This window comes from Pteropus alecto, unplaced genomic scaffold (assembly GCF_000325575.1).
Source record: "Pteropus alecto unplaced genomic scaffold, ASM32557v1 scaffold52, whole genome shotgun sequence".
Classification (NCBI taxonomy): Eukaryota; Metazoa; Chordata; class Mammalia; order Chiroptera; family Pteropodidae; genus Pteropus; species Pteropus alecto.
Genome location: NW_006433941.1, coordinates 2,662,399 through 2,734,155, shown reverse-complemented (window position 1 = coordinate 2,734,155; position 71,757 = coordinate 2,662,399). Strand labels below are relative to the sequence as shown.

At 39.4% G+C, this 71,757-nt stretch overlaps 2 protein-coding genes across 3 annotated transcripts in view; both read left to right on the top strand.

Annotated features, from left to right (window-relative positions):
• Positions 1–13,428: 13,428 nt before the first annotated feature.
• TRIM16 (tripartite motif containing 16) lies at positions 13,429–37,636 on the top strand. Of its 2 annotated transcripts, XM_006908403.3 has the most exons (6): positions 13,429–14,034; positions 19,413–19,508; positions 22,640–22,873; positions 24,838–25,003; positions 25,473–25,568; positions 32,581–37,636. In XM_006908403.3, exons 1-6 carry the CDS (start codon positions 13,537–13,539, stop codon positions 33,162–33,164), a joined length of 1,674 nt encoding a protein of 557 aa, XP_006908465.1. In that variant the 5' UTR covers positions 13,429–13,536; the 3' UTR covers positions 33,165–37,636. The 2 variants fall into 2 exon arrangements, with proteins under 2 accessions (XP_006908465.1, XP_015442181.1); XM_015586695.2 differs by lacking the exon at positions 19,413–19,508.
• Positions 37,637–43,010: 5,374 nt separating this feature from the next.
• CDRT1 (CMT1A duplicated region transcript 1) overlaps positions 43,011–71,757 on the top strand; it is a 38,818-nt gene continuing 10,071 nt past the window's right edge. The window contains 9 exon segments of the mRNA XM_025044395.1: positions 43,011–44,003; positions 45,974–46,147; positions 47,088–47,503; positions 48,272–48,394; positions 51,509–51,618; positions 53,260–53,460; positions 60,932–61,053; positions 64,705–64,853; positions 65,715–65,857. Of these exon segments, the coding sequence (XP_024900163.1) occupies positions 43,496–44,003; positions 45,974–46,147; positions 47,088–47,503; positions 48,272–48,394; positions 51,509–51,618; positions 53,260–53,460; positions 60,932–61,053; positions 64,705–64,853; positions 65,715–65,857 (1,946 nt within the window). The 5' untranslated portion in view covers positions 43,011–43,495.

The window sequence follows — 71,757 nt, the reverse complement described above, 5'->3', positions numbered from 1 at the left end:
TTTCAATTTCCATCCTGCTGATTGGCCTATTTAGATTTTCTAGCTCTTTAAAAATTTTTTTTATTATTTTTTTAATTGAAGAAATGATTTAATTCCCCCTCCCCTGCCCCATTACCTCTCCCCTCCCCTTTCCCCCTACCCTCTGGTAACCACTAGTCTATTGTCCATGTCCATGAGTCTCTGTTTGTTTGTTCTGTTCATTTGTTTCTTTTAGGTTTATATCTCACATATAAGTGATATCATGTGATTTTCAACTTTTTCTGTCTGAATTATTTTGCTAGAATGATAATCTCGAGGTCTATCCATGTTGTTGCAAATGGCAGTATTTCATCTCTTCTTATAGTTGAGTAATATTCCATTGGATATATGTATCAGAGCTTCCTTAGCCAATCATTTATCGTGGGACACTTTGGTTGCTTCCATGTTCTGGCCACTGTGAATAATGTTGCTATGAACATCGGTGTGCAAATATCTTTTTGGATATGAGTTTCTAGTTCTTCTTGATTCAGTCTAGGAAGGTTGTATCTTTCTAAGTACTCGTCCATTTCTTCTAGGTTGTTAAATTTAGTGTTATATACTTTTTCATAGTATTCTTATATTATCCTTTGTATTAATGTAGTGTCTGTCATCATTTCTTCTCTTTCATCCCTGATTTTTTTTGTGTGTCCTTTCTCTTTTTTCTTTAGTGTGTCTAGCCAGGAGATGGTCAATTTTATTGACCTTGTCAAAGAGCCGACTCTTTGTTGCATTTAAAAAAAAATTTTTTTTGTTTTCAATTTCATTCAATTCTGCCCTAATTTTGATTATTTCTTTCCTTCTGCTGACTAGGTTTCATTTGTTTTTCCTTTTATAGGTTTTTTAAGATGAAGCATTAGATTGTTTATTTGGGCTTGTTCTTATTTTTTGAGGTAGGCTTGTAATGATATGAACTTCCTGTTAGGACTGCTTTTGTTGTGTCCCAAAAGTTTTGATACATTGTACTATCATTATCATTCGTTTTTATGTGTCTTTTGATCTCTCTCTCTATTTCTTCTCTGACCCAGTTATTCTTCAGTAGCATGTTGTTTAATCTCCATGCATTTGTGGTTCTTCCTGATTTCTTTCTGCAGTTTATCTCTAGTTTCAAAGCATTATTACCAGAGAATATGGTTGGTATGATTTCAACCCTCTTATATTTGTTGAAGCTATCTCTGTGTCCTAGTATTTGGTCAATTCTTGAGAATGTTTCTTATGTACTAGAGAAGAATGTATAAGCAGTTGTTTTGGAATGGAAAGCTCTGTAAATGTCAATTATGTCCAGTTGGTCCAATGTGTCATTTAATGATGTTATTTCCTTATTGAATATCTGTTTGAATGATCTGTCTATATCCGACAGTGGAGTATTAGTTCCCCTACTATGTTAGTGTTTTGGTCTGTTTCTCCCTTTAGTTCTGTTAATAATTGCTTTACGTATTTCAGGGCTCCCTGATTGGGAGCATAAGTGTTATGTCTTCTTGGTGCATGATTCCCTTTCACATTATGAAGTGTCCCTCAGTATCTTTCTTTACCTTTATTTTGAAGTCTGTTTCATCTGATATTAGTACCACTACTCCTGCTTTCCTCTGAATGCCATTTGCTTGAAATATTCTTCTCTACCCTCTCATTTTGAGTCTCTATTTGTCTTTGGAGCTGAGATGTGTCTCCTGGAGGCAGCATATGGTTGGTTTTTGTTTTTTGATCCATTCTGCAACTCTGTGCTTTATTATTGGTGAGTTCAGTCCATTTACATTTAGAGTGATTATTGAAATATGAGGTTTTCTTATAGCCATTTTATCTTTTGCTTTCTGGTAACTTGGTGTTTCCTTTGCTTGCTTGTTTTTGTGTTTCTGTTTTTTTTTTTTTATTTTGATTGGCTTTTGTGGGTTTTCCCTCTGGTTCTTGTTTTATGTTATATACTTCTGTTTTGAATCTTTGGTGTGTGGTTACCATTATGAATATGTAAAGGATAGTTATATATATACAGTCATCCATTTTCTTCTGCACGTTCCTTATCTTCATTCCTCTTTGCGAGTTTGGATCTTTGAATTCTTCCCTTTTCAGTCATTGTTATCTCAATTTGTCCCCATGTATGCTGAACGTTCATTACTCTTGCTATAGCAGTTCTCTTACTATTTAAGCTTATAATGCCCTGTTCTTAGTAAGCATTGCACTCCTCTGCTTCTATTTCCCTGATAGTCACTTTACTCCTAATTATATGTATTTTTTTTTGTCATTTTGTTTTAGGTGAACTGACCTTTTTCAGTATTTCCTATAGTGCAGGACTCATAGTGGAGAATTCCCTCAATTTGTGTATGTCTGGAAAGGTCTTAATTTCTTCTTCATATCTAAAGGAGAGCCTTGCTGGATATATTATTTTAGGCTGGTAGTTCCTTTCACTCAATAGTTTAAATATAATTCCATTCCTTTCTGGCTTGTAAGGTTTGCATTGAGAAGTCCGATGATAATCTAATGGGTTTTCCTTTATAAAGTACCCTTTTATTCTCCCTGGCTGCCCTGAGAATTCTGTCTTTGTCTTTGATTTATGATAATTTTAATACAATGTGTCTTGGTGAAGGCCTTTTTGGGTTGAGATAATTGGGTGTTCTGTTGACTTCTTGAATTCCAAGCTCCAGCTCATTCCTTAGATTTGGGTAATTCCTGTCCACTATTTGTCTGACCATGCTTTCTAGTCCCTGCTTCTTTTCCATACCTTCAATAATGCCCATTATTCTTATGTTTTCTCTCCTGATGGTATCAGCTAGTTCTTGCATTTCTTTTATTATTTTTGAATCTTCAGTTTCTCTCTTCTTCCTTCTGAATTATTTCTATATTTTTGTCTTCGATATCACTGATCCTTTTCTCCATTTGGTCCACTCTATTTCTCAAGCTTGCTATTTCATTTTTCAACTCTTGCAGTGTGTTCTTCATCTGCAGTTCTATTTGGTTCTTTTTGAGGTTTTCAGTCTCCTTACTCCACTCATGTAGTTGTTTTTTCAGTTCCTAACATTGTTCAAATGATTTGTTTTGGATTTCATCTAGTTTTTTCAGAAGTTCCATCCTGAATTCTCTGTCATTTACATTACATATTTCTATGTCTGTAAGCATATTTTCTGGAGATTTTTCTCTTTCTTTCTGAGATGGCTTGTCGCCTTGGTTATTCATGGTGTTTAATGGACTATTTCTTCACCTGGGCATTAGTGGAAGAGTATTCTGCTGTTTTCCCAGAAAGAAGATTCATTATATAAAGGTCTGTCTTTAGCCTGAAGCAAAGAAGATGCTTTTCTTTTGGTTGCAATAGGTGGCGTCTAAGGCTCTTTATATAAAGCCTTAATAATGCCTTTTTAATTTTCTTGTAGATATTTAATTACACTGGCTATCCTCAGTTTCAGTCCCTCTCAGTTTCACCGACATCTCGGCAGCATTTGCTCAGATTCCCCTGGGGCTCTGTGGTGATTGGTCTTGGAGAGTATGGGGGTAGCAGCCCCCTGTGTTGGTAGTTTGGGGCTGCGGCTTAGCCTCAGCTTTGCAACCGTGGCCACTAAAAACCAACTGTTGTTTCTGTGCGGTCCTGTCCTGCTTCTCTGTTATCTGCCCTGATGACTTTGCCCTACCGCTGGCTTGTGATACTCACAGTATTTCCAGGTAGGGCTATTCAGGGAAGTCACCACACCTTCTCCCCTCCTCTTCCTCTTGCACGAAGCTCCAGAGGCTGCGAGAGGCAGTATCTTTTTTTCTCCCATTTCCTGCCCAACACTAGAGATTCTGATCTGATAGTTCTTATGTGCAGACCCCATGCTCAGACATGCTGGTGTGCAGTTTGGGTGTTTTTTGTTGAGTTTTAGATGTTCAACTTATTGTTCTTTCAAGAGGAGAGATCTGAGGATGTCTCTCACTCTGCCATCTTTCCCCTGAAACTTGTAGGTATTGCAGGCATCTTCTGAGGGCAAGACCTTGCCTTGGCTTTTCTGGCCTTGCAAGACACACTCTTGATATTTTCTTTTAATGCAACTGTCTTTTTGTTGGCAGTCTTAGAATCTTCTGTTGTCTCATCATTTGGTCTTTCCCCCTTTTTCTAAGAAGCTCTCCAGTGATGTTTGTTTTCACTCCTTTTGGCTAGGGTTAGCTTGTGGGCTTAGCAAAACTGTGACTGAGACAAGTCCACAGTGCGGGAAAGAGACGCAGATGGAAGGGGTAAATAAAATAATGGGCAGGCCATGCACAGAATAAAATAAGTGTTGGATTCTGATTGCCACCAGATGCAGCTGTACAACTGAAGTACATCAACTCACTTGCCACTATAAAGCCTGCCACGATATGCAGCTTAATTGCCACTCACTGATGGGTTTTGATATGACTCTGCAAACAATTTATTTATTATGGTCTCTGTGCAGTCAAATCACTCTGCTCATGTTAATCTGTATTTGCTGCTACTCCCCAGTGCTAGCATCACCACTTCAGCTCCACTTCAGATTGTCAGGCACTGGATTCCCATAAGGAACACACAACTTCCTTATGAGATCCCCTGTATGCACAGTTCACAATAGGGTTTGTGTTCCTAGTAGAAACTGTAGTAGAAACTGTAGGCCCATTCTGGGTAGCATCCCAGGCTCTGAGTCAGCCTCTTGGGTTCCAATCTCAGCTAGCTCAGAACTCAGTGTCTTTGGGCAAGTTATTTAACTTTGGTAAGCCTCAGTTTCCTCATTAAATAGGAATAGTAACAGCAACTCTGTCTTTGAGTTGTGAAAATTCACCCATTTGACATATGTAGGGCCTTCACATTGATATTGATATTAGTATTATCAACACTTTACCCCTTTGAGCTTCATCAAACTTGACATACAGATATATGTCAGCCAGCTCAGAGTTGTAAATTTTTTGGATTGCTCTAAATTTTGTATTTGTGCTGCCCATACCAACTTATGGTCCAGTTTTACCATCCTCTGCTTGAGCTGATGAAAGAAGGTTCTGGAGCTCTTCGAAGCTTCATCTTCTTGCAGAGGCCCCATTTCTCTTCCCTCCTTGGGAAAATCCTCCTTGCCTGTCTGTGTAGTGCCTGGTAGTGCTTCCCCAGGACACCAAGCATAGTTCTCTTTGTACACTATACACAGGCTCCTGTGTGGCCCAGAGGCCACTGAATCCCAGACTCTCTCTCTGTAGCCCAGAGGACTATTTTTGTCCTCCTCATCTCTTGGTAAGTTTTCATCCACATTTGGGTTGTCTGGTGTGTTTCCCAGAATTGCTGGGTTTTGGTACGTTTCAAGTCACACTTTGATCAGAATCAGTTCTCTTAGCAATTCACACACACACACACACACACACACACACACACACACACACACACACTCACAGATGGTAAGAAAGGTTTTTGGCATATTTTCTGCTGCTTTCAATCATCTTTTGTAACAACAGTGGCCTGTGCAACACACTCCTCCTTGTTATTCTGCTCCACAGGTGTCATTCACCCATATAGTCAGTACGCTGAGTCTCCCACACATGTCACCATCCATGCTCCGGCCTTTTTGTTTTTTTTTTTTTGCTATCACATGCTCATACTTGCTGAGTCCGAGTTTCCTTATTTGTTAATGTTGGGGAGGAGGAGGGTGGAGGGGATGATTTTCTAAGGTTCCTTCCAACTCTGAATGTATGTACCTCACTGAAAATCTATGAGGTCTCTCACCCTTGCCCTGTAATGTGTCTGCCTACTTGGCTGCTCCCTGCTCACAAGCCTGCCCTCCCTGGCCATATGCCTTTTGAGCTGCTGATTTGCAGCTGCTCTCAGCAGCCTGGTTGGCCTAGGCTGACCTTTGGTAATTTTATGAAGGTGAATATGGCTCTCTGGAATGTGTGGTATCCCAGCAAATAGCTAGATTGGAGGTACTCATTTTGAATGGGGGCTGGGTAGCTATCTGAATTCCAGAAAATTGGCAGTATCAAAGAAACAGCTTGGGGCCTCTGGGGTGAGCCAAACTTGGAACCCATCATCTGTCCCCAGGGCAAGAGATAACATTTGTTACATATTTTAAAAGATTTATTTCATTTGTTTTAAGTAGGTTATTTTTCCATTTTCGACCTAATCCATAAAGATAACTAGAATTTAATTTGCATAATTATTTTGGGTTTTATTTTACCATAGTTTTTAGAGTTGTTATGGAGATTGATGGAGAGCACAGATCAATGGATGTGTGAACTATGTGCCACATAAAAATGTCCTTGGGTCTGGAATTTATTAAGAATAATTGGAGGGTGTGGTCAAATTCCCAAGCTCTCCATTTCCAGGGCATTGAACTCTCCTACCCCCAATAGGTTCCTGGGTGGTCCAGATGCTAAATCTGGCCCTGCAAGCCTAGGTGGTTAGAGAGAAGAAGTGATCAAGAGTGCACCATGGTCATAACTCATTGGTGAACAGAAGGGAACCTAGGAACTACGCAGGACTAGAACTTCTATGGCTTAAGGAGGAAATGACCCCAGCACACTTCCTTAGTTGGAGAATGTTTATAGATAAAGGCACAGTTGAAGCTGTTCCAGCCAGTGTCCTCCACCCAGCAGTAGGAGTCCATCAGGCTTTGTGATAGGTGAAGGACAAGCTAGAATCTGTCAGAGCTTGCAATCTCATCTTCTGAACAATGTGTATGTCCCCTGTTTTTGTGAAGAGAAAGCATGTGTAATAGCTTAGGATGACTCCTCCTTCCTGAGGAGGCCAATTACTACCCCACAAAGAGATAGAGGGCTTGGGTGGGGGGCGGAGTAGTGGTATAACCATCAAGTTCTGAGGCTAGGAGCAATGATCCTTTGAGTCTGTAACCTCTGTTCTTCTGTCCTTCAGTTTATCCTCTTGTTTCGATAGGAATAACTGGAACACTCCAAGTAACTGTCATCTTATTGTAGGAGAAAAGCAGGGCTGGGGACCAATTTACTGATAGCAACCCCAAGCCCAAAAACCCACTGGGACCATGCCCCCAGGAGAAGAAGGAACATTTTGGACTGGTTTCTGGAAGAGTGATGTAGCTCTGTGGTTGGGATCTCAGACTTTGGAATCTTACCAGAAAAATTGCAAAGTGAATTTGGAGGGCTAACTTCGATGTTGATCGTCCAAATAACTCCATGCCCCACCCCTACTATTATCACCGTAGTTTCATAAAAGATCACTTTTAATTCCAGAAAAGGGTAGAGGACACAGTTTAAATAAAGTACAACCCCTTAAAATGATCAAATTCAACTTTATGACTAGTTTATTATATTCTTATTTTCCTCAGTTGGATGGCCTGATTTTTCTTAGTTTCTACAGGCTGATGGATAAATGTTACCTATATTTGTGAATCACAGCTCTGCATGGCTTGGCAGAGACACACATGGAAAAATTCAATGAGATTTTTGAAGAGATGAACTGAAAGCTATTTGCTTAGGAGAAAAGCTTGAGGAGCTTCTTTAGCCAGAAACAGCCAAATAGAGTCTTTAGGTTAAGAAAGCTTTTCTTAAATTCTTCCAGACTTTCCAAGGTGAAGGCCTTTATACTCATAAACAGGGTGGTAGGGTGGTGGGGGGAGGGATCTGTTGGCATTCATTGTTTGTGTACCTTTTACGAACTTTATTAATTTGTGAGATTATTTGTCACAAAGTCAACTAGATGAAAGATTAATAATAAGCTATGTACCTACCAATTATCTACCATATAACTTAGTAGAATTTGAGTCCTCAAAATTCTAGGTAGAAAAACCTTCCTGGTATTCTGGAAAAGACTACCAAACCACAACTTGACCCTAATATTTTTGGTGGCAAGTTTAACTCAGGAAAGAATACCTAGGTGAAATTACATTTGTTCTGTGAAAAAGAGAAAGACATTTCATTTTGAACAAGGCTGAGTGTTTGTAGTTGGTGAAAATAAAGTCAGTGGTGTCTGATTAACACCATTGGGTAAGCCTTCCCTCTGGCAAGACCATCCCTTTGCCTAAATTGACCTCAGTGAATTGTTTGTGTATAATAAATAATTCACTGCTGTGGAGACTAACCAGCAGACTGTAGAATGCTGCATAGGACTTGATGGTCAGAGCTGAACTGAACAGAGTCAGAAATAGGAGGAAAACGGCAGCCAGGCCTTCTGTGTCACTTCTTGCTCCTGGAGTGGTGGAGTGGTCAAGCAGGACTCTGCTTAAGTGACTGATGAAGGCAAATGGCTTTGATTAGAGCCTCAGCTCCTCACAGTGGCACAGGAGCATGGAACAGAAAATGGCCATGTATCAGAAATTGTCAACCTTACAGTTATAAAAAGACTTATGCAGACCAGAAAAACCATATATAGCCATTCACTTATTCACTTAGCAAATCTATAGCTCAAATGATAGGTACTGAAAAAACAGTGGAAAGTGGAATGATAAAGTGAGTGATAAAGTCAGAAGGGAGGGAGGCTCATTGGGGAGGGACATTGAAGCTGAGACCTGTAGATCTGAGTTGGACTGGCATGTGGCATTAGGAGAAAAGGTTTTTAAAGATGGAAGATACTAGAGTATGTTTGCATATTGATGGGTGCTATTTAGTAGAGAAGGACAGAGTAAATGTGTAGGAAGGAGCATCACTGAAGAAGAAGGGTCCCTGACGAGGTAAGATGGGGGGAGTCCAACTCACATGAGGAGAGACTAGACTTTAACGGATCTAGGGACACTCCCCCCATTGCAGCAAGAGGGAAGATGGAGGAGAGGCTACAGATGCTGGCACCTTTGTAGATCTGGTCATGGGAACATTAGGGATTTCCTAATTAGTAGCTTCTTTTTCACAGTAAAGCATGAATCAGGATCCACTGCACAGGGTGGAGATGAAAAGAAGTGAAAAGGTTGAGGAGTGAGGAACCCAGTCTTTGAGGAGGGAAGAGAGAAACACAGCATGATGATTGTGCAATGCCAGAGTCCCACTGAGGGTAATGATCTTGAACTTACAGTGGCACTATGTGTGATTGGTGATTTTGTTCCAATAATCCTTGCTTTTAGGTGCAACTCAGCGAAAGTGGGTAGTGGGGGCTCATCGAGGGTTCTAGGGTTGTCAGGAGAATGTGATGGGGGTAGAAAGTGAAAAGAAAGGCAGCTACAAGAGAATATGTTAGACTGTGGAGTCTATAAGAAGCTAAGAAGACAATGAAGACAAGGGGAAAGATGACAAAGAGGGAATGGTGGGGAGCGGTGAGATTAGATGCCTGATGAACCTGAAGCAGGCACTTTTTTTTCTGCAGGGCATTTAAGCAAGTGAGCTATAGGTAAAATCAGAGAGTAGGGTTATCATTTCATAATTCTGAAGACAAATTTCTGGTGAATTCAAAATGTGTGAGGAAGGAAATTCTGCCACATGCTACATGGATGAAACTTGAGGACACTACTGAGTGAAATAGGCTGCATGTAAAAGGAGACATACTGTGTGATTCCACTTACATGAGTTGCTCAGAATAGTCAAATTCATAGAGACAGAAAGTAGAATGGTAGTTGCCAGGGGCTGGAGAGGAGGGGACAGGGAGTTACTGTTTAATGGGACAGTTTTGCAAGATGAAAAGAGTTCTGGAGATGGATTGTGATGATGGTTGCACAACAATGTGAATGTGCTTAATGCTACTGAATTGTACACATAAAAATGGTTAAGATGGAAAATTTTACATGTTTATTTTACCACATTAAAAAACAAAACAAGTGAGACCCTGGGGAGGGTGGCTGAGGAAAAAGACCTCAGCTATGGAGTGGTGAAGGAAGCATTTGAAGGTGGAATTCTGAGAATCAGAGCCTGGGTGGAGAGGAAGGTAGGCTGTGATGCAGGAGTTTCAGTCTCCCATGAATAATGAGCATGACCAGGAGGCTGGTAGAAGAGAGGATGGTATTATCAGTGGTATGAGCATCAGGGGAGTAGGTCTGACAAGACAGCTGGGGATGGCTGATGGTCTTGACGTTGAGATGGGGAGTGAGGAAGACTCCTTGGCTCTGAGATACATAGGTGGTGAGAGAAGGAACAGCACCAGGTGAAGAAGAAATGGGGTTTTTGGAGAAAGCCAAGTTTCAGTTTAGTCAAGGAAACAAAGGGAGTTGTCTAAGAGGAGACTGAGAATATTGGGATGTCCTAGGGTGCATTGGGAGGCAAGGGAAGGTGGTGGTTTTGGAGCACTCATTTCAATGGGGAATTCGAGTTTGAGACACACAGGATGTTAGCCTCAATCTCCTGGTGCTAAAGTGTGGAACAGGGAGTTTGAGGCGCGATGAGATGCACTGAAGTTCCTGGAATTAGGGCATATGATCAAGGTGCCCTGTCTCACTCAGCTCAGGTATGAACTTAGACACAATACAGTTCCCCGGAGAGCCAAACCAGGAATCTATTTACCAGCCTTGACTTAGATCAACCTGCTAATTTATGGACAAGGAAACTGATATTAAGAGAAGACAAATGATTTCCCCAGGACAGCCTGGGAATTAAAATTCAGATTTCCTGTTTTCCATTCAGCTGTGGAACTTCAGATAGCTCAAGGGCTCTGAAGGGGTACTGGAAAAGGGCTGAGCATCCCCATAAGTTGCCCTATAGGTTTAGTGGTAGAGACAATGTGACAGGGAAATAATTCATGAAAGGAGGAAGGGTGGGAAAGAGATGGGAAGGGAAAGGATGGGAATTGAGTGAGAGGTCACAAGGAAACCTAGACCGGATCAGTGCACTTTAATTGGCACTTGAGGCTGTGGAACAGGTCATGCAGGCAACCGTCTTCCCTTTCTCCTCCCCAGATCGACCAAAGGCTCTCTGTTCAGCATCCAGCACCAGGTCATTCTGAAAGGCAAGCAACTCTGTCCTGTTAATATTAGAGAAAGCTGTAAGGCTAGTCTAGCCAACTGGAAGAAGCCAGCTCATTTCCCTCCTGGTTGGAGATCTAAAAACAAAGAGATAAAATATAAGGAAATCTTTCTAGGGGTGGGAGGATCTTCAGCAGTGGAAGAGGGTAGTCAGAATAAGGATACCTAGGAAAATTTATACAATTGCTTAAAAGGGCTACTATAAAAGGGCTGCTCTCCAACTCTGAGCAGCCTCTGGATTTCTTGGATTTATGAAATGTCCTGGTCATTGACAAGAAACATCCCTTGGTTTATCTGGTTTAATACAGATCTTGCAGAACTTACTGCAGGGGTGGAGAGCTATGGGGAGTGTGATATTTTGGAGACATCCCAATCCTTGATTCCAGGGGTGTGCTGGACCAGGGCCCTTCCCTTATTATCTCTCTATTGCATTTGTTTTCCAGATCCATATGAGTATATCTGAAGTAATCCTGGGAGAAAGTTGTAGAGTTTCTGTAGGGTACAGAGTTGGGGTCCAGGTACCCTGAGTGTTTTGGTGTTCATCTGGCAAATACTAAGTATGCTGTGTACTCCCATCTAGTGGTGATGCCTAGGTGATGCTTTCTTCTAAGGGGCTACATACTTCATTTCTCATCCCCTGGCCATGTGTTTTGGGCTAAATTGTGTCTCACCCCTCCACCTTAATTCTTAAGTTGAAGTCCTAACCTCTGGTACCTTGAAATTTGACTTATTTGGAGACAGGGTCTTTAAACAGGTCATTAAGGTAAAATGGGGTCATTAGGTGGGTCCTAATTCAATATGACTGATGTCCTTATAAGAAGAGGAGAGTAGGACATATACATATACAGAGGGAAGACAATGTGAAGACAGAGAGAAGACAGCCATCTACAAGCCAAGCAGAGAAGCCTCAGAAGAAACCAACATGGCCAACACCTTGATCTTGGACCTCCAGCCTCCACAATTGTGAGAAAGTACATTTCTGTTGTTAAACTGTGAAAAATTGACATAAGTTGAAGCCATTTAAAAATAGCGCCAGGGCAGCTTTGCATGTCTTACTACTTCAACCTTTGGAATGTTTTAACTGGGGAAAATAATCTTTAGACTGGGTCAAACCAACATTGTATTTCAAATAACTGTTTGCAAGCTAACAGGAAAGCAGGCGTCTTGACTACTGAACTAAAAATTCTTTAGATTTAGCATCATCATGTATAACTAAAGAGTAACTTAGCTTATTTGTATCTTCAGAAATTCCTCCCTTCTATTCATATAATTATTTCCCATTCCTTTTCTCATAAAAAGCCCTTGCCTTCACCCCCTAATAAAAAACTATTTAGGTTTAAAGAGGTTCAGAACAGGTCTCCCCAAGATGTGCCACTTTGGCATGTGAATAATTTTGAGCTGAAGGCAATCAAAACCTTGCAGTCTTATGAGAAACTTACTTCTCCCTTAAGTAATTTAAATTTGGGGCCTTGCCTATAATCAAAGTTATCACCAGAGACAAATTTTCATGACCTATTTATAAGGTAGGGCAAACATCTACTTACTGACCATCTCTTCTTCTTATCCTCCTGCAAATGACCTTCTTCCTCTCTGAAGCTCCAAGGTGCCTTAACTTATCCTTAGCTCAGAACGCCATACATACCTCACTTTCTCTTTCTGTCTTTTTCTTGTATGTGGGGTCTCTGACTCTTCCATATATGTGGGGTTCCCATGCATATGTAATTAAATTTGGTTATTTTCTCTTCTTAATCTGTCTCATGTCTATTTGACTAGACAAGTCAGAAGAACCTAAAAGGGTAGAGGAAATTTTCTTCCATCTCCACAGGTTTCTGCCTAAATCAGTGCTTCCCAAAGAACTATTCTCTTTAATCTCAAATAAATGCTTGTTGCCTCTTGATTTGGCCTTTTATTTTTAGGTTAATGAAACCAACCAGTCAATGTATTTTGTTATCACAGTCCAAGCACGCTCATACACCATGTCTAGGAACACTTTATTAAGTAAGCAAAAGGGCTATTTCTTGGCATACACCCCTCTCTAGGAACCACAGGGTAGGATGTGTAGCCTGGGAAGGCTGCCTGACTAGAGCTCTATATGGAAGAAGACAGGTTTTTCCTTGACCCTCCTGAACCACACTGGGCACATCACCTAAAGCCTGTCTCCTGGAAAAGGTCAGATTCAGAAAAATGTATCTTAATCCTAGCTGCCTCATGTCCAATTCTATGAGAGAGTAATTGATAAATGGCTGCCCTATTGCTGAAGTCCTTACATTTTGGATCACTTTAAAAAAACGAAAACAAAAAACTTAGCCTGCCAAATCATGTAAAGCGATACAGGCTTTTTACGACAGAGCTCAGTAATCTTTCCAGAGCAGCCACAGACACACATGATCTTCTGTTGAGCCTAAGGGGATGAACGATTCACATAAGAATAGAAGTTTCAGGTTAGACCTGAGGAGGGGCCTGAGACTGTGGGGAGACATCCTGAGTGGCTGTCCTGAGCCTGAGTAATCTAGCTGCCTTGTCGTCACCGCGGCTGGCTGCCATCCAGTTCCCGAGCTGAGTAATGACTAACTGAACTTCCTCTGGGAGGGAGGAAACAGTTAAAATCTTGCGGCAGCTGCAATCATCTAGGCGTGGTTCTCTTGTCTGACTTGGGCTGCACAGATCCTGGGCCAAAGAGCAGAGGAAGGACAGCTTAGGCAGCAGAGCCTTCCAGATGGCTGAGTTAGATCTGATGGCTCCAGGGCCACTGCCCGGGATCCCCGCTCACTCTCTGGCCACTCTCAGCTCAGACTCTGGGTCAGCAAGCCCAGCAGAAGAGGACACAGGCTCCCTGGGGAGCCCCCAGAGGGAGATCGAGGGAGAGGGCACTAGCACTGCATTGCAGGGGGGTCCTGGTGTCGAGGGAGAGGAAGAGATCCTGTGTGACTTCTGCCTTGGGGCCAGCAGAGTGAGGGCGGTGAAGTCCTGCCTGACCTGCATGGTGAACTACTGTGAGGAGCACCTGCGGCCACACCAGGAGAACAGCAAACTGCACAGCCACCAGCTGACAGAGCCAGTGAAGGACAGGGACTTGCGCACCTGCCTGGCCCACCACAGCCCACTGGTCGCCTTCTGCTGCTCCGACCGGCAGTGCATTTGCCAGGAGTGTGGCCAGGGTGAGCACAGGGGCCACACCTCAGTCTCCCTGGATGTTGCCCGCAGAGACAAGGAGGTGAGTGCTGCGGTCCATTTGGGAGAGGAAGGTGGGAAGATGATGTGCCCAGGGAGAGGCAGAGCTCCTGTCACAGATCCTGGAGCAGCTGAGTTCACTTCTGTGCTCTGAGTTCATCTGAAAAGGACTTTATCCTTACTACCTGACTGTTCGCCCAGTGTAAATATCTATTGCACTGGCTTTGGAAACTGAAGTAGGTCACTCTGTCCCCATCTCAGTCCTGCCGTTCCTATACTATATCTGTTTCTGTCTCTCCTCATGTTGGCTAGTTTCCTGCTATTTCTCATGCAGCTTTTGGTGTTTGGGTGTGTGGTACAGAAGCTGTGGGGCGTAAGGCACTGATGTTTCCCTCTGGCTGGATCTGTGTGGCAATTAATAAAGTGTAAACCTTGGCAGAAATTCAAGAGAAAAGAATCAAACTTTCCTCATAATTTCTCTTCTTTCCTCTACCCCAAACAAGAGACCAGTAGAAAGTGCTCCTTTAGAGGTACCCAGTATGAAATCTAAGAGCTTGAAAAGTGCTAAGATAACATAGAGATGGAAACTTATCTCCAGGTACAATGTCAAGAACAGCTTAACTTAGGGAAAATAAAAGTTCCTTATCAGATAGAGGTATCAGAAGAGACTGAAAAACACCATGCTCATAGCCTATAATTTTATTCCCAACAGATAGGGAAACTGTTTCTAGAACAACTTGCCCTAGAGCTGAGAGCCTAGAGAAGTTCTTGGGAATGGATTTAGCAACTTTATATGCTTCATTTCTCATACTCTGACTTTCTATAAGTACTTTTTTTGTTCTCAATCAGGAAGTGCAGTAGACTTTTGTCCCGCATCCCGTATAATCACGCTCCTCACAGCTCTCTATTTGCACTGCACACAGCACCAGGCCTACCTTTGGCCCAGTGTTCCTGGGCAGCAAAGGAAAGAGGTTTCTGGGAAGGGTAGTTTACTTGCCAGGGTCCCTCCCCCACATCCTTTTTTAGGCATAGATTTTATCCAGTGTTAGTGAGAATTGTTCTGGAAAGCTCTATTCCAGATGCCAATGAGTCACTGTTTCCAGTTCTGTAAGCCACTTGCCAACTGTTTCCAATGTTTCTGGTGTCTGGAAATGTCATTTCCCTACTTTTATAACCATGAAGAGGCTTTGTATTAACAGATAGATCAAAGGAAAAACCTCAATATATTGAGGAAATTAAGTCTTTATTGAGCATTGCCATGTGCTAAATGCTTTCCATGGATTTTCTCAGCCAGTCCTCAAATAACACTGTGAGATGGTAATCTTTTTATCTCCACCACATTTGTTCAAACTTATATAGATGACTAAGTCATGGAGTGAGGAATGGAAGCTTCTGGGATGCCCCACCCCCCGCACTGGAGGAACACAGGACAAGAACCCCAAGATCACAGTATTATAACCTGACATTTTAATGCCAAAACCCTGTGAAATATATAGTAGAGATATCAAGACAAAGTGTAGTTGTACTGCTTTTCTCTTTGAAATTCATTATACTTAACTGGAAAAGTGATTCATGTACACGTTGAAAAGCAATCTCCAACAAATATTTCAATAGATTATACCAGGAAAATGTCTCCTTCCCATCCTGGATCCTCCATGTCTCTTTTCAAAGGCAAACACACCATCTACACTTTCTTCTGTTTTCTTTCAAAAATGTTCTATGCTTGTAGCAGTATAGACATAATATGAATTTTAAACATAGTGTAAACTGATGCAGAACCCCAAATTCAGATGTACTAGGAGAAATTTGGTAAAGTAAAGTAAAGAAAAATGGGTAAGGGTTCTAGGGCAGTTTTTGGTACTGGAAAGCAATCATGATTATAAGTACAATGCAACAACCCCAGACCCCAGCCAGATTTTTGGTGATGGCCCCAATTCACAAACTCTGCTTTCCGGTCTGCCTGAGAGTTCTTGTCCTTTCCCCCTGTGTCCTTGTTTTCAGTTCCGAGAGCAAGTTTACTCTGTAAGTGGCAGCCACACTCAAGGTGGCTTTGACAAATCTTAGGAGCCAAAAGAGACCAGCCCAGAAGACACAGTACCTTGATGAAGCTGCAACTGACACCAGGATTATTTTGAAAGTTTTATTAGACATAATTAAGGCTCCAGAAACCCAATATTCCCTTCCACTGGCCCAAGCCTGCTGGCATTACTTGCTGAAGGTCACTTTGGATTGTGTAAAGGGCTAATGATTTAGGCAGACATGTTGTGCATAAAAATCTGCAAATGGTAGGGTCAGCCACGAGGACACAAAGCAACCGAGATCCTGCCTCAGGTCGCAGAACAGCTTATTTCTCAGTTAACCAAGTGAGCCTTTTCTGAAGCTCCCTTGGTCTGTAGCTATGCCAGGGATCAAAAACTCTGGATTTTGGGTGTTCTGGGTAGTCTTCGATTATTTGTTCTATTCTTCTGGGCTCTTAATGAGGATCTCAGCACTTCCCTTTGCTCCAGACCAGCTTCCTGAGGCCCCTTTCTTCTAAGAGCAGCTGGTCTTAACTCCTCTCAGGCTTGCTGCTGTGGAAATGAAACTGTGCATGCATGCATGTGTTGTAAAATTTGCGCTCCTTCTCTGACTGCTTTCCTAATCATTCTGACCCATGAAATGTACACAGTTCTTTTTGTTCTTCCTCAAATTTATCAAACAGTATGGAGTGCTTTCTATGGGATAAGTGTGAGGCTACACTGTTTCTCCTCAGGCAGCGTGGACTCTAAACAGGAAGATAAGGTACATTCCATGGCTCCCTGGAGTGCCACAGGGCTGGAGCAACACAATGCCACATGATCAAAAAAGGGAGTGATCTTGGGGTGTGGTGGTGGAGTGGTGAGGTCAGGACAGGGTTCTTGGAGGAAGGGAGACTGAGCTGGGCCCTGTCTCAGATCTCGAAGTTCATTAGTGATAGGTCATTGCATTCAACATCAGCATTGGTCCCCCAAAGTTCAGAACTGGATGCTGCCCATAGACACAGTCTTCATGTAGAGCAGGAGTCAAGTTTCTGAGAGGCACAGGTATAAGTGTGTCTTGGGGGATGAAGGAGAGTTAATCAGCATTGTTCATAGCCTGTTTGCTGGTAACCAGAAGGTGGATGATTCAAGGCCACTCAGGAAAAGAATTTCTAGAGATTCTGAGGAACGCCTTGGACTCAGTATTATGTAACATTTTTTTCTTAAACATTCTACCAGCTGCATGTATTTCAATATTAGGGAGGGTGTCTTATTTAACTAGACTAGCATGTAGTAGGTTCTGACCAATTAACAGAGGAATAAAGTCAGATGCAAACCAAATGCAAACACTCCGGAAGGCCTGACATCTCATGGCTGGAAATACAAAGAAACTCCCACCATTTGAAATTTTCTTCTCTCTTCTCACACCCTCTTCTCTTCCTGTTTATATCTCTAACCCAACCCCTGGCTCCCAAACTCTGAAGTGCCACCTTTGCCCTGTAGGTAGAACAACAATTCTGACATATTCTGTGACCCAGAGGAGATGCTAAGTGATTTGACAAAGATCATATAACCAGCAACAGAAGATCTTCAGACCCCAAATAGGTGCCTTTTTGGACAATGTATGTCATTACCCTGCTGAAGTAGGCAGGACTCTCTGTGTCCTTCAACATAGGACTGTCTATACTTATTGACATGACTGTCCTGCTTTGGAGCAGGGCCCACTATGGCCTAAGATGTGTGTTTGGCCAGCATTTGAGATACCCCAAAGCTGGAATCTGAGGCACCCCATCATTTTCTAGGAACAGGAACAACTGGAGATACTGGCCTCCCAAAGTGGCCCCACCTTTTGTGGTAAATAGGAGTGACTTCTCTTGGGGTGACTCACTCAGGGAAGTCCTCATCAGGTACTTAGAAGTCCTTTTCTCCTTTTATGGTGATCTTCAGACAGTGCAAAGAAGAAGCCCCTCACTGGAGACTCTCTGGGTGTCTCCCTGTGGCTCTGGATCATGCTGGGGCTGACTGCTTTACCACATTCTCATGTCCATGCCTGTTGCTAGGGTGTGTTCTGTTGTGTCTGCCACCACTTTTAAACTAGCAGTTCATGTTTACCCCACTCATTTGGAACAGGTCACTATGTAAGCCTTTTTGACAGAACAAGATTCTACATTCGCTCCCAAATAGGCCAGAACCCCCTCTCCTCCCACTACCCCTCCTCACTCCTGGGCATTAGGTCTCAAGTCTCAAGTGTGGGAGGTCACTGGGGTTCTTTCAGCTCCAAGTCAGTGTCTCAGAATCTGAGCAAATGTTACCTGCCTTCCACAGAGTGTCCTTGTGAGGTGAGTCCCCTGCTTGCCAAGGCTTCTGTCACTGAGAGGCCTGGAACTCGCCCAGGCTTTAGTAGGAGAAAGGAGACACTCCATTTATATCCTCTGAGGTCCATTAGGTCATAATGACTCACAGCTTTGAATGCAAACATAACTTATTAAAAGCAGTTAGCTTTTTTTTTTTTTTTTTGCTCTCTCATGCCCTTGTGGAAGCAGGAAAGTTTTCAAAGCTTAGATTTCCTGCCTTGGCATACTTTTTGGCAGAAAGTGCCTAGGAATCTCAGGAGATGAGAGTGAAGCTGGGCAGTGGGGTCAAAGTAGGCAAACCCAAGGTTTTCAGGCAGGCACTTGCCTTTGCTGGGAGGGTTTGCCATGCTTGCCTCCAAAAGTGAACAAGAGTATGTGATGGAAATCAGCCACGCCATGGCAGCAGTAATAATAATGATGAAGATGATGGCATCAATGACATTGATGGAGCTCTTACAATGAGCCAGCTACTGTATAAAGTTCTTATTTATACATGCTACCTCATTCAACCTTTACAATAACCCTACAAATTAGGCACTTTAGTTATCCGCATTTCACAGGCAGAGAGATGCAAGTTTGGAGATGGTAAGCAAATTTTTCCAAAGTCTTAGCGGCTAAGTAGAAAACCTGGGATCTCCACCACCAGCTCTGAGCCTGAGCTCCTTATTTGGTAATTCTGGGTCAGATGGCCTGGGCTTGGTGTGATTGCTGAACTCTGTGACCTTGGATAGGTGGCTTGATTTTATCATCTCTCTTAAACCAGAGATAATGACATTTACCTAATATGGGTGTGATTAGATATTATGAGGTAATACATATAAATGCTTGAAATAATGACCAGCATAAAACAATGTATGTGCTCCCCATATTTTAGCCAATTTATGCTGAGTTCAGCCCCAGGATATGCTGGCACACCAATGACCATTTGAGCCTTTAGGGCACTCTAGGCTGGCTTCTGAGATCCACTTTCGAAGTTAAATTCTCCTTTCCATGGAAGGATGTGGAGAGTGCCACTGCTCCTGGGACCTTCTGTGGATATTGGGCTTAATGCTGTCTTTTCCTCTACTTAGGCTGAGCTTCAGGCCACCCAGTTAGACCTGGAGAGGAAACTGAAGCTGAATGAAAACGCCATCACCAGGCTCCAAGCTAACCATAAATCTGTTTTGGTAAGACTGATTTGGGTCATCTGCTAGGTTTCAGTATACCTGGCTGCTGCTTCAGGCTCAGCTAGGCCCATCAGGATTGTAGGACATGGCTGCAGGCCCATGTTCCATGTCCATGGGCTTCTTGGGGTTTCTCAGAAAATGAGAATTATAGGTACAGATACAATTGGCTACACCACTGGGTGGCATAACCTTGTTATTGGAATTTGCTATGAAATTAGTTTAAGGCTCAAAACTGGCAAGCGAGTTACCTTTTCATAGTATAGAGCAGAAGCAAGACTAGTTCTGTAATAACATCATTCTTATTTTTACATTTGCATATTTTTTGACCAGGAATAAAGGGTGTGTGAGGGAGTATAAGGGGGGTGTTTAGATAGAGTTCTAGGAATTATGCATAATCTTGGCTTCTTCCATCATGAGAGGGTGTTTGACATGTAAGTCTCACTAGTCCTATGTCCTGGCATCCAGAAAAGAGTTGAGAAGTGCTGGATTAGTGGATGATACTTGTTAAGGTCAATGATATGCCAGGCTACTTTGTTTTAGTCTCTTTGGTTTTATGACCACTTCCTATATAAACTCTAAATAGACTCAGACAGTCCCACAAATGTTTCTCATTAGTGGCAAGCCAATAGCCACCACTCAGAAGAGGATGTAACATACCTACCCTGTGGTAGTGAGTAAGCATCATCATCTTGACATACTAAGAATGATTCTATCCATCATCCATCCATCCATCCATCCATCCATCCATCCATCCATCCATCATCCATCCATCCATATCTAATACATGTATCCATTTCAACTTAATTTCCTCCTCTTCAATGTTTACAACTAACTAGCTACTGAAGAGTAAACTCCTCCTTCTTACCCATATAATCTTATAAAAAGAAAAACAACTGTCCATTTAAAGCCCTATAAACCTTCAGAGATTATTGATTTCTAGGCACAAGAAAATCTGGAGAAACAAGTGGAGCATCTTGCATTTTCTCAGGTCTTTAATTTTCAGACAATTTGATCCCTATGTAGTTCTTTCCATATTTGCATGATAACTGAGAGAGGTAGTTATCACAGTGCCACCATGCACAAAGGATGGGAAGACAGAGAGATGTTAAAACTTGTTTGGGGCCTCTAGATTGATGGAATAAGAGAACCTGAGATTGTTACTCCCTTGACCTAAGAATGACTCAGTACATTTACAGGCATGTGTACCTCTTTAAATCATTATCTTTGATACTTTGTTATGTTTGAGGCCCCTCCTTTCCATAGTCTTTATTTGTCATCATTTGGGCAGTAAGTTATATCCTTTAGCACTTAATTTACATACAAGGAAGAATTATTTCACCATGGAAAAGTTTAGGAATGAGAGGCTACATATGACAGCAGAAGGGCCAATCTATCAGCATCATTTGAGGCCTCCTGTCCACCACCCTTCCTCAGAAAGGCCTTGGTGAAGGAGGAGGGATTTGGACTCTAAAGTTTGTCTTTAACCTCATGTCTCTCAGCCTCACTGTATCGTGCTTCTATGAGGAAACTACATATTGTCATTATAGGGAGTAAATGGGTTTCTTTCCTTTCCCACAACACCCTGGGTCAAAACAACATTGTCTTACAGACAACTGGTTGCAAAGTAGACATTCTGACTAGAAGACTGATGATTATGGACTTTCTTTCTGAAGATGGAATCAGTAACTAGCCATGTATAGCTAAAGAGTAAGTCAGCTTGTTAGTACCAATAGGAATTTCTTTTTTTCTATTCGTGTATTTATTCTCTTCCTTTTCCCATAAAAATCCTTCCTTCATCATATAATTGGGACACTATTTGGGTTTCTGTTTGAATCTGTGCTCCTCAAACTGCAGTTCTTTTTGATTACAAATAAATGCTTGCTGCCTCTGATGAAAGAGGAGAGATAAGGAATATATAAAATGGAGTCACTGTAACTAAGCTGGTAAAATGATTAACATTATGAAGACTGAGGCATGAGGAAAGACTTTATTTTTGTTCTAACTTAAACTTTTGAACTTTTCAGTCCAGTGTCAATGCCTAGATATACATCTGGACATACATTAGACCTCCAGAAAACTCTCCGATTACCCCCTAAAGGACTCACATATCCAGGCCACCTGATATCTACCTTATATCTATTATCCAGACCACTGGATGTGATCAGATCCCCTAGAACCCATTCTCTAGACCTCCTGGCATCTAACACCCAGACTGCCTGATAACAAGCCTAGAACTAAGAATGCAGGACTGATTATTCTCAAGAATGCAATATTTTTACTATAAGAACTCTTAACTATAGTAAAAAAAAAAAAAAAAAAAGAACCTTTTACTATAATTGTCAGCACCAGTGCATAAGTGCTATCAAAGAGAAGGGGAAACCATTTAAAACTTGGATTGATGTTGTAAATATGATATTGACTGAAAGCATTAATAAAAGACATTCACCCTGTTAAATGACAGATTCCCACATGCACAAGTGCCGTCATGAAAATCCTGAATATTTATCACACTGAAGTTTGTTTTATATTTTATTTGAATGTAGCATTCCATTCTGCATAGGTATGCTCATCCTGCAGTGCACAGGTGTTGTCATCACCGACATGCACCCTAAACATTTCATACCTGGTAGAGACGCTATAAGCTTAGATGTGCTTTTGGCTTTAATGGCCTCAGTGGTCAATTTAATCAGACATAATGAAATGCTAAGAAAGCCAATTCATGCTACCGATTTGTATAAAGAAGCCAAATTATTAATTTGCCACAATAAACGTTACTATCAAGTACACTGAATACATGAATAGCTCTGGTAGGAAAATTGATTTCAGAACCTTGAAGAGCAGCCCGACTGTCAGAGCTGGAAGGGGTCTCAGGCATCATATAATTCACTCTCTTACCCAGTGGTCGAGAGACTAAGTTAATGATGGGTAAATAAGTGCTTACATGCTGGAGAGTAAGTCTTTTTTCCAGGAACCCAGAATTCATATGAGAATAAAAGCCTTCTTTTTATAATGAAAAATTGCTCCCTGATTTACAGGTTTCTCAGATTTACATTTCTGTGTGTCGAGTTTTGATAAAGTTAGAAGCCTTGCTAATAGGATCTTTGTTGTGCCCCACTGCCACCCTCGGCCAGGTGTCGGTGTCAGAGGTGAAGATGGTGGCTGAGGAGCAGTTTGGGGAACTCCTTGCCACCATGAGGAAGGCCCAGGCTGATGTGATGCTCTTCTTGGAGGAGAAGGAGCAAGCTGCTCTGAGCCAGGCCAATGGCATCAAGACCCACCTGGAGCACAGGACTGCAGAGATGGAGAAGAGCAAGCAGGAGCTGGGGAGGATTGCTTCCATCAGTAACACTGTCTTGTTCCTTGAGGTACAGGTGGCGGGGGGTGGGAAGAGTAGGGGGGTTGGAGATGGAATGGCAGAGGCATCTACACAACTAACACCAGGGAACTAACTGGCAGATATGGGAATGGAATCGCTCTTTGATAAATGGGGCATAGGGAGCTGGGGGGACAGAGAGAAGCAGATCTTGATTCAGCAGAGTATAGGAGTACAGGAAGGGTAGTGAAGACTCCCAGTAGGAGACTGAAACCAAGTCATGGAGATGAGTAATGCTCGAGGAGAGGTATGCTTCAGGAGAGCGAATAGTATGTGTGCAGGCGAGAGGTTTGAGAAAGCACAACTGTTTTGAGGAACTAGGTGCTTTCATAAATGATGGAAGATGAGGTGGCTGGGCCAGGTGGACATCTGGCTGTGAGAGAAGTCTGCTTTTTGTCAGGAAGTTTCAGGAACCAATGGAAGACTTCAGATGTGGGATTGATGACAAGTGTGCTTTAGAAACCACTCTGACAGTAGTAAGGAGGCTTGCCTGGCAAGGGTGAGACTAGAGACATGTTGCCTTTCAGAGAAGGCTACATGTACTGAGGTGATTGAGGAAGGCCCAGCAGAGAGGACAAGACTTTTTATTACAATATGCCATTATACATAAAGGCAAATGTCATTAAAGGTAGACCTGAACACATGCAATCTTCCAGGGAAGGAACACTAGGCTAGTCATAAATTCTGTTGTCCTGGATTTGTCACTAAATAGCTTCACAGTTTTTAGCAAATCAGTCTCTTTATTTATCACTTCCTTATTTATCAATCAGATCAGAGTAAGTAATTTCAAGTCTCCTTTAGATCTAATATTCCTAAATACAGATAATTTTTCTGGATTGCATTTTTGAAAAAAATTCCCTTCCAGTTACAACAAACGTAAATGTTCATTGTGGAAAAAATTGTAAAATATGGAAAAATATGAAGGAAAACAATCATCCTTACTCCCACCGTCCAAAGATGGCCATAGTTGACCTTGTAATGATTGAGAGAAAGAGCAGCAGGTAAAGACAGACAAAAATATAGCAGAATGTTTCTTTGTCAGTTCTTTTGCTTTTCAATATCAAAACATGAAGAAACTGTGAATAAAAATTTGGCTTTCTATGTCATGAGTTTTCTCAAAGTTTTCCCAAATTATGTAAACAATTTCCCTTTATTTGTTTCTCTTTTTATCACTTTAACATAAAAACTTCAATCTGCACAAAATGTATTTTAGTATGTTAACTTATTTATTTTGGTTAAAAATAACTTTCTTTCCCCCAAATTATTAGCCAGCTGAAATGACACCATTATTGAATAACCCATCCTTTCCCCCACTGATTTAAAATGCTACTTTTATCATGTATGGTACCAAATCTATACAGAGTAATAAATGTTTATCTATCTTTTTCTCTATCAGCTCTTTGGTTTGGACTTTTTCTTTTCTTCCACTAATCTATCTAGTTATTTTGATACAACTGTTTTCTTCACTAAGTTTTATGCTGTATCAGTCTGCTCTTTAATGTTTCAACTACATTTAAATTTTGATAATGTGTTATAGCTAAAAGCAACCTTTTCTGTCTGAGGACTTGTTTACACATCTTCTGAGTGCAGTACCATGTCCTCCATTCCCTATTGGGGCTTGTGTTCAAATTATTTAATTAATTAATTTATTTCTAACAACTGATAGTGTATAATCCTGGCAGTTGGCATAAAATGTCTTTTTGTTTTTCGGTTTCCAGTGCGGACTGTGTATTGGAGCTGCTTGTGGCATCTTTTTAAAAGCTCACTTCCCCAGTTAAAAAAAAAAAGTGCCTTTTATGTTGTTAGATCCTGAGTTGGACATATTACATATTTTCTTTGTGAAGTGCATATTACCATCAACCAATTTTACAGTTGTATAAAGTGACATAATGAGACCAGCCTAGTTTAAGAAATACAGAAACAAAAGCAAGTTCTACCATGTTTCCTTTCCTGCAGGAGTATTGCAAGTTTAAGAACACCGAGGATAGCACCTCCCCTAGTGTTTACATAGGACTCAAGGATAAGCTCTCAGGCATTCGCAATGTCATCAAAGACTCCACCGTGCACTTAATCCAGTTGCTGCACAACTACAAGGAAAAGCTCCAGGAGTTTGCCAAGGAAGGTGAGAAGCTTTCTGTGGGCTGTGGTATGTGTGCCTCTCAGAGTGGTTGATGGAGCAGGTGACAGAGAGAGCCAGTGGAGGGAGAACAAAAAAATCATGGGAACATCTCATTTTCAAAGCCATCCTTTGGCTAGACTATGTTACTAACTGACACTTACCTTGATTTAATTTTATGATTGAGCCCAGAGAAGGTGAGTTAGCCACATCATGCAATCGGCTGGCATTTCAATGACCAGCTTCTCAGATTGCTAATGCCTGTACTTTTAAGTGAAATCCAAGTCAGTCTGGGATGTTTTTCAGCCTATTTTGCTTCAACCGTGAGAGAAATGTGGTTCACAGAGCATTGGTTTTCTGAGACATGACTAGGCTCCAGCCCCTTCTTCCCCCAGGAAGCCCAGGGAAGACTTGCTTCTTAAATTCTCCTTACCATCTGGAACAGGTGGGCATTTACAACTCTCTTATTTTGTAGAGGAGTATGACATCAGAACTCAAGTATCTGCCATTGTTGAGCGCAAGTATTGGACCTCAAAACCTGAGCCCAGCACCAGGCAACAGTTCCTCCAATGTAAGTTGTGAACAGCTCTCCTTTCTTTACTTATTAATGTCAGTGTAATGCTTTGCTAAAGCAAAAACTCCATCTCCAACATAGGTTTCAGGTTCTTGCAATCTCAAGTCTATTCCTAAATGAATACATTTAAAAATTTTCAATTAAAAAAAATTTAAACTTTTCATTTTGAAACAATTTCAAACTTTTGAAAACATTGCAAAGTAGGACAAAGAATTCCCGTATACCTTCATCCAGCTTCTCCAAATGTTAACACTTTATATAACTACAGTACATTGATCAAAACCAGGGAATGAACATTGCCACAATATTATTAACAAAACTGCAGAATTTATTCATGTTTCAGCAAGTGTTCTAACCAATGTCCTTTTTCTGGCCTAAAGTCTGATCTAGGATCACAGATATTTCCATGCCTCCTTAAGTCTCTCAATCTGGGTCCAGTCTTTTTGTCTTTGGTGACTTTGGCACTTTCGAAGATCCTGGCTAGTTACCAATGGTTCCCTGTTAAGTCTTGCTTAGCCAGAATTGCATAACTCATTGTCCTGTCATTATGTGGTATTGACCTGGTCAGTTTGCATTCTTAAAAACACTGTATTTCCAATCAATACTTCATTATGATCAACAAGCTGGTGTGGTTTCATCTCTTAGTAAAGAACAGACTGCATCGGTGTGTTCAAGCCTTATTTTTTTTAGAATGTTTTTACTTTTCAATTACAGTTAACATACATTATATTAGTTTCAGGTATACGACATGGTGATTAGACATTTACATAACTTATGTGATCCCCGATAAATCTAGTACTCATCTGATACCATACATAGTTATTACAACATTATTGACTATATTCTTTATGCTATACTTTATATCCCCATGACTATTTTGTAATTACTAATTTGTAATTCTTAATCCCCTCCCCTTTCACCCAGCTCCCAACACCCCTCCCATCTGGGATCCATCAAAATGTTCTCTGTATATATGAGTTTGTTTCTGTTTTATTTATTTGTTTATTTTGTTCTTAAATTTCACATTTAAGTGAAATCATATGGCATTTGTCTTTTTGTCTGTCTTGCTCCACTCAGCATAATACTCTTAAAGTCCATCCATGTTTTTGCAGATGGTAAGATTTCATTCTTTTTTTTATGGCTGAGTATCATTCCATCATATATATATATATACCACCTCTTCTTTATCCATTTATGGACACCCAGGTTGCCTCCAAATCTTGGCTATTGTAAATAATGCTGCGATAAATATATGGATTCACATGTCTCTTCGAAGTAGTGTTTTGGGTTTGTTTGGATAAATACCCAGAAGTGGGATTACTGGGTCTTTCTTTGTTTCTTGTTATAGCCTTTCTTTTAAAGTCTATTCCATCTTGTATAAGTATTTCTACTCCAGCTTTGTTCGTGTGCTTGTTTCCATTTTCATGAAATTTCTTATTCAATCCTTTTACTTTCAGTCTGTATATATCTTTTGATCTGAAATGAGTCTCTTGTAGTCAGGATATGTAAGGGTCTTGTTTTCTTATCCATTCAGCTAATCTATCTTTTGATTGGAACATTTAATCTATTTACACTTAAAGTAATTGTTGGTAGATATGAAGTTATTGCTATTTTATCATTCATATTTTTGAGTTTTTTTCTTTCTTCTTAAGGAAGTCCTCCTAACATTTCTTGTAATAGTGGTTTGGTGTTGATGAACTTCTTTAGTGTTTTCTTGTCTGGGAAGCTTTTTATCTGTACTTTAGTTCTAAATGATAGCTTTGCCAGGTAGTGTAATCTTGGTTGTACATCATTGCTTTTCATCACTTTGAATATTTCATGAAAATCTCTTCTGGCCTGCAAAGTTTCTGTTGAAAAATCAGCTAACAGTCTTATGGGAGCTCCTTTGTAGGTAACTAACTGCTTTTCTCTTGCTGCTTTTAAGATTTTCTGGTTGCCTTTAACCTTTGGCATTTTAATTATGATGTGTCTTGGTGTGGACCTCTTTGGATTCATCTTGTTTGGAACTCTCTGTACTTTTCAGGTTTGCAGGTCTATTTTCCTTGCCAGGTTAGAGAAGTTTTCTGTCATTGTTTCTTCAAATAGGTTTTCAATTCCTTGCTTTCTCTCATCTCCTTCTGGTTACCCACATGATTTGAATGTTGGAATGCTTGATGTTGTCAAGCATTTAACTAGCCCCTTAAACTATCCTTAGTATTTTGGATTCTTTTTTCTTGTTGCTGTTCTAATTGAGTGTTTTCTGTTACCTTATCTTCTAAATTGCTGATTCAATCCTCTGCTTCATCTAATCTACTGTTGATTTCCTCTAATGTATTCATTTCAGTTATTGTATTTTTCATTTCTGATGGGTCCTTTTTATGTTTTTTTTAATATCTCCATATTTGTGTTTTTTACCTCTTTGTTAAAGTTATCACTAAGTTCATATACTCTTCTCCTAAGTTCATTGAGTATCCTTTTAATCAGTGTTTTGAACTCTGCATCTGGTAGATTGCTTGTCTACATTTTGTTTAGTTCATTTTCTAGAGCCTTATTCTGTTCTTTCATTTGAGATATATTTCTTTGTCTCCCCATTTTGGCTGCCTCCCTGTGTTTATACACCTATATATTAGGTAGTGCTGCTATGTCTCCCAGTCCTGGTAAAGTGGCCTTATGTTTTAGGTGTTCTGTGGGGCCCAGTGGCACAGTCTTTTCTGGTCACTTGAGCCGGGTGCTTCAGGTATGTCCCTTTATGGTTGTGTGCCCTCCTGTGGGAGTTGAGACTTGGTTGCTGTTTGCATGCCAATGGGAGGTATTGACCCTAGGGATGATTGTTTGTGAGGACTGGTAAATGAAGGACTAACCTTACAGAGCAGGATTCACTTTAGCAGGGCTTTTGGTGCCTGCCCAGACTGCCCTTTGTGTGTGTTATTCTTAGATGCAGCCTTGGGTTGTACTCAGGCTTGATCCAAAGCTGGCCACCAGGCGTGCTGGCCCTGGGGCCTTCTGGGAGGGGCACTGCCACAAGTCAAGTTCAGCTACAGCCTGTACTCTACCCAGGGCCACATGGCAAGAGTCATCAAGTAATCAGCAGATGGCTACCACCTGTACTGGCTTAAAGGTGCCTCAAGAGGCCAAGCCACAGCTAGTTCTGGGTTTGGGACTGCTCAGCAGGAGGTATAGGACATGCTGAGTTCAGAAGCTGCTTGTTTGGGTTTTGTGAGTCTGAGAGATTTTAGGAAAGATTGCAGCATTAGCCAAGACAGGCCATTTGTATGGAAAAGCCACTAGAAGCAACTTGGGTGGGCCTGAAATTTGGGTGGGGTGGGGTATCAGGGAAACATCAGGGTGGGGCAAATGGTTTTAGCCAGGTTGATGGAGACTCAGATATGGCAGCCCCCCTGCATCTGCATGCTTGGAATGGGAAGGGCTCAACAAAAGAACAGTGGCACATGCCAGTACTACTGTCTGAGAGAAAGCTGCCCTTTCACCCTTTGCCCAAAAGCTAGACAATTCATTTCTTCTCTATATGTCCCTGGTTCTTTTTGAGCTGCTGTTCCAGCACTGGAGCTCAAAGTGAGTGAGTCCATCAGCAAGTAAGTCTGTGCATGGGTGCTTTAAGAGGAGCACCTGTGACTCCAGCAGCCCTTCACCTCGCTCAGCCACAATCTTTACTGGTTTTCACAGCCAGAAGCTGTGGAGACTTCTGTTCCTGGCACTGGAACCCTGGGCTGGGGAGCTTGGTGTGGGGCCAGGAAACCTTGCCCCTCTGGGGAGACCTTTGCAGCTGAGATATCTCTTCTAATTTTCAACTACTACATGTGGGTGTGGAACTGGCCTGTTTCACATCTCTGCCCTTCCTACCAGTCTTGAGGTTGTCTCTTCTTATGTTCCCAGTTGTAGGACTTCTGTTCAACTAGACTTCAGGTGACTCCCAATGATTATTGTTCTGTAGTTTATTTGTAATTTTGATGTGGTCATGAGAGGAGGCAAGCACATTTACCTACCCCACCATCTTGACTGGATTTTGCTCAAGGCTCATTTTTATGACATTTGGCTAATTCATCTTTTTGGGAACATGCCATTGAACCCTGATTATGCTTTTTTTCAGGGGGTGACCACTGGCTGACTAACTCCTGGACCCCTTTTTTCTCTGGTTATTACATGTAGCCTCATGTTCTGATGCCTGTCTCCTATTTCTGCCGGAGCTGCTACTTTCCCCAGGACATCTTGGGTTTCACAGTTTCCTTTATTCTTTCCTGCTTCTTGACAAAAGCACATCTATTTTACAAACAAATATAATTAATAAAAGAAGCCAAACATTCTTCATTTTTAACGTTAAAAATAACATATTCTTTTATAATCTATTTTCTTTTACATTACAAATGTCTTTTTGTACACAAAATATTAACTTTTTCTCTTTGAGTATTATTAGAAATCTTTAACCTTTTATAGACTCACATTGTTTCACTTTCAAAGTTCTGGGGCTCAAATTGCCAACTTGACCAGTTGGAGCCACTTGTATGCTGGCCTCTTTCTCTTTTAAGTATTGATATTCTGTCCTTGACATTCTTAAATGTATCATTGCTTTCTGAAACGAACAGAATATTCCAGACCCATTCTGGTTTTCTTGTCTCAAGACATAGAACCACCTACCCTCCTAGAAGTCCTGGGTCCCCTTAAATGAGAAGAATATTATTGTTCAAAATCTGGATGTTAAGGATTGCCAAAGGAGTTGGTGGTGGGTAAATGTGCTGCTGTGGATACTGTTGGGGCTACCGGGGCTACTGTGTCCTTATTTTCTCCCAGGATGTGGTGTCATTAACTACTAAGAATTTCTCTTACCAAAGGAGTTTGGAAAGCTCCAAGTTAATAAGATAATTTCTTAAATTAATGTATTTTTAAATAGCCTTTAATATGCTAATTAATTTGGAAGTATATACTGAACATCTTCTCTGAGCTAGAACCCCAGGATAGAGTTCCACATAAAATGTGGATGTTGTAGATTAGAAGGAGGACAAGCATGAAACAAATATAAAAATAGATTATTACACATCGTGATGAGTAGCATGAAATTTAAAAAGCCAGAGTACTCCGAGAGTCAGCAATGGGAAGGTAACTGATTCAGATCAAGGAGTCATAGAGAGCCTTTTTGAGGACATGAATTCTTAGCAACCTGAAGGGATCAGTAGTAATTACCCAGACTTAGGTTGGGGTGACAATTGCATTGCAGAGGGAATGGTCTGTGCTAAAGCCCTGAAGTGGGCTCAGTATTAGGTTGGTCTGAGGTCAGGGTGCTGGAGTGTGGTGATCAAATGGGATTGGGCAGGAGACAAAGCTGGGACACAAGGAAGGGCCAGTTATGCAGGGCCATGCAGGCTGGGGTGAGGAGTCACTGCCTTCTCTGAAGAGCAAGGGGCACCATTAAAGGGCTGTAAGCAGGGCAGCATGATTCACTTTAGCCTACACTCTGAAACAAGCACTGTGGCTCTCTCATGGGAAAAGTATGGAAGTGGGGCAGGGGAGAGCAACATGATCAGCAAGGAGCCTATTGCCCTAGTCTGGGCGAGATTTGGTGGTAGTTTAGATGGAGGATGAAGCAGTATGCTAGAGAGAAGTGGGTGGTATCCACAGGGCTTGCTGCTGCCTGTGTGTGTGTGAGGAGGGATAAGGTGGGGGTGAGGATAAGGGTGAAAGAAATGTCGAAAATGACTTTAGTGTGATTTGAGCAGCTGGTTGTATGGAGGTGCTATTATTCTTTGGGACTGGGAAGAAAAAATGTGTGGGAAACTATTTGAGAGTTCACCAGGCTAAATATTGGTCAAATATTAAAAAAAAAAAAAACAACAACTGAAGAATGGGTCAAATGTGGGTATATGAATGCCTGTTCCCCCAAAACCCTTCCTAACACTGGGTACATATTTGTTGCATGAATGAATGAGTAAATCAATGGATTTTATTTCTCAATTCAGCTCAGCAATAATACAGTAAATGCCAAGCAATTTGAGCTTCCGAAAGAATGGAAGTGAAGTGACTATTAAAAGGGGTCTAGAATCACTTACTATTTGTATGTGTGGGTTTTCCCACCAAGCAATTCTCTGCAACACCAGCTGGGTGTCCTACAATTTAACTCAATTCTAACACTATCCACCTGGAGATAACATCAGATCCAACAGGCTAAAGGCTCAGTCCTACAAGATTTCTCTCATCCCACCTCAGGGAGTCATAGAGATCCTTTATGCCAATTGCGAGTAGTAGGTCCCCAGGTTATCCACAACTTCTGTCCGACTCAGCTACAAATCAGAGATTTCTAAAACCTCCTCAGGTTCTATTAATTTGCTAGAGCAATTTACAGATTCAGGGAAACTTCTACTGATGTTTACAAGTTTATTAAAGGATATGATAAAAGATACAGATAAGCAGCAAGCTGAAAAGATACATAGGGTGAGATCTGAGAGGGTCCTGAGCTCAGGAGCTTATATCTCCGTGGAATTGGGGTATGTCACCTCCCTGTGTGGATATGTTCACCTACCTGGAAGATCTTTGAACCCCTTGCTAATGGGATTTTTATGAAGCTTCCTCATGTAGGCACGATAAATTATTAACTCCATTTTCAGCTCTTCTCTCCTCTCTGGAGAAGTAGGGGATGGGGCTGAAAATTCCAAGCTTCTAATCATGGCTTATTCTTCCCAGTGAGCAGCCCTCATTCAGGAGCCATCCAGGAGCCCACCCCAAACTGCCTCATTAAAATAAAAGATGCTCCAATCACCCAGAAAATTCCAAGGGTTACAGGAACTCTATGCCAGGAATGGGGGTGGGGAGCCCAAGTATGCATTTCTTATTATAAATTATAATATCACATTGTGTTCTCTGTTTTCTGGTTTTCACCCACCTGGTTTCCAGAGCCTGGGTAAACAGAGATCAAGGAGATGGATATTTACTCATACTTTGGAAGCTGATCAGGTTTGAAGTGTTCTGTTTCAATCAACTGTTGGTTTCTAACCTATTCTCCCTGACTTCTGTATCTCCGCAGATGCATGTGACATCATGTTTGACCCTGACACAGCACACAGATATCTCCGGCTGCAGGAAGACAATCGCAAGGTCACCAACACTACGCCCTGGGAGCATCCCTACCCGGACCTCCCCAGCAGGTTTGTGCACTGGCGGCAGGTGCTGTCGCAACAGAGCCTGTATCTGCACAGGTACTATTTTGAGGTTGAGATCTCTGGGGCAGGCACCTACATTGGCCTGACCTGCAAAGGCATTGACCGGAAAGGGGAGGAACGCAACAGTTGCATTTCCGGAAACAACTTCTCCTGGAGTCTCCATTGGAATGGAAAGGAGTTCACAGCCTGGCACAGTGACACGGAAACCCCGATCAAAGCCAATCCTTTCCGGAGGCTGGGCATCTACGTCAACTTCCCAGGAGGGATCCTTTCTTTCTATGGCGTGGAACCCGATGCCATGACTCTGGTTCACAAGTTTGACTGCAAGTTTTCAGAGCCAGTCTATCCTGCCTTCTGGCTTTCTAAGAAGGAAAACAGCATCCGAATTGTGGATCTGGGAGAGGAACCTGAAAAGCCAGTCCCCACCTCAGCGGAAGCTGCTCCGTAGGCTCTAGGATCCATATTCCAGACTTTTGCTAACCACGATGATTGAGCTGCAGCTTGCATTAAGGGTGACTTGGGGATAGAAATCTCTGCCAGTGGTAGCTGGTGTTAGAAATCATGCGGGTCTGTGGAGGAGAATGGTGTCGCTTCTCCCTTTTGCTCCATGCTGTGCTATTCTCTGTGTTTGTAGTTATCTTCAGGTGCCAAGTCCCCTTCATTATTTTTGAGTGATATTCTCTGTCTACTCAGGTGAACGGCACACTGTGCCCAGAATTGGTAATCAGGAATCTTCAGAAAGAGCAAAAAAGATCATAGAGTAATCATAATAAATTGCTAACTTTATTATCCATTTCCCATATCCCAGACACTGTTCTGAGTGCTTCTTATGCATCAAGTTACATGACTCTCATACAGTCTCATGGGTAGATGCTCATATCATCCCCAATTTGCGGGTGGGAAAACTGTTTGTTCAAGGGTTTAGTTAACTTGCTCAAGGTCACTGTGGTTACATGGTGAGTGAGTGACAGAGCTGGGATTTAAACTGGGAGGGCTGACATTGAACATTTAACCAATATACCATGCTGCCTTCTTCTTTAGATATGGGTGCTGTGTTTAATGGAATAAACTACATGATGAACTGCACAAATGGAAGGAAACAGCACCTTAAACCTTCCTCTCAGAGTTTGAAAATCTCTTTGCATTCTCCCACATCTGATAGGCTATGCAGCTGTGCAGTGTCAGAAAACTCACTCATTTTTTTTTGAGGGCGGGGCAGGGACAGCGAGAATTATAAGGAATGTATTAGTGGAGTCCAAGTCTTAGTCTTATGACCTCTGGAGAAGGGTCTTATTCCTCTCATCTGAAGTCACCTGGACTATGTGGACTTGTTTGATTTCTCATTCAAAGGACAGTTCTTCAAGTATTTGAGGGTCGTTCTCACACATGTCCTCCCAGGAAGTTTTTCACACTATATTTCCCACTTTTCTTGTTTTCACACTGCATTTCCCACTTTACTTCATGATTTCCAGACCTTTCACCCCCCCTGATCATTTCATCCTCCTTTTAACAGATGTGCTCCATAAGATTAATGGTGAATGTTCATCAAACTTTTAGGCAAATGACAGCATAACCTGAGAACATAACCTGAAGCCCCTGTTGGAAATATAACTTCTCGTTCTTTTCTTGTGACTGTGTCAAGGCAAGTCTGTTTACCCAGGCTGTTGTTCTCCCTGGAAAAGAGATGGATGAAAACCAGAAAGCATAACATAAATGTGATATTATTTATAATAAAAATACCTACTTGGTCTCTACCCCTGGTTCCTGGCACAGAGCTCCTGAAACCCTTGTAATTTCCTAAATGATAAGAACACTAGGAGCATCTTTTGTTCTAATATTTGTTTTGTCTTTGACCAGTCTGATGTTCCTATCTCAAGAGTACTTTACTTCAGTATCGCTCGACTTGTTCCCAGAGACCCCATCTTATTATTTGTACCTGAAGATATATACAGTATAGGATTTGAATTTTTAAAAATTTGAATTTTATTGAACTTATTTTTTTACTTGAATTTTAAATTTCATCACATTATTACTGCTTGCTGAGTTAGTTTTGATTCATAATTCTATTTACAATATATTAGCTCTCCTTCGCCTAGTATCAACTACAGAATTGTTAATCTTTTCTTTTTAAGTCTTGATTTTATTGATACATATATTTATTGGGATAGGACCAAATTCAAAATCTTGCAGCACTCAGTCAATATGCTCTGGATTTAGTTATTCAATAAATTGTGCTAATTGGTAGAACTGGACAATAATGTAGCCTGCCTTTTGCCCCTTTAACCATTGGACTTGAAGAAGGACTTTTTCAATGACAGGGATCAAAATAAGCTATGTCTTCTTTCCTTGCTGTGTCTGTCTAATAATGCTTTTAAAAGAGAAAATGAGGTACATGAAATATATTGAATTGGCCTGCTTTGTTTATATTGAATCCCTGTAGGTTGTTGGTGTGTGTCACGTTCTTTTCTAAATGCTCACAAACTATGTGATAAACCATTTTAGAATTCTGTTGTGGGTTAACATCAGATTGACTAGTCTGTCGTTTCTAGAATCTGCTATATTTTTTAAAAATCAAGACAATTTTCTTGTCCTTATATTCTATCATCCTCCCTAATTTCTCAAAGATTAATACCTGGTTTTTGGTCATATTGGTAAATTGTGTCTGTGTCATGAGATGTGATTTGTTTAGGCCAGAAATATTTGACTCATATAAAAGGAACCCTTTGGATGCTTCCTTACCTGCTGTGAACTTTGTTTCCCTGTCAGGTCTTTTTGTTTGTTTGCAGTTTCAAGACTTTTCTGCTTGATATAAAATATCAAAGCAAAATTGAATGTTAGGAATATTTGCCTTCTTTCTGTCATTGCCTCAACTAATAGGCACATCTTTTTTCCGTTTTCTTGGTCCAAAAACTGAAAATTGCCTAAAACAAAAAAAATTAAAATTTTTTTCAAAGAGAGAACAAAGGCCTATTTTATATTCTCTGTCACTTCCCCCAAGCTGTCTGTGTGTCACTCTTCTGTGTTTACCCATCTTTATTTCTTCTTCAATTTTTTTTCATTTTGGAAAAAAAATCTGAACTCAGCAAGAGCTCTTTTTGGTGCCAGATTATTTTGTTCCATTACCAGACCACTTGTGATTTTAGAGTCAAAATGCAATTTTAGCCACTACATAATTTATTCTTGTGTCAAATTTTTGAAATCCAAAGGTATATGGCATTCTCTTCTAGGAATCTTACAAATTCTACATTTTAGAATCTTACAAATTCTACAATGTAGGAGTAAATTCCTACATTCTCCCAAGATTCACAATGAAATGATGAAATATGAACACTGGCTCAGTCACAGAGCCTTCATTCCTTCAACATGGTTCAGCATGTTTTTGGAATGACTGTCCTCTATTCAATGTATGTGGCATTTATAACATGCAAGCCACTGTGCTAGTTGCTAAGTTATAGTAATCTAGAAGATAACTAGCTGTGTCTTTTGATCACAAGAAGTAGATTTAAATTGAAGCGAAAAGTGTTCATATGTGAAGAGTTAAATAAGAATCTACCATTTAAGACAATTATAGATGAGGAGGTACATGAAATTGATTCTTCATGTCCATGCCGTGGTGCAAACTTCTAATTTAACATTTTCTTGGGCCATGTTCAGTGACTGAGTTCTGTATTGTGTCATGGACTGACCTACTCCCTGGTTGCTCCCCATTTCTATAACTAACTGCCTTTATTCCAGGGGCCACCACTCTGGGCCAATTAACCTGATAGAAGATGGAAGGAAAAGTAGTGTGCACATTTCTTGCTTCTCCTAGCTCCCTCAGATTTGGGCACTGAATCCCCACCCTCCAAGTCTGTTATGAGACATCATGGTGGTGGCACAAGAGCCCTTGCAGGGAATATCTGATATCCACATGCAGGGCACACACTGTGGAGGTAGAGTGACTGGCTGTCCAGACTTTGTTGGAATATGCTTAGTCTTTATCTCTACTTCTGGTTTGCTCTGTATTCTTGTAGAGAAAATTCTACCACCGGCTGAAGGAAAATGGCCAGGTACTGGAAAGGAAGAGGGGAACAGGTCATCTAACAAGGACTGAGGGTCGTCATAGCAGTGATCAGTCATTTGAGGTTAAAAATTTCCCTCTAAATTAATGCCTTACATAATGGTTCTGATGATTACCTGAAAAGAGATATGTGTGTGTGTTTGTGTGTGTGTTTGTCTCATATAAAAAAATCTTAAAAAAATCCTACTAAGCTGGCCATTTTCCTATTTGGTGTCACAGCCTTTTCAAATTATAATGTCTGCTCCAGAAGTTTACATAAGAACTCTTGTTCTTTCTTCTGTACCAGTCATGTCCCTCAGACCCGTCCTCTCTTCTTCCTGCTCTTCTTTCTTTGGTTCAATCAGTTTAAAGCTTAATTTTGAAATTAAACTTTATTTCCTCACAGGATGCTCCAGGCTTTATGCTGTGAAATTAAGGCAGTGTGATTGCCTTCATGTGTCTGGTGGCTTCATGTGTCTCTGCCCTGGCACACTGGCCTTCACTGCTGGAAGTGCTGGCAGGACCCAGAGAAGCCTGGGTGGGGTGGCACATGTGGAGGGAGATGGGGATTGCCTTAGAGGTCCCGGGTACAGAGGTCCCGGGTACTCAGAAGCAGACTCCTCATCTGTTTTATCCAGCGCTCTCTAGGGAGTGGGGAAAACCAGGATGACTGGTTCTGTGCATGAGCTCATTTGTCCTGTTAGTTGATTAAATCAATTTTGAGTGAACAATAATCCCCAAAATATTGGATCTGCTTGTTAGTAAGTTTGCTTACTCTTGAACAACCAGTGTTCCCATTTGGCAATATTGTTCATTTCATTGTTCTCATATGTTCTTCAATTTAGTTTTCTTTTTGTCAAATAAATTCTGTGCTTACCTCAGTAGCCATGGCTAATACTGGTCAGGGCCAGTATCCCATTCTGTATCCCAGCTGTATGGATGGGGGACAAGGCTGCCAGGTGAACATTGTTCTTCTTATTCTTTTTCTCATTTTGTCTCAATCTTCTTTTCTTCTCTCTCTCTCTCTCTCTCTCTCTCTCTCTCTCTCTCTCTCTCTCTCTCTCTCTCTCTGTTTCTCTCTTTCCTCATTTCTTCCATTTTTGCTGTTCTTGACCTGCTCCTCAAAGTGACCACCGGAACACTGGAGATTCTTGGTCCGCATCTCAGGGGAGCTTCACCCCAGACTGCCAAGTCCTATTTCCACTGGAATGTATTAATCTTTCAACCTGGGCATGCTACCAGTGGTATTTGTCTTTCTCAACCATTCTGGGTTTCAGTTTACCCATCTATAAAATGGGGCATTAGACTTCCTACCTGTCTCTCAGAGTCATCCAGCCCTAAAGGCTGGCCTTCTTCTTAGTCACAGTGTATCGGTGGTCACATTTGTATCCTTAACCAACGCATCATGTTTTTGTCTATGATAAATGTATAATTAGAGCCCACAAAAAGCTATTAAAGCTACTGTGGTATGATTTTTAGGGCCTATATAAAATATAAATGAGATAACTGTCACATAGAAGCCCTCACTATCTCTGGTAACTTTCTAAGCACAAATAAGAACATATAATAGCATATTCAGCTGGTTATATCTATCAGAGATTTTGGGTCCTCTTTTTCTCTTCAAATACTCCTTTGGCTACCATGTTCCTTTGTTGAAGTCTTGCTGACGTCCTCAGGTATTCACTGAAAAGCTTCGATTTAAAAAAAAAAGATTAATGAGAGTAAAAAGGGCTTTAGAATTTGGGGTACCATTTTGGATACCATTTCCCATTTCTTATCTCATTTAATCTTTTCTGCCCTGTGAGATAGATAACATGTTCTCTTTCATGGAATAAAGGTGAAAAAACTGGTGGCTCAGAAAGGTTAAAAAACTTAGTCAATGACACTCAATAAGTTTTGAAAGAATTAAGCATTATGTTTATTTCTGAAATGAAGTCATGTTCACAGATTTTGAGACACGGCATAGCTTACATCGGTAGTTCTCAAAGTGTGGTTTCCTGACCAGCAGCATTAGCCCTACTAGAGGACTTATTAGAAATACAAATTGTTGGGCTCCAGCTTAGACATACTGATTCAGAGACTCCTGGGTGGGGTCCAACACTGTTTTCACGAGGCCTTCAGGGATCCTGATGCACATTTAGGTTTGAGAACCACTGGTTTACATCTATTCTCTTTATCCTGTTCTGCTCTTCCACCACCAATAGCAAGTGCCTACGAATTTTAGTACAAGCAAGAAGTCATTTTTGGCTGCCCCAAAATGACAGAGAGTACCCTGTCTCTTTTGGGATTCAGCTGTTTCAGCTAGATTGAGAACTTTTCTGTGCTCTCTCAGTTCTCCCCTTTCTGGATAATAAAACATTTGTAGCCAATGCCCCTGTTTCCCACCTGCTTCTTTTAAAGCCAAAGGGCAAATTGGCAACCTGGAAACTCACTCATTTCTCATGAACAAAGACTTTTCTCATTTAACTTGATCCATTTACAAGTGTAAATCCATACGATGGGAAGGCGATGGATAAAACATGACAGTTTCCCTATATTCCCTAATGAGAACAGTAGAGTAGTCCTCTCTTATCCACAGTTTTGCTTTTTGCAGTTTCAGTTACCTGCAGTCAACCATGGCCCACAAATATTCCATGGAAAATTCTAGAAATGAACAATTCGATTTTAAATTGGTGCCCATCTGAGCAGTATGATAAAATCTTATGCTGTCCTGCTTCTTCCCTACTGAGATGTGAATCATTCTTTTGTCCAGTGTCCCCATGCTATATATGCTACCCTTCTGTTAGTTACTTAGTAGCTATCTTGGTTATCAGATCAGTTATCAGATATTTTGAGAGAGCGAGAGACTACATTTACATAACTATTATTACAATATATTGTTATAATTGTTCTACTTATTGTTATGTGTTGCTGTTAATCTCTCACTGTGCCTAATTTATAAATCGAACTTTATCGTAGGTATGTATATATAGGAAAAAACATAGTATATACAGGCTTTGGTACTATCTAAGGTTTCAGGCATCCACTGGGGAGTTTTGGAATGTATCTCCTATGGATAAAAGGGTGACTACTTTATTTGTATAGCTCTTCACATATTATAAAGTGCCTTTTCAAATACATCCACTCATTTAATCCTGGCACTAGCCTGTGAGAGCTAGGTTGAATTATGATCTCCATTTTATGGAAAGTGAGCAGGCCAAGAGCAGAAAATGAATTATCCAGGGGTATGTAGCTGAGCTGTAGCACAGCCTGGCTTTGTTCCACATGCTTCTACTCTGGACCCTGAGCCCTTACCCACCTTCCCACTGGCAGAACCAGGGCAGGTAGCTTTGCGTGAGAATCAGCAGAACCTCAGGTGCAGTGTTAAGCAAAGAGCAGAACTGGGTAGGGGAGAAGCAGCAACTACACCTGCTGGGGCTCTCTAAACCATGTGAGAGAGTGAGAAAAGAAAGTGGAGATTTGGAGTGGTATGGGAAGAGAGTTTAATCAGAATTATAAACAAAGCAGAATAATAGAGGGCAGAAAGGAAAGCTAGGAGACTGACCTTCAGGCTACTGGTAGCCTGAATATTTGAAAAAGCTCTAGATGTATTTCGCAGCTGCAGAGTCTTCCTCTGAGAAATATTTTGCCTGCCTGCCTTTTCAGATACCACCAATGACATTTTCCCACTACTGGCTTATCCCACCTGGTCATCTTGTCCTGTCTTCCACCACGGCCACTTTCTAGACTCTAACACCAGATCCCAAACAGCTTCAACTGGGCCAGATAAGATGCTCTGTGTGTGTTCTTGTGTGTGCAAACATGTGTGTACATGTGTGCCTGTAGTGGCGGTGAGTGGAAGGAGGAGGCAGCAGAAGTAACTACCATGCTCTCCTACTTTAATTAATGTAATCCTCACAATACATCTCCCTGCAGGGTAGGAAGGACCATGTGTTGAATAAGGAAAGGGGGCTCAGAGATGCTTAAGTAGTTTGTTCAAAGCCACACCTCTGGTAGGAAGCAGCAATGGGATTCTACCTGGTCGCTCTGACTCCCAAGTTTGTGTCCCTCCACTGAGCCACAGTTGGACCCTAAGCATGAAGTAAAGGCCGAGTTGGGTGGGTAAAACTGCTTCTTTACTATATGTTAACCTCCACATTAAAATCCTAATTTACTTAGACCCTTAAAAACTTTTAGTTTGTAGCACTTTTGGGGGTGATGTGCCCCCCACCCCCACCGCCTTATATACCCAAGTGCTCTGCTTTGGGCTTCTCCCCTCCTGACCACCCTCCTTTGTCTGGCCTTCCTGAGAGATTAGATGCTAATCTGTTCTTGCCTTTTAGATATCTCTCCAGATAGAAGAGGTTGAGCTGTTAGAACTATCCTAGTCTCCAGTCTAATTCCTGTCCCCAACCCCGACCCTTGTTCCAGAATGCCATTGCAAACCAACTCTGGCAATGATTTCCAATGCCTTTCTGTGCCAGGTCTCCAGATGTGAGCACTAGAAATGCTGACAGTATTGCAAACCTTTTTGTTTAATCTGGAGTAATGACAATAATAACAACAGTAACGGTGACATTGTTCTCACACATTTGATCTAATCCTAGAAGGTAGCTATAATTTTCATTACCCACATTTAGCTCTGCCATCCTCATTAGTAAGGTGGAGAAACTGAAGCTCAGAGAGGCCAGGTAGCTTATTCAACATCATACGGTTCCTAAGTACCAGAATCAGTGTTTGCACCTAGTCTTGTCTGAAGTAAAATGGCCTCAGTGCACCTTCAAAACTCTTTCCTGGGCTGCCCAACATTTGCCAGGGCATTTTGGCTGCAGTGGTGAGCAGGATGGCTATTAATTGGTAGTAGTTTATTATAGTAATTTTTTCCAATTTAGCATTATTTATTAGCTATTTTGAAAAATGTTAGATCTATAAGAAGCTGAAAGAATAGAAGAACGAACATTCATATACTCTTCACTCACATTCACCAATTATTCAGCATTTTGTTAGATTTGCCTTTTCTCTTTCTCTCTCTGTGTATATATACACACATAAACACATCACATATATGTTTATGTGTGTGTGTGTATAGTGGAAACTTTTGAGAATTATTTACAGACATCCATCTTGGATATGTCGGCACTTAATAGTGATTTTCAAACTGTTTTCTGTGGATTCTAGGTTCCTTGGAGCAGCTGATAATTTAAACTTTGTGGATTTTGAAGCCGATAGAAGATAGTATTTGTTATTTTTAACTTCATGTTTAAATGTTTTGTCTTCATCAGATAGCCCCATTGTTCTCAATAATTGCCTTGCTAATAATTGCCTTACTTGTTCAAAAGTAAACTTTTGAACTTATAAAATAAATTTATACTGATATAATATCACTTTTTTCTGTTATGTAATGAGCTTTTACAGAAGATATAATTTGCAAACAGGATTTCGCTATTAAAAATGTTTGAAAAATCCAGAGCACTTGCTCTCTTTTTGAGTCAAAACTGACAACAGAAGCTTTCTGTGGGGAGCCTCTAGTGGCCATGTGCATCCATAGATTGGCTTTAATGGCCCAAGTCATCACTCCTAATGGATCATAAACCAGAGCTAAAAGGTAAAGATCTCGTGAAATAGGTAAGCCATGTTCATGTCATTTTTCTTTTAAAAACTACGTACATACACACTCATTATTTCTTTACATGCATCTCATTGTTTAGACATATACACATAAGAACATCCTAGTGGACACTGATTGTTTGACTTCTCAGAATAGTGATTCCAATGACAATGATACCAATGAAAACAATGGGACAATCGTTAGCATTTATTGAGGGCTAAATATGTACCAGGCAATCATCTAAGTGATTTGCATTTAGTAGCTCATTTAATCCTCACAAAGACTCTATGAAGTAGGAACTACTGTTGTCTCAATTTTTCAGGTGAGAGAAGTAAAGCAGAGAGGATTAAGTAATGTACTTGTGTGCACAGAGCTAGTAAGCAGCTGGGCTGGGGTCCAAACCCAGGAATCTGGCCCAGACCCCACACTCTTCACTGCTAAGCTGTACTGCCTCCTAGACACAAGGGTGGGTGTGTGACTGAGGTTGGAAGTCCCCAAATACATTCTTAGGCCCAATGAAAATTCTTCCTCTAAGGAGTGCTTCCCTGAAGAGGTTTCTGTTTGCATTCTGAAGCAATTAAATAATTTAAATTTATATTAAACATTTGTGTTTTTATTTGATGATAAGTTAAGAAAATAAATGTAAACATGTTCAGGATCATTGGGATAGCCACCTTATAACCAAACAGCTATAAACATAAGAAGTTACATCTAATTTTATATTCAGAAATATTTCAAAGTCATTAACAACAATAACAATAATTAAAGCTCAATACTAGCCTCTATAATATTTTTTTTCCTTTAAAAGTGGTCTATATATTACTTAAATTTGATTAACACTATTTTTATTGTTCTAGAAATGAGATGACCAGCTCTTTCAGAATATACAGCAACTGCCTCCACATGAAAGTACCAGGTTTAGGAGATTTACGGTAAAGCCATGTTTCCTAGGAGGTCAGTACAAAAAGCCAGACTTCTACCGGCAGTTTCTGGGAGAGATAAGCTTTCCATCCATTTCAGTGGTTTATTTTTTTCTCTGGGAGATGTTTATAACAGAAAAGGCTCAAGTGGGATATTTATCACCTTCTCCTGTTCCTCTGGTGTTTGGTGGAGTTGACCACAGGCAAGGATAAAATGAGCTGGTCGTCTCACGATGATGGAAAACCTGGAATCAAGGCTCAAGAATGCCCCCTATTTTTGCTGTGAGAAGGGAAACGATTCTGTCCCCGTGTGCCAGAAGTGTGAAACATGTGTCTTGGCTTGGAAGATCTTCTCTACCAAAGAGTGGTTCAAAAGGATTGGCGAGATATCGCAGAGGAGGTTTCTAGTTAGCATCCTGGAGCAGTTAGATAGCTTATATTTGTTACACTATTTTCAAAATATCCTTCAGACCACACAGGGGAAGGATTTCATCTACAACAGGTCCCGGATCAACCTCAGCAAGAAGGAGGGGAAAATCGTGAATTCCTCCTTGAACCAGATGTTAGATAAAACATTAGAACAGAAGATGAGGGAGATATTGTACTGGTTTGGGAACAGCACCCACCGGACTAAGGCAAATTATACACTCTTGCTGCTGCAAATGTGTGACCCCAAGTTATTGCTCACTGCTGCTGATGTCATCAGAGTCCTGTTTCAGAGAGAGTGGAAGAACATTTCAGGTAAATAAGGACACAGGTAGAGGAGACCAGAGGGCCCCAAAGACTAGGGAGCCAGGCTTCAGGAGCCTGTAAAGAGACCTGGGGTATGGTGAAACTTATGCAGATGAGGATTTTCTAGAAGGCAGGATAGAGTTCTTTGTCCTGACACACAATCTTGTTTATCAAAAGAGAAATTGTTGAATGTGACTTCCTTCTAGAAAATGACAAATAGCAAATGTAGAAAGTTGTACAGAACTTTTAACTGTCAAGCATTTAAAGTAGATTTCTCCATTTCTTTGGCCCAGAAATGGTTGGTCTGAGTTTCTATTACTGAAGGCTGGTATGGCTCCTGCATTAGTGAGCTAGGGATTGGACTGGGCTTGGGAGGGATGAATTGTTTTGCCCTTCACCTTGCACTGCACTGAAACCAGACCAACAGGTAAAAACTTAAGGCTTTTTTTTTTTTTCCATTCCTTCCACCATATTCCTTGTTCACACATAAAAACCAAGCTTGAAGTGGAGTTTATCCAAGGCTAGAGATAGCAAAAGGGCTAAATAAGGTTAGCACAGTAGTTCTCAAATTTTAGCTTGTATTAGAATTCCTGGTAGGGCTTATAAAAACACAGATGGCTGGGCTCTCTCAGAGCTCCTGACTCAGCAGGTCTGATAAGTTGCATTTCTAACAAGTTCCCAGCTGTTGCTAACGTTGCTGATCTGGTGACCTCGCTTTGAGAGCCATTGATCTAGGGTGTTGGTGAGATCTTGGAAATGTTTGGCCAGCTCAATCAAGGAAGCAAAAGAAACCAGAAAGGAAGCAAGAGTTAGAAGATCCAGGGGAATCTGGGAGTAGAAGATCCAGCATGGGGAAGCACAGGTTTAGTCAAGGTGGGAGAAAGCTGGGAGGGAGAGGTCAGATGGAAGAGTTTCAGTTTGAGCTCTTGAAGGATGGGAATTCCTAATGTCCATGAGACCTAATTTGTCGTTATCATTGTAGACTAATTGTATCCAAAAGAATTTTAAGAATAGATAACCTAAGCAGTGGTTTCCAACCTTTTTGGCACCAGGGATCAATGTTCCTGTGAGAATCTAATTCCTGATGATCTGAAGTGGAACTAAGGTGGTGATGCTAGTGCTGAGGAGTGGCTGAAAATGCAGATGAAGCTTTGTTGGCTTGCCTACCTGCCGCTCATCTCCTGCTGTGTGGCTCTGTTCCTAACAGGCCACTGGCCAGTACTGGTCTGCAGCCTGGGGCTTGGGGACCCCTGACCTAGGGGACAATTAGATCCTGATGTATGCCACTTTTAGAGAATCCTACAAATAGATTAGAGATCAACCAGCCCGGCTCTTTAATTTTATAGATGAGGGATCCAAAGTTCAGGGAATCTGAGTAATTGGCATAGGTCACCTAGCAGGAGTTTGAAAACCAGGACTCCCCTCCTGAATACCTTCCACTGTGCAACACTATTCCCCACCCCAAACGAGGACAGGCTACCGTATGCCTGGCTTGTACAAGCACATGCATTATTTTGTGGTTCTCTCAAAGGCTTTTATCACCCTCTATAGCAATCAACTACTTATATTGGAGTAAGATTGTGCAAACTTCTCCTTTTCCTAGGGGAACTTCTCTTTTAAAAAGTTAAATTTTGTGTTTTGGTGAAAGGTTAATTATTTATATCATTGAAGAAAATTAAGCCAGAGCTTCGAAAAAGCAGTCCCTCTTCCAGCTCCTGCCGATAGCACTCTCACACTCTCTCCTCATGTACAGAGCTATGATAAATTTTGTATTAGAGGTGGGTTGGCAAAATCTAATGAGCTTTCTGTGATTTTTGCATAGAAACTCAGAGGTCCTAAATAAAAACAGACATAACTGGCCTGGTCCATTTTATGTAGATTTAAAAGAAACAGGTAGAAATGAAACCATTTCTCTTCATCGCCTTTTCCTCCACACATATACTTAAAGTGTAACCTTGTCTTGATCTTTTGTTTTTCAGGGCTCGAACAAGACTCTAATCATATGTTTTTCTTCCCTGAGAAAGATTATGACCCCAAGTCTGAGACCTCACATGTCTACTGGGCAGCCAGAACCAGGAACACATCCTTCCCTTTGTCCAAAAATTCAGGAAAAGAAAACTTGCTTGAAAATGTGGGGGGAGCATCTAATACTGGTAAGTCGGCTTGTAGTGAGAAAGCCAATAGGTATGAGATTGGGAAGTACCATTGGAATCAGAGGGGCTGGTAAGGCAATAACATCTGGGAATAACAGATTTGGAGAATTAACATTCATTTTTCACATACGGTTGTTGAGCTCTCTGATATTTATTTCCTCATTTAATCTCACATCTGGGAAGGGGAGAAGGAAAAATTAACATCAGTCAGTATGACCCTAAAGTCCATGTTTTCACCTCTTCAGCATGCTGCCTCTGAGAGACATCTGAAAACAGAGTCCAGGAAGGAAACTCTTAAGGGCTTCTTTGGAAGTCTCTCTCTTTCCCAGGCCACAGTCCCTTGTCTAGTCCCTGACCTCTGACTTGGTGGGCACCTCTTGAATTCAACCTACTGGTTTTGAAAAATTCAATGGGTACTTTTGCATCATTGAATTCAGTCTTAAGGAGGAAATAAAAGCAGTGGGAAATTTGGGTCCTGACCTCAAGGCCCTGCTAAGTTGGTATTCAAAGCAAGACATATACATGAAACAATTACAAGAAACACAACACATAGATTCTAAAACATTTTTTATATGGAAAATTTCAAATTTCAAAAGTAGATAGAACAGTGTAATAACTATTCACATAATCACCACCCAGCTTCGATAATTATCATTATTATATTTCATCTTTGAAAATCATTTAAAATGCTTTCTTGTGTGATTTAAAGGAAATTCCAGACACCATGCCATTTTGTCTGAGCAAGACAAGCTTTGAGACGACAGACATCTCCCTGAGTTGGGGAGGTTGAAAAGTACTTGTATTAGGGGGTGTCTATTTTCAGTTTGACAGAAGAAATAACAAAAATCTAGTGGCCCAAGGACAGGCTCTGGTAGTTCTGCTGTCCTGGAGTTACCACAGAGACAATCCAACCATGCACCTTTTTCTGGCTTCATTCTAGAGTCCCAAGGGAAGAGTTCATTCCAGTGTATTTGTGAGATGAATAGGCTATTTTCTGGAAAAGCAGACATGCCCAAGGCAAGATACACTTCTGCTCTGTTGGATGACCTGGATGCTGTCAGAGACCTGTCTTCTGGAGTCAGAAAATATCGGGACTTCATCCGTTACCTGCCCATCCACCTCTCCCAATATATTCTAAGTATGGTGGGGTGTATTGGGGGATTTCTCAAGAGATCTCCCCATTGCATTCCAGTTTGAAGGTTCCCAGGTCTATCTTTTTTTTTTTCAGGTATGCTGGATAAAAATACCCTGCACAAGTGTGCCTCTGTGAGCCAGCACTGGGCCACATTGGTACAACAAGTCAAGATGGACCTGTCGATGCATACATTTATTCAGAACCAGATTGCCTTATTGCAGGTACTTCCTGTCTGGGAGAGGACAATCTGGAGAGTAGCCTCATTTCCCTGTTAAGGTTGGCCTGACCTTTACCTGGCCTCCTGCTCCACATTTGCTGCTTTGTATTCTTCAGCAGTCACTTTCTTTTTAATGTAGACTCCCTGTTAATCACCCTTTACTGTCTCATTGTCAGTGTGTCTAGCAGGGACAATATATATAGAAACCTCTCAGGAAGAGAGAGGCAGAGCCTTTCTGTAACCTCACAAAGCAGGAAATTTTTCCCCCAAGAGCTATATTGTGGTTTATGCAATGAGAAAGCCATGAGTATATTTCTGGGTCAGCCTTATGTGGTACACAGATGTTTACAAGGCAACCAACTTTATTTTTAGGTTAAAATGCAATTTTCCTCCTGATAGTAACCATCTCTAGCATTTTTTCTTCTGTTTCTTGCCTTAAGCCCAACCTTAAATTATGGATTCTTGGTAGCTTGGATTTTTTCCAGCAGAGATAGAAGAGAGAAGATGAGAAGAATCAGGCATTGTGAGGCAGGCCATATTCTGGAAAGCTGGGAACTGCTGACCATCTCTTGCTGGTCTTGCTACATATCTTTGGTATCATCATCCTCCTTAAGCCAGTCTGCACCTACTCTGGGCCTAAGTGGCCAGGCCCAGAGTTTCCTTAGCCAGAGCTTACCCATCTTTCAGATCTTGCCAAGCACTGATTTTTTTCCCCCTTCTCTTAGAGAATAGGAACCAAGAATGGCTATTTTCTGTTATTTTTTTTCCCCAGGGATCCTACACAAGGGGAATAGATCCTAATTACGCCAACAAGCTTTTTATCCCAGTTCCTAAAATGACAGATGATGGAAAGCGTGTGCGTGTGAAAAATCAGAAATGGAAACTGAGAATGAAGGTGGGTTCTGATGGCATCGGGGGGCGGGGGAAGGGAAGGGAGAAGACAAATAACTGTGCATGTCTCATTCTTACTGTCTGTTGAAGGTTGAAGTCCAGGCTCGGTCCTCACATAGGACTTAGGAAATGGGAACATATTGGATATAGGAGGTGATGTTCCTTAAGGGAGACAACAGTTCTGTGCTATGTGTTCTTAAGCAAGTCATTTCCTTTCTTTAAGCCTTAAATGCCTCATCCATTAAATGAGTGATTGATGTCATTGTCCTTTTTAGGGTTCTTCCTTACTTCAAATCCCATAGCTATATCCTATGTTCATGGTACCAAGTCATCTAGTAGAGATCTCAGAACCAGGAACAACATCAGTGATAGCTATCAGTCCATGAATCTAGAGGCTGTAAGAGTCTGTGGATCTGGAATGAGAAGGACATGAAGGGAACGCCAGGGCTGGTACAGAATGTCCAGGGTCTAGAATGAATTAAGCTTTCTCACCTTTCACTTACAGGTTCATTCTGATTCTTAGATTGAAGGGGAGAGTTAATTAACAGTAGACCTCCATACCAAATCTTGAGCAATAATGAAGAGTAGATAGAATACCGTGAGCTCTATGTTCTGCCTATCCAGCAGAACATAAAACCATCAGATTTCTAAAACCATTAGATTTCTGCTCCCTCCTCTCTGCTCAAAGGCCTTCTATTTTGAGATCTATTCAATGGGCCTTGAAAGAATACTTAATGAGAGCTGGTCAGACTGTAGTTTCCCATAAGGAAACTAGATAAATTATAATTTGAGATATAGAAGCCTCCAGAGAAACTATCTAGTTCATATGTCCGTAGATGCCAGACAGGTCCCATGAATGAGTGAGATGGGTAGTGTGAACAGTAAAGAATGGTGGGACTGTGATGACCTAGAGAGTTTACTTCCTATCCAGAGGGCCAGTTTCTACTCAACTGCAGCTATTTATTGCCTTGGGAGACTGTGGACCTCAATCTTCCAGACCATCTGAGCTTTTAAAAGAAGCTAGGGATTTGAATTATCATGTGATAATTTGCTTTTCTTAAATGCTTTTCTTATTTACCTCATTTGACCTGCAATTAAAAAAAAAATCTCTGAGTTGGCCCATTAACTCATTTTATGGAGGAAGACACTGAGGCACAGAGAGTTCCAGGTCTCTTAGCTAGTGGAGTAACAGAGATACAAGTTAAATGCTGATCTGCTTTTTCCAAGCCTGTTGCTTTGTTAAGTATAACAAAACTAACACCCTTATTCCTTAGGTGATGTAGCTAGTAACTGTCTGAAAAAAAAAAAGACTACCCAGACAGTGTTTAATATTTTAGAAATGTATAATTTAAGAAAAGAGAGAGAAACAAGTAATGCAGTATGGAGACCAGAAGAGAACACGTGAAATAGAAAGATTAAGCAATTAAGGGACCTGCTAGGAAAAGGTGGAAGTGAGTGCTTTTGAGGGGTGCTGATTGAAATGGATACTGAGCTGAAACAGTGTGCCAGGCATGTTGCCAAGGGCTTTATACACATCATGTACTTGATCTTCACTATAGGTCGGGTAGATAGCATTTTTCCCAGTTTACGGATGTGGAAAATAAGGCCATGATGTTAGAAAACTTGCCCAAATTCTCAGAGCTGGTCAGTGGAAAAACTGGGATTTGAACTCAAGTCTTTTTCCTCTCAGTGACTCTACCATGTAGTTTCTAGGCTCTTAAACTTAATTGATGAGTAAGAGCCAAGGAATTCCAGAGAATTGGATTGAGAAGCCGAGGAAGCCTCATTTAATTCAAGGCAGGACATCAGAACTTCTTGGACACTGGAGGACAGGCAGTTAGACAGATTTTTCCTGGGAGAGACTTCTAGGTGGATATCAGTGCTTGGATAGAGATTTGGAAGGCATGTGAGCTGAGGAAAGCAGGTATCTTGGAAAGTCTACAAGCATAGAGAAAGCTAAGGTTTGGAAGGAGACTTAGGAAGAGATGTCCTCAGGAGGACTCCAGTTACAAACATGATGGTGTGATCTTCTTTGCTTTTGTGATAAATCTCACCCAAGTTTTTGGTTTCCTGGTAGTGTGATTATTTTATGCTGTTTGAGAGTGAAGAGTATGGCTAGGAATAAGAATGGAACTGGGAGTCCAGTTGAGTCATCTATGCTAGAATTTAGTATACCTGGCATGCCATAGCTGCTCAGAAAGTGTATGATGAAGGGAGGGAGAGAAGCAGGGAGGAAAAAGGAAGAAAGGGAGGAAAGAAGGAAGGAATGATTGAAAAGGAAAGGCAAGCACCACTGTTGAGACTTGATAAAATTTATTTCTTCTCTCTGAGGCTCAGATATTTCATCTGTAAAATAATGAGAATACTTTGTGGGGTGAATGATATACTTTGTGAGGCAGCATTTAGGAGAAATTAAGGTTGTAGATGTATGAAAACTTAGAAGCACAGATACATAGAATGTGTAGCAGTAATTTCACATATGGTTTGAGTTCCCACAAGTATGCTTTGTACAGTCAGGTATATGCAATATAAATGTGAAACCCTCACCTTTATGAAATGGTCAGTCAAAGGGAACCTGTGACTTGACTTGTGAGCATACCCTTCATGAGCTCATTTTTGGAAAAGTTGTGCTATCAGCAACATTGAAAGTTCATGGAATCAGAACACAGAGGTAGAAGAAGAATTAGGACCCTTGACTCAATATTTTCTAAATCAAGGATTACTTTAGTGCTGGTTCATTGGCCCCTTCCATCATCCCGTAGCAGCAGCCAGAGTCTGAAGAAGAAGAATCCATGGGCCTTTGTGCCCTTGCCAGGGGAGACTCTAGAGCAGTGGTCCCCAAACCTTGGGCCATGGACTGGTACTGGTCCATGGCCTGTTAGGAACTGCACCACACAGCAGGAGGTGAGCAGTGGGTGGGCAAGCAAGTGAAGCTTCGTCTCTGTTTGCAGCTGCTCCCCAGTGCTAGCATCACCACCTTAGCTCTACCTCAGATCATCAGGCATTAGATTGTAGTAGGAGTACAGTCTCTGGTGCCAAAAAGTTTGGGGACCGCTGCTCTAAGGGATGTGTAGGTAAAGTTGCTGCTGTACTTTGACTCCAAGTGTTTCCTTGTTAGAATGACTACAACCTGTGGACTGCATACCAGAACCAGGAAACCCAGCAGGTCCAGATGGAGGAGAGAAATGTCTTCTGTGGGACTTACAACATCCGCATTCTCTCTGACATGTAGGTACTGGAGTCCGAGCTCAGGTCTTCAATGACCCTTGAATTATCCACACTGGCGTCTTAGGATTTCCATGACTCTTGTTCACTTGAAAAAGCAACACTTCCTCATCTCAAGCTCTAGCTCCAAACTAACAAGAGATCTTATTTGGAGAAGAGATGCTTGAATTTTGCATCATTCTCAGCACTGTGTGGAGGACACTTTCCCCTTATAAATTTTGGTTGTAGTGACCAACAATCTTTTGTACAATTTATATGCACGAAATCTTACTTTTTTTGAAGTACCTTTATTGCTTTATTCTAATTTTCGAAGTAATATATGCTTAGTGGGAAAAAATGCACCAAATGCCAGAAAATGTATAGAGAAAAGCAAACATCTCACATAATCTTGTCATCTAGAGATAATCAGCACTAGTATCGATATCTATCATACATTTTTTTCTTTGCATGCATAAATACATATTTTAAATAGAAGTGGGGTTATAGTATACATATTTCTGTAACTCTTCAAGCAAAATACTGTGGATATCTTTCCATGTTAAATATGAAAATGGTATTTATGAAAACTATATAGTGTGACATCACTTAGATATGCCATAAGAAGACCCTTTAATAACCATTCTTTAGGCCTAGGTTTCACTCTTCTGCCATTCTTTAGGCCTAGGTTTCACTCTTCATTCATGAATGTGAAGGCCTCTCTTTTGTGAATCATACTAACAAATTACATCTTGATCAGTCAGTAAGGGGAAGATAGAGCAGATAGGGGAAAGGCAAAGTTGAGTTTTTATGAATATGGTGGTAAGTGCTCTTTAAAAGAGATAATGACTGCTTGAACTCAAGATATGACAAATGGAATGAGGACAAAATTGCTCCTCATATTTAGAGTGACTGTACATCCCTGTTTACTGAAATAATCCCACTTTACTCTGTGTTCCTGGAATAATTAATAGTAGTGTCTCCTTTCACAGTAAAAAATGTTTGGGCAGTAAGTTATTTGGTCGTTTTTCTTATATTTTATTTATTTGCTGATAATCTTACGGGGGTTGCATGGATAAAGTTAGAAAATTAATCCAACTTGTTCTGTTTAATGTACTACAAGCTCATTGAAGGTAAAGTCCATATCTTACTCATCTTTGTATTTCCCATGGTTCCTATTAGCACAGGACTTTGAAACTAATATATGCTCATTGGATATTGGTTAAAGATAAACTATAAAAAAGATAAAAAGATAAAAAAGGAACAGTGGGATATGCGGTGGGTATAGATAGGGTTTTGCAACTCTGTTCCTGTGAGGTTTTTTTCATGAAAAAAGGTTTCCGTAGTCAAATAAGTTTGGGAAATACTTCATACTCTATTCTCTGTCTTGAGGATTTATCATATACATTAGCAGAATTTTATTTTATTTTATCATTTTAGATTTGCCTTTTGTCTTTAGGTTTTAAATCTACCGAAAATGGATTTTTTTGTTATGTTATGAGTTAGGGATCCATTAGGGCCCATTAGTATTAGGCCTTGCCTTCTGCTATTTTCCCTTTTGGAAGGCCCTAAATTTTCCATTGTACCTGAAGATGAAAGCCATTGTGCTGAGTTCCAGGCAGGAATCTAACTCTTCTTTCATGGATCATCCTTTTCCCGGCAACTCAGGTGGGACAGAAATAGAATCATCCACTATTCTGGGGGAGATTTGGTAGCTGTGTCATCTAATCGGAAGATTCAGCTTCTGGACATCTTACAAGTAAAGGAGATACCCATTGAGTTCCGAGGCCATGCTGGGAGTGTCCGCGCCCTCTTCTTGTGTGAGGATGAAAACTTTCTGCTGAGTGGGAGTTATGACCTGAGTATCAGGTGAGAGTTCCTAGAAAGTTGTGGTACATACTCCACCCAGAGCTTCAAGTCAGCCTATGGAGGAAGCACACATGCTTTTTCCTTTTTTTCTTTTTTCGTTTATTGAAAAGTTATTCTAAATGATACTGACTTCTAAAATAACCCACAACATTTATTCTTGGCAAAATAAAAACCTTATATGTTTGTATGTTGTTTAAACTTTATATGAGATAGACATATAATGATTATCAGGTCTATTTTCTTTCTGATTCTATTTGAGTCAGAAAGTGTCTTTTTTAGCATTCTTAGGTGAAGGCAAAATTTATATTTCTTTTTATAGTTTCCTTCAGAGAAAAGTAATTTTTTGTGGGTACAAAATATGGTATGGAAGCAAAATAGTGTTAAAATGTATATGTATATATATTTTAAAACAATATAATAAAAACCCATGTACTCATTACTCAGGCCAAGAAATAGAACATTATCATTTTTAAATCCCCTTAGTGCCTTTCCCCTATTGCCTCTTTCTTCCTCCCAACCAGAGATGATGTTATTGTAATTCTATAGTAATTACTCCCTTGTATTTTTAAAATAAATTTCTTTATAGTGTTGCTACCTATTTATCTCTAAATATATCTGTTACTTTTGTCCATTTTTGAACTTAACAGCAATGGAATTGTGTTTTAAGAATTCATCTGTACTTGATTCTTGCACTGAACTATGATTTTGAGATTCATTCATATGATGTAGATAGCAGTAATGAATTTATTTTCACAGAGATACAGTATTTTATTGGATAAATATACCATAACTCACTTACTTATTCTTCTGTTAATGGATATTTCTAGTTTTTTAAAATTCTTTCAAAGAGCATGCCATAAATGTTCTTGGATTTGTCTCCCGGTGCCCACGTACATGAGTTAAAATTTTTTTTATTGAGATATAATTGGCAGATGACATTTTAGTTTTAGGTGTACAACATAATGATTTGATATATGTATATATTGCAAAATGATTATCATGGTAAGTTTAGTTATAGCCATCACCACAGATAGTTAAAATTTGTGTGTGTGTGTGTGTGTGTGTGTGTGTGTGTGTGTGATGAGAACTTTTAAGATCTACTCTCTTAGCAATTTTCATATATATAGTACAGTATCGTTACCTGGAGTGCATGAGTTTTTTTTTTTTTAAAGTATATTCTTAGTAGTGGAATTTTTTCCTAGGTAGGAGTATTAAATTGTTTTCCAAAGTGGTTGTAGTTACTCACACTTCCATCGGCAGGGTATGAGAAGATCCCTTATAAATCTTCATGAACACTTAGTATTGTCAGTGTTGAATATTTGCCAATTTGCCAAAAACTTGCCAATCTAATGGGTATTAAAAAATCCTCATTGTAGTTTCAGTTTTAACTTTACTGATTACTAATGAGGTTGAACATCTTTTCATGTGTATATGAGTCAGGGTTCTTCAGAGAAACAGAACCGGTATGTGTGTATATATATATATATATATATTTATACCTATACCTATCTATCTATCTATCTATCTATCTATCTATCTATCTATCTACTATCTATCTATCTATCTATCTATCTATCTATCTATAGAGAGAGATTTGTTACAAGAAATTGTCTCATGTAATTATGGAGCCTGGAAAGTCTAAAATATGCAGCGTGGGCTGGCAAGCTGGAGACCCAAGAGAGCTGAGGGTGCAGATGAAGTCTACAGGCCATCTCCCTCTTGCGTTATGGAGAGAAATCTGCTTTAGTCACAGTTTACCAATTTAAATGTTAATCTCGTCCAAAAACATCCTCTAAGTTGACACATAAAATTAATTATCACAATATGTTTTAGAGCCATTTGTGTTTCCTCTTCTATGAAATTCCTGTTCAGTTATTTGTCGTCATCATTTATCTTTTTTCTTTTTCTTTGGTTTACCCCATTTTTTTTTCTGTTGATTCTTTTATCCTTTCCTTATTGATTTATAGGAGTTTTTTATATTTTCTGGATACTAATTCTTGTTTATTTTTGTGTTGTATATTTGTTCTTCTGATTTAAGACTCATCTTTTCACTGTGGTGTCTTTTGATGTACAGAAATCATTAACTTTAATGTAATAGACTCTGTCAATTTGACATGTTTAAGATACCCTTCCTTACCTTAAAGCCATGAAGACATTCTCCATAGTAACTTTTTAAAAGTTTTTTTTTTTTTGAAAATAGGTTTGCCTTTCATCTTTAGATATTAAATCTACCCAAAACTAACTTTAGTTATCATCTGTGGTAAGGGTCCAATTACCTTTTTGTTTCCTTTCTTCATTTGGAAATTTAATTATCTGAGTATCATTTATGAAAAAAACTATCCTTTTCCCCATTGGTCTGTACTACTTGCATTCTGATAAGGCAAGTGTCCATATATTTAAATTTTGTGTTCTCTACTCTATTTCATTTGTCTGTTTGACTATTGTTGGTTAATACCATATTGTCTTTACTTTCATTTTTAAAGGCTTTATATCTGGTAGGACAAATCCCTGCCTCTCCTTCTTCTTCAAATGTTTTAGCCTTTCTTAGACTTTGGTGCTTCTATCTAAATCTTTTTTGGTGGGGAAGAAAGAGGGAGATTTTTTTCATTCTTTTCCAGACCTCAGGTGCAGAGGATTGAGTGGATTATACTTCCCTGTTATGTCATAATTATTGGTTTGTACAAGGCTCCATTCCTAGTTTATTTATTTATTAATTATATTTTATCTCTATTTTCACTCCTATTCTTATCTTTCTTCATGTGTTTCTTTTTTATTTATTTTTTTATGTTCCTTTAAAATGTGTGTTGATATATTTTGTATAATTATAAAAATTTTCATTTATAGTGTTATTTTAAATTCTCTTGGTTTCTAACTTTTGTACCTCACCTTATGTTTCAAAGATTCATCCATGTTACCCACCAGTCAGTTGATTTTAAGTGTTGTATCATACTCCAAGGTCTGCATATGTACATTTTACCTACTTGCTTCCCCAGGGATAGACACTAGTTTGAGTTCAAATAATGCTGTATTGATCAGCATGTCCTTTCATGGGCGTTGGGAGATGTCTTAGGGATATGTGCCCAGGAGAAGACTTGCTGAGACTTAAGATAGGTGGTACTTAATTTGACTAAGTAGCAAGTAATAAGTTTGCTTATTAACTTTTGGGCCTTCCTCTTTTTAAAACTGCCTGATTATGTCTTTTGCCCATTTTTCTATTGGGGCTACTCTGATTTTCTTATTAATTTGCAGTTCCTTGTATTTTCTTCTATATGTTAGTCCCTTGTCAATTTTAAAATTACAAGTATTATCTTCTATTTTTTTAATCAACATATTAACTTTGTTTATAGTATCTTTTGTTAAATAAAAATTCTTAATATTGATGTAATAAAATCAATCAGTTTATAATTTTTTTGGCCTTGTGTCTGTGATTCTTTCAAAATCAAGGTCACAAAGATATTTTTAAATATTTTCTTCTATTAACTTTATAGTTTTACCTTTTGCATTAAGTTCTTTACTCTATTTGCAGTCCGACTTTGTATGTGGTATTAAATAGAATTTTCATTTTACTTGTTTCTTTTTAAATAAAGTGAGCAGTTTTCCCCACAGCAACTACTAAATAACCTGGCATTTTCTTCATTGATTTATGGTGCCATCTTTATCACACAATAATTTCTCATGTGTACATGAGATTGTCTCTGTGAGCTCACTATTCTAAACCATTGGTTTGTTTTTCTGTTTTTGCATCAAAACCACCTTTTTTTTTTTATTTTAAAGACTTAATTTTTATAGAGCAGTTTTAGGTTACAGCAAAACTGAGCAGAAGGTACTGAGATTCCTCACCTATCCTCTGTTTCCATACATGCATATCCTCCCCCATTATCAACATCCTCCAGTAGAGTGATATATTTGTTATAATTGATGAACTTACAGACTCATCATAATAACTCAAAGTTCATAGTTTACCTTAGGGTTCACTCTTGGTGTTTTACACTTTTTGAATTTGGACAAACATATGACATGTATCTATCATTATAGTATCATACAGGGTATTTTCATTGCCCTAAAAATGTGTTCTGCCTATTCATCCTTCTTACCCCAACATCTAGCAACCACTGATATTTTTACTCTCCATAACTGTGCCTTTTCCAGAATGTCAAATAATTGGAATCATACAGTAGATAGCCTTTTCAGATTGGTCTCTTTCACTTAGTAATATGCATTTAAATTTCCTCTATGTCTTTTCATGGCTTGATAGATTGTTTTTCTTTCACACTGAAAGATATTCCATTGTCTGGATATACCACAGTTTATTTATTCATTCACCTACTGAAGGACATCTTGATTGCTTCTGAGTTTTGGCAATTATGAATAAAGCTGCTATAAACATCTGTGTGCAGGTGTTTTTGTGGATATTTTTTCAACTCCTTTGGGTAAATAACAAGGAGCATGACTGCTGGATCATATGGTGAAAGTATGTTTAGTTTTGTAAGAAACCACCAATTGTCTTCTAAAGTGACTGTATTATTCTATATCCCCATCAACAATGAATGAGAGTTCCTGTTACTTTATATCCTCACCAGCGTTTGATGTTGTCAGCGTTCTGGATTTTGACTATTCTAATAGGTCTGTAGGGGTATCTTATTGTTTTATTTTGTGTTTCTCTGATTATCTATGCTGTGGAGCATCTTTTCATGTGCTTATTTGTCATCTATGTATCTTCTTTGGTGAGTTGTCCAAGATCTTTGACTAATTTTTTAATTGAGTTGTTTGTTTTTTTTATTGTTGAGTTTTAAGAGCTTTTTATATATCAGTCCTTTATCAGATGTGTCTTTTGCAAATATTTTTCTTCCAGTCTGTGGCTTTTCTTCACATTTCCTTGACATCGTCTTTTGCAGAGCAGATATTTTTAATTTTAATAAAGTCCAGCCTATCAAATATTTTTTTCATGGATTATGCCTTTGGTGTTGTATCTAAAAAGTCATTGCCACATCCAAGGTCATCTAATTTTCTCCTATGCTATCTTTTAGGAATTTTATAGTTTTGGGTTTTACATTTAAGTCTATGCTCCATTTTGAGTTAATTTTTGTGAAAGCTATAAAGTCTGTTTTTAAATTCCTTTTTTGCATGTGGATATCCAGTTGTTTCAGCACTATTTGTTGAAAAGACTATTTTTGCTCCACTGTATTGCCTTTACAATCAGTTAACTATATGTGTGTCTATTTCTGGGCTCTCTATTCCTTTCTATTGATCTATTCGTTTATTCTTTCACCAATACCACAGTATCTTAAATTATTGAAACTTTATAGTAAGTCTTGACATTGAGTAATATCAGTCCTCCAACTTTGTTCCTTTCCTTTGATATTGTGTTAGCAATTCTGAGTTTTATGTCTCTTGATATAAACATTAGAATAAGTCTGTTAATATCTACAAAATAACGTGCTGGGATTTTGATTGGGACCACCTTGTTTTTTAAATTTTTATTAAAACAAAACTGTTTTTAGTTTAAAGAATGTTTTAATATATGATAGTGGGGCAAGTTCTACTCTCTTTTTTATGTAACTTAGCTATGGCATATATTTTTTGAGTTTTTAGAGTAAGTTTGTCAACTTAAAAACCTAACTAGACTTGATTGGGGTTGCATTGAATTTATAGATTAACTTGTGCAACACATTTATTTCTTTGTTCTTAGAGCTTTAAAATTTGCTTTATAAAAGTCTTGTATATTCTTATTTAATACCTATAAACTTTATAATTTTATTGCTATTGTGAATGGTATCTTATTTTTGTTTATATTTTCAAATTGGTTGTTACTACTATAGAGAAATGATATTGATTTTTGTCGGTTGATTTTGTATTCAGCAACTTTGATAACCTGTCTTAATTCTAAAAGTAAATGTGTTGATTTGGTTTTTTTATGTAGATGATCTTATCAACTGGAAATGACAATATATTATATTATTTCTAATACTTATATTATTAGTATATTATTATTTTTTTCTATCATTCTAACTTGGCCTAGGCCTTCTAGTTTAAGCTGTAGCTGTGAGAGCAGGCATCTGTATCTTGTTCCCTTTTTTGAAGGGAGAATACCTATAGCTTCTCTTTTAAGCACATTACTTGCTGTTATGACTTTGGTTTATAAGTTTACTAAATCAAGGAAATTTATTTTATTTCTGTTTTTTCTAAAAGTATTTATCAAATATCATTTCTGCATAAGTTAAGAAACACAACCTGGACATATGATTGACCATGTTGTTAAAAACAGAAATTTAGAACATGTTTTTTTCAGACCTCTGGGACATCGTTAAACATACTGTGGGTGCGTAGTAGGCTTCGACAAACAGGTAAGGCCATAGGACATTTGGGAATAATTGAAGAAAAAGCTTAACACATTCGAAGAAAAACAAAAGAAACATTTATTAACCATTTATTATGTGCCAAGTTTAATAATAACTCTATGAGGTAAATACCATTATTATCTCCATCATTTACAGATGGAGAACTGAGGTACAGAGTGGTTCCCTAACTTACCCAAGATCACACAGTTAATAAGTGATGGACCTGAGATTGGACCTCAGGCATCCTGGCTCCAGAGCCCATTATCTTAACATTACACTTTGACCTGTCATAAAAGCAATCTGGCAGAAGTGGGAGTCTGTATTAATGATAATTGAGAGACCTCAAGCAAGTTTGCTTATTAAAAAACAGTGTGACTCGTACGTGTTTCCATATATCTTTTAGATGTGCTTTATAAATATACATAGAATATTTTGGGTCTAAGTGGTTGTAGTTAATTATTCTGTTGTTCCTGTTTGAAGATCAGCTCTACTGTTGAATCAGTGCCATGAATTCTAGGCCTGGTGGTCATTCCAGGGAATGACCTAATACCAACTTCTACCTAATACCAACTAATATTTATTAAGAATTTTCTGCATGTTAGTCAATGTTCTAATGTTACATCTATTAATGCAGGGTCTCTCAACTTCAGCACTATTGAAATTTGAAGCTGGAGAATTCTTTGTGTGGTGCTGTTCCGTGCACTGTAGGATATTTAGCAGCATCCTTGAACTCTACACACTATATACCAGTAATAACTCCTTTCTCACTTGTGACAATCAAAAATGTCTCCAGACATTGTCAAAAGTCCCCTAGGGGTGGAAATAAGCTCAAGTGACAATCATTGCATTCATGTACTTAATGCTTCACAAAAACTCTATGTGGTAACTACTTCTATTATCATTTCCATTTTATCAATGAAGAAATGAAGCTTACACAGAAATTAAGTAAAGTTCCCAGAGTTATACATTAATAGATGCTGAGACTGGGATTCAAATCCAGGCCTCTGATCTTAACCATAAAATTTTGCCTCCTTCTAACTAACTACTTACTGATCTAAAGGAATTCTACACAGTATGATCCCTTGGGCACTCAGAAAATCTCAAAAACATTTTTTTTGGCCTGATTTCTGCAGATATTGGGATCTGAAAAGCGGGGCTTGCATACGAATCTTCAACGGCCACCAGGGAACAATCACTTGCATGGATTTATATAAGAACAAGCTGGTATCTGGATCAAGAGATTGCCAGGTGAAAGGTGAGAAAGAAATACTTTAAACTTTCTAAGAAGTTTCCTCAATTTGATGGGTTGCCAAAATACATGTTTTGCTCCTTTATCTAGGCAGTCATTCTTTTATTTATCTTTCTTCCTATCCATATATCATTGATCCATTTTTTGACAACTATTTGTTGAATACTTACACTATGCTAGATACTGTGCTAGGTGTTAAGGAAAAATATGAATATATTGCCTTTTTGATATGGCTTTTTATTTCCTCAGGAGGCTCATAGTTTCCTAATGGAGATAGATATATAAATATATAATGGAGATATAAAAATATGTGTATAATAACAGCTGCCATTTATTTACTACTAACTTTGTGACTGCTATAGGTGCTTTATCTTATTATCTTATATTAATATTATCTTATTAACCCTCACAAGAACCCTATGAGGTAAATGCAGATGAGGAATCCAAAATTCAAGAGAAAAAAACCAACTGTCCCCAAATCGAAGCTACTAAGTGGTAGAGTGGAGATTTGAAATGAGGGCTGCCTGACTCTAAATCATGTGCTTCTAACCAACATGCAGAGTTCTAAGGAACCATAGAAGTAAGAGTAAAAGGGAAAGCATCACAGAAGGGGCGCTACTTGAGAATGGTCTTGAGAATGAGTAGTTCTAAGGGCAGAGGGAGAGTGGAGGATGTTCTACTCAGGCAAATTCACAGAACGTTGAAGAAGATGGAATATTCAGGGAATTTACTCTTGTTTGGTATGGCTGGACAGCAGCATGTAGAGTTGAAGATAAGTTTGTTTGTAGCCAGATTATCAAGGGCCTTCTGCATCATTGTAAGAAATTGAACTTTATCTTATAGGATATGGGAAGCTATAGATGAATTTTAACCAGAGGACTGACATGACCATATGTGTATTTGAGAAAGATAACTCTAGTGATAGTGTGGCAGAAGGATTTTGACAGGGGTGGCTATGTGGAGACAAGGGACAAGTTAAAACACTACTTAGTCTAGAGAACTGTGGTGTTTTCATGTTTTCATTCTCTCGAAGAATAGGCAAAAGTGAAGAAACTCAGATGGATGTAAGTTTACATCATATGGCACAGACTCACTGAATGGAGATTTATAGAAGAATTGACAGGACTTCACCACCAATTGGATATGAAAAATGAGAAAGATAGAAGGGCAAATGATGAGGCCAGATTTTTAACCTCAGGTCACTGGATATATGCAAGTGCAACTAATGGGAATAGGAGCAACAGAGGAATAGTAGGGTAGGGGGAGGAATGGGGGAGAAGGTGACGACTTCAATTTTGGACATGTTGAGTGTGGTAGGCAGAATAATGGCTGACCAAAGATATTCACATCTTACTCCCTGGAACCCGTGACTATGTTACCTTGCATGGCAAAGGGGATTTTACAAATGTGATTAAACTAAGGACCTTAAAATAGGGAAATTATCTTTGGTTATCAGTGTGGGTCCATGAATAATCATATGGACCCTTAAAGATGGAAACTTTCTTGTCTATGATCAAAGGGAGATGTGACTATAAAAGAATGGTCAGAGAACTACGATATTACTGGCTTGAAGATGGAGGAAGGGAGACATGAATCAAGGAATGTGGGTGACCCCTAGAAGGTAGAAAAGGCAAGGCAATGGGTCCCCTTTCCCAGAGTATCCATAAAGGAACAGAGCCCTGTTGACACCTTGATTTTAGCCTTGTGAGGTCATGTTGGATTTCTGTAAGATAATAAATTTGTGTTGTTTCCAGTCACTAAGCTTGTGGGAATTTGTTACAGCAGCAATAGAGAGCTAATACATTGAGTATGGGATTCCTGAGGATATCCAGGTGAGGATTGCAGGAGGAAGATGCAGGTGTGGCTCTATATGTTTGGAGCTCCAGGTATGTTGATTTGGTGGTTATCAATTATAATGAAAGTTGGAAGCCCCAGGTATGGATGAGATTTCCCTTGCAAATAAGGGAGAAAGAGTGAAAAGAGAAGAGAAGCAAGGGACCCAGGAAACCACAGCATGTTAGAAGTAGGTGGAGAAAAAATATGAGAAAGAGAGAACAGAGTGGTGCAACATATGCAAACGCTCAAATATTTAAACAAACACTGCTTAAAATACTCCCTACCTCTTTGCCCTCCTTAACCTGAATGAAAGTTTTGTTGCCATGATTGCTTTGGGAAGTAGGGCAGAAAGGATGAAAGGGTGAGGTGAGGGTCTGAATATAGAAAGGCAGATGAGGTCTCCAAGCTTGAGAGTCTTGTGGGGCTGCAGGTAGGCGAGAACAAAGGCAAAAAGAGTTAGGCCTTCACCTCAGGTGTAAAACTTAAGGGGACACCAAAAAATCTCAGTAATCAAGATATATATTTAAGTGCAATATTTAAAAAGTCAAAATTAATGCACAAAATACATGATAAAAAATATCAAAAGATCTCTCTTACCCTAGTCTTGACCCTGGCTACCAGCTTTCTTGTTTCCCCTGGGCTCTTCCCACCTACCTGGGTTACCAAAATAGTAGGAAAAAGAGACAATTAGAGACCTGAAAGGTAACTCCCACTTTTAAAATTCTTTCAACCAGAGCACTTTACCAGTGACTCTTTTAATTCATCTTTCAGTTTTCACACTTTTAGTTTGATAAAAGGGCCAATATATATGCAAAATGAATTGGAAAAAAGCATACTTAGATAGAATTATTCTAGCATACATGATTAAGAGCATGGCCTCTGGATCCAGAGTCCCTGGGTTTAAATCCCAGCTCAGTCTGCTTGTGTGATCTTAAGCAGGTTACTGAACCTCTCTATGCCTCAGTTTCCACATCTGTATAGTGGGGAATAATAATAGTACTTGTCTTGGGAAGATGAGTTAATACATGTTGAGCACTTTGAATGATGTCTGGCTCATTGTTAGTGTGATATAAGTATCAACTATGGTTAGTTTGTTTTAGGTTATACATGATGTTGCCTGGGAGGTACTTTGGGGGATGATCAAGTTGACTTTAATGTTCTCATCCCTGAATTTGTGGTGCCCATTTTCAATTTTTGCCTTTAAGTTCTGTTCTTCCACCCACCTATTATTCTCATATCCACCCAACTTTCAGTATACTAGGCAGTTGCTTTAGCACCATCTATGTAGAGGCAGCATTAAACCTAACCTCAGCTGTGACAATCTCTCAATCCTCATAATTCAAGTCAGATTCAGAAATATCTAAAATTGTTAATGAAGGTAGACAGCTTTCTTTTTTTCGGGGGGTGGATAGAAGTTGTGGGTCATGAGAATAGCATCAGGGAAGAATGACACCATGAAACACATACCATGGTTTTCCTGAAATCTACTCCATAGCAAGCATTTTTCAGGCTTGAGGAGGAGTCTTCTTGATGTGCTGTCCAGCACTTGGACTCTAAGGCTAAGTTCCAGGATCAGAGACAAGATCTAGGCATTGCTGGCTCTCTCAAGAGCCCATGGTTAGGGACATCTGTGTATCAGGTATGTGGAGCTATTGGTGAGTCTGCAGGGGTTCTAGGCCAGGTAAAAGCCAACTAGGGTCTTATTTGATGGGCTCTGTTAGTCTTAGCTTCTGTGATAGAGTGTGAAACTCTACCATAACCCACCTTCATCCCCTTCTTCCTCCCCACCCCCACCTTTCTCTCTCTCTCTCTCCCTTTCAGAGTGGGATATAGAGACAGGGAAGTGCCTGAAGACGTTTAAACACAAAGACCCCATCTTGGCCACCAGGATCAGTGATACCTACATTGTGAGCAGCTGTGAGCGAGGGATAATCAAAGTGTGGCACGTTGTCACAGCCCAGCTTGTAAAGGTGAGGGAGATGGGCACTGGAGGGAATGGGACACTGGTAGTGATGGATTGGAGAAGACTGATGGTCTGCCCACCATGTAGCTGCCAGACCACCCTAGAGCAATTGAGTTACAGTCACCAGAAAGGCAGTCCCAAAGAGCTGAAGGGGAAGGCCCTCCCCTAAAAGGACATGATATATGGGCTCAGGATATTTAAACAGCTGTAGAGATAATATTCCTTTTCCAGAATATTCTGGCATGGGGTAAGGGAATGAACGAAGTCACAATGGTTTTTCTCCTCACTTTCTGATGAGAACATTGGCTGTCTTGAAAGTGATTGAATGTTCATATACTTTCAAATATTCTTGTTGGATTTAAAACCCCCTGGGCCAGGAGCACAAGATCACAGTGAGAAGCTGCTGGCTTGGCTGGTAGATTTTTCCTACCAATATTTTTGTCACCTACTCTAGCCAGCATTTGTAGGCACAGAGATGCCCCAGGTGCCCTCCGGGGCCTGGTAAGGAGTTGGAGATGGAACACCTGATCCTTCACTTTCTGTCAGCAGAGGATACTGAATTCTGGCCCTCTGTAGTACTCTAGGAAGATGGGGCCTGCCTCAGCCACAGACCTACCAGGAATAATTCCTTCCCCTGATCACATTCTTCTTTCGCTGGAGAGAGAGTTCTGTAGAGAGGGAGGCATGGATTCCACAGGTCTTCTTAGCGCAAAGGTAAAGTCAGCTTAGTTAAATACCAAGTGAGTGGTAATCATAGATTGATAGAGTATGGTGGAATTCATCTAAAGGAAGCTTTCAGCTTTGGCCCTTAGAGAAGAAACAATCTGAGTTAAAGATGGGCTGAAAACAGAGCCATCTTTCCTTGCAGACTCTCAACGGTCACGAGGGAGCTGTGAAATGTCTGTGTTTTGACCAGTGGCATCTCCTCTCCGGAAGTACCGATGGCCTGGTCATGGCCTGGAGCATGGTGGGAAAGTATGAGCGATGCCTCATGGCTTTCAAGCATCCAAAGTATGTTCCAGGAAAGCCCTGTCTGATGAATGTGGTGCTCTCTCTTTTTCCCGTCATAGCCTAGACTTTGATTTTTGGCACGTCAGTCCCTTCTACTGTCTGCTGACCTGTGTCCCCTTTGCTCCTTACTTATTTCTGTTTTCCTCCTCCTCCAACTATTACCCATTCCCTGCCCACCTCACTTCTGTTTGGCCCATCCCTCTCCCACCCTCACTAGTTTCTATTAAGAAATAACAATACCAGATGTAGATTTTGAAGTGTTTGGAATGTTATACTTATGACACATGTGATATACTTATATCTGTTACCTACCAAACCTATGAATTTTGGCAGAACTGTCCCAAATAATGTCAACTCCAGTAAACTTAAAATTCTTGGAATTGGTCTTTACCATAGGAAGTTTGTGTTCACAAAAGCTTAAAATGATCCAAGTGACAAAGGTTTAAAAATAACTAAGGGCTTAAAGAAGGAGCTTACTTAAAGTCTGTGGGCTAGATTCTATTCCAGGACAGCAAATGGATTTCATTTTACAATTCCAATCCCAATTTAGTAGTGGTGGCTGCTTGGAGCCATTTGAGTAGTCTGAGGTCACACCTTGCCTTATTTGGAAAGGATATTGTGGTCAATTAACGGTTTTGCATTGGCCATATGTTTTATAGGCTGCCCTCTGCCACTCCTGTACCATGTGAATAATTCTTCTGAGTACAATATAAACAATTCCAGGAAGTGAAATGCTATCCTAATTCATTTAAAGAGTAAATGGGTCTTCCGGGGATCTACCAAGGGATAGTTATTTAGTAAAATATGGGCCTAGATTTCCTTATGCTCTCATAAGAACCTCTTGAGCAGGCACTCTGGCTTTGTGGGAGTGGAAGGGGGTTTGGGAATATATGTGTATATTCTCTGTGGTGTATGACTTCATTATTGATGAGCGGGTGCTGGGAAAGGCCTGTGTTCAGTGATTTACCCAACCCTTAGGTGATTATTAGTAAGTCTTAGAGCATGTCATCTAGATTATCAAAACTTGACCTCAAGGAGGGAGTCAGATTTTATGTCACTTGAAAATTGTAACTATATATTTTTAAAACCTTCAAGCACAATTCAGTAGAATTTAGTCTGAGTATTAGAAAATAATTTGTTCCCAGCATACCTAGCAGTTTGGTTTCTATATCAATCCATAAGCCTCCTATTCCACCTCGGCTATGAGACCTTCTTAAACTATTCTCACTTCCATTGACTGACAGCCCCAACATACCATTCATATTAGTTCTTGATACCTTGCATAATTACAGCAAATCCACAGACATCTAGAGGACATGGTGAATCCTCTTGTTTATAGGCCCCTCTCACTCATCTGTTGTAGCGCTGTATGTATGTAAGTGCTCAATAAATATTTCTAATTGATTGGTAATGAGGACTAATTTGACATATTGCCTTTCTAGAGAGTTATGATGATTAGACATTTTCTGAATATGACATAGGTAGGTGAAAAAAAAAGATATAGTTGCTATCTGTTCTCTTGATCTAACATTTTTTCATCCAAAATTAAGATTGAGAGAATGAATATGAGAAATGAAATTAGAGGATGCATATTAGGGCTGACAATATTTATTTTTAGAAAAGCTTCTGTACTCTGTAGTGTCTTAAAAAAAAACCCTTTATTTTTTAATGACTTCCACAGCTAGTATTGTAACAATATCTTTTTTCAATTTAAAAAATAAGATATAATTCATGTAACATAAAATTCACTATTTTATAGTGTACAATTCAATGGTTTTTAGTATATTTATAATGTTGTACAACCGTCATCACTATCTAATTAGAGAACATTTCCATCAGTCAATACTATGTCCTCTGTTTCATTTCTGATTTTAGTAATTTCAATTTTCTCTCTTATTTTCTTTGTCAGTCTAAGTAATTGTCACTTGTCTAGCTAAAGGTTTCTTGATCTTTTTAAAGAACGAACTTTTTTTTCATTGATTTTTCTCTGTTGTTTTTCAAGTCTCCCATTTCATTGATTTCTGCACCTATAAATTCCCCTCTGAGCACTGGTTTAGCTGTATCCCCAAAGTATTAATATGTTGTGTTTTTATTTTCATTCATCTCAAAGTGTTTTCTAATTTCTGTTCTGAATTTTTCCTTGACCCGGTGGTTATTTAAGAGCATGATGTTTAATTTCCACATATTTATGAATTTTTCATATTTCCTTCTGTTATTCATTTATAATTTAATTCCACTGTGGTTGGAGAACTTTGTATGATTTCAGTTTTTCAAAATTTATTGAGACTTGTTTTGTGGTCTCATATGAGGCCTGCCCTGGAAAATGTTCCATATGCTCTTGAGATTAACGTGTACTCTGCTGGTATTTGGGGGAATGTTGGTACATGTCTGCTAGGTCTAGTTAGTTTATAATGTTTTTCAGGTCTTCTTTTTCCTTGCTTATCTTCTATCCAGTTCTATACATTATTTAAAGTGTGGTGTTGAAGTCTTCATCTATGATTGTTGAGTTGAATATTTTTCCCTTTAGTTATATGAGTTTTGTCTCATATATTTTTAGGCTCTGTTTTGAGGTGAATATGCATTTATAATATCTTCTTCATGAATTCACCCTTTTGTTATTATATAATGTCCTTTTTTATCTCTATTAACATTTTGTCTACAAGTCTATTTTGTGTGATATTAGTATGGTCACTGCAGCTCTCCTTTAGTATGGAGTACCTTTTCTCATTCTTTTACTTTTAACCTTTTTGTGTTTTTGATTCTAATGTGAATATCTTGTAGATAGCATATAGTTGAATCGTGCTTTTTAAAATTCTTCCAATCTAGCCTTTTATTTGAAGAGTTAAATCCATTTATGTTTAATATAAAAAGAACTTATTCTACCATTTTGTTTTGTTTTCTATATAGTCTTGGGTATTTTTTTTGTTCTTCGATTCTTCTATTTTGACCCTCTTTTGTGTTAAATGGATATTTTCTAGTGTGTTATTTTAATTCTCTTATCATTTATTTTACTATTTGTTTTTTGAGTTATTTTCCTAGTAGTTGCCCTGAGCACTAAAATTAACATTTAAAATTTTAGCAATCTAGTTCACAGTAATATCAATCTAATTTCAATAGTTTACAAAAATTTTGCTCTGCCCCTCTTCTTTATTGTTATGAATTAAATCTTTATATTCTTACATCATCATAGACTTGTAATTATTGCTTTATGCAGTTGCCTTTTAAATGAGTGAAAAAAAGTTATAAACAAAAAATACATTTTTATTGTCATTTATGTTTACCTATATAGTTACCTTTATTGATGTGCTTTATTTCCTCATGTAGATTTGAATTGTTACCTAATGTCCTTTCATTTCAACCTGAAGGACCCTGTATAGCATTTCATGTAAGATAGGTCTACTAGTGACAAACTCTCAGTTTTTGTTTATTTAGGAATGTTTTAATGTTTCCAAATTGGGTTTGATGAATATAGAATTTTTGGTTTACAATTATTTTCTCCTTTCAACATTTTGAATATATTATTTCATTGTTTTCTGGTCTCCAGTTTCTGAGGGTTTCTGATGAGAAATCAGTTATTAACATTATTGAAGATCCTTTTTTATGTGATGAGCTACTTCTCTCTTGCCACTTTCAATACTCTTTGTCTTTGGCTTTTTACAGGTTGATTATGATACATCAAGGTGTGATCTCTTTGAGTTTATTTTAATTAAGGTTGCCGAGCTTCAGCTTCTTGGGTGTGTAGATTATTTTATCCATATTTGGAGTTTATAGTTATTATTTCTTCAAATATCTTTCGTGCCCCCTTTCTCTCTTTCTGGGACTTTTATTATGCATATGTTGATGTCTGATGATGTCACACAGGTTTCTGTTCTTTCTTTAGACTGGATAGTCTCAATTGACCTCTCTTTAAGTATTTTTCCTTTTCTGCCTTCTTGAATCTGTTCTTGAGGCCCTCTAGTGAATTTTCATTTTGGTTATTGTATTTTTCAACTCTAGAATTTTAATTTGGATCCTTTTATAATTTCTAACTCTTTATCAATATTCTCTATTTGGTGAGACATTGTTCTAATGCTTTCTTTTAGTTTTGTACATGGTTTCCATTAGCCATTTTAACAGATTTAAAATAGGTAAAGTCTGTCTAGAAAGTCCAACCATTGTGATTCCTTGGACACAGTTTCTACTGATTACTTTTTTCCTATATATGGCTCATACTCTCTAGTATCTTTTTATGTTTCATAATATTTTGTTGAAAACTGGAAATGTGAAAAATTTTTATTATTAAATTTATTGAGTTAATAACATTATGCAAATTTTAGGTATACAAATTTATAACATAATCTCTGTGTACTGTATTTTGTGCTCAGCACCAAGTCAAGTCTTCTTCCATCACCTTGTATTTGACCCCCTTTACCCTCTTTGTCCTTCCCATCCCCTTCCCCGCTGGTAACCACCATCCTCTTGTCTGTATCTTTGAATTTGTTTTGTTTTGTTCATTTGTTGCTTTTTGTTTTATATCCCACATGTGAGTGAAATCGTATGGTTCTTGTTCTTTTCTGTCTGACTTATTTTACTTAGCACATGAGTGAAATCATATGGTTCTTATTCTTTTCTGTCTCACTTATTTTACTTAGGACAGTACTCTCAAGATCTATCCATGTTGTTGCAAATGGCAATATTTTATCTTTTTATGGCTGAGTAGTATTTTATTGCATATATACACCACATCTTCTTTATCTAATCATCCATCAAAAGATAATTGGGTTGTTTCCATGTCTTGGCTATTGTAAATATTGCTACAGTGAACACGAGTACATATATCTTTATAAAACAGTGTTTTCAAAAATTTCAGGTAGGTACCCAGAAGAGGGATTGCTGAGTAATATGGTAGCTCTATTTTTAACTTTTTGAGAAACCTTCATACTGTTTGCCATAGTGGCTGCACTAATTTACATTCCCACCAGCACTGCAAAGGGTTCCCTTTTCTCCACATCTTATCCAACATGTTATTTCTTGTATTATTAGTAATAGCCATTCTAATGAGTGTGAGGTGATATTGTGGTTTAGATTTGCATTTCTCTTATAACTAGTAATGATGAGCATTTTTTTTTCATGTATCTTTTGGCCATCTGTATGTCTTCCTTGGAAAAGTGTTTATTCAGGTCCTCTGCTCTTTTTAAAAATCAGATTGTTGTTGTTGAGTTGTACGAGTTCTTTATAAATTTTGGATATTAACCCCTATTGGAGATATCATTTGCAAATATCTTCTCCTATTCTGTTGATTGCCTTTTTGTTTTATTGATGATTTCTTTAGCTCTGCAGAGCTTTTATTTTTGCTCTTATTTCCCTTTCCTTTGGGGTCAACTGTACAAAGCCCCCTGCCCCAAGGCCAAGGTTTCTAATTTTAGTTCCTATGTTTTCTTCCTTGTATCTTATTGTTTCAGAGCTTATGTTCAAGTCCGCAGTCCATTTTGAGTTAATTTTTGTGTGTGGTGTCAGATAGCAGTCTAGTTTCATTCTTTTGCATGTGGCTTTCTAGTTTTCCCAACACCATTTATTGAAGAGGCTTCTCTTTCTCCATTGTATATTTTTTGCTGATTTATTGAAAATCCGTTGCCCATATATATGTGGGTTTATCTCTAGGCTTTCACTTCTGTTCTATTGGTTTTTACGTGTGTTTTTCGGTCAATACCATACTGTTTTTGATTACTGTAGCTTTGTAATATAGTTTGAAGTCAGCAAGTGTGATACCTCTGGCTCTGTTCTTTGTTTTTCCCCCCTCAGAATGGCTTTAGCTATTCAGGGTCTTTTGTGGTTCCTTACAAATATGAGGATTTTTGATTCTATTTCTGTGAGAAATACTGTTGGGATCTTGATAGGGGTTACATTAAATCTATATATTG

Coding starts and splice junctions, on each gene's coding strand:
- TRIM16 (XM_006908403.3), top strand. CDS start 13,537: ATGGCTGAGTTAGATCTGATGGCTCCAGGGCCACTGCCCGGGATCCCC. Junction 14,035..19,412: donor TTGCCCGCAGAGACAAGGAG/GTGAGTGCTGCG, acceptor TCCTCTACTTAG/GCTGAGCTTCAGGCCACCCA. Junction 19,509..22,639: donor CTAACCATAAATCTGTTTTG/GTAAGACTGATT, acceptor ACCCTCGGCCAG/GTGTCGGTGTCAGAGGTGAA.